This window comes from Copadichromis virginalis, linkage group LG15, assembly GCF_057382275.1.
Source record: "Copadichromis virginalis isolate Kocher_CV1m ecotype Utaka linkage group LG15, C_Virginalis_male_GT1.1, whole genome shotgun sequence".
Taxonomy (NCBI): Eukaryota; Metazoa; Chordata; class Actinopteri; order Cichliformes; family Cichlidae; genus Copadichromis; species Copadichromis virginalis.
The window spans coordinates 21,608,816-21,669,763 of NC_140632.1; the positions used below are offsets into that span (position 1 = coordinate 21,608,816).

The following is a 60,948-nucleotide window of genomic DNA, read 5'->3' on the forward strand; positions in this document are numbered from 1 at the left end:
CCTTTTCTGAGCTCGCCACATTGGTGTCAGAATTGGGATAGCTCACCCTCGCCATAATGGAGAGAGACATTCAGAGGCTGGAGCAAGCTGTCGAGGAGAACATTCCCCGCCTGGGAAACTGGCGATTGAAGAGAGAGTATGTGAGCGGCCATGTAAGTCCCCCGACATGTCCCGATGGCGCGAGCGCACTGCGGCGGCGGCCCATCGCGACAGATGCTAGGGCAATGCTTCATGGGCTACCTCTGTCGACCCGCACGCCGAGCCCCCAGCCACGAGCAGTTATGCCTACCACGCCAGTTAAGGTACCGAAATACAACGGGCTAACCCCGCTAGAGCCCTACCTCTCACAAGTGCGGCTGGCCACCAGACATAGTGGCTGGAGCGAAGAGGAGACTGCTACACACCTAGCGCTAGCATTAGAGGGAGATGCACTGCAGATACTCCTCGACCTAGCCCCGGCAGAGCAGCATGAGCTCCAGGCCCTCACCGCGACACTCGAGAGGCGATTCGGGCAGCGGCACTCCACTGATCAGAGCAGAGAGCAGCTGACCAACCAGAGCCGTCGACCGGGGTAGGCCTGGGCACCTTTGCAGCAGACGTGTTGCTGTATGCTCGTCGTGGCTACCCGGAGTTTCCAGCAGCAGCCTGTGAGGAGCTTAGCTTGCATGCTTTTCTGCGAGGACTTTTCCCAGAGCGACTACACCAACACGTCCGCCTGGCCATGCCTCAGACCCTCCGTGAGGCGCTCCTTGAGGCTGAAAGGGCCGAGCCAGTGCTCACCTCGCGACCTAACCAGCAGGTGCCCCCCCCCCCCCCCAAACTACCCCCAAATCAGAGCCGCAGACTGCGACGGGGAGGGGGAGGTCGCCGAGATTTCCCAGCTGCAACCCTCGGTGCCCCGGAGGCGTCCTCGTCGACCGACCGCTGCTACCGGTGCGATGAGCCTGGCCACGTGGCGCGTCACTGCCCAGCACCAGCCCCGAAGACCAGAACTACGCAGCCTCAGGGAAACGAGGAGGGAGCGGTGTAGCGAGGGGACCACCACTCCAGCTTCCTGCCCCCCTCCAAGGACGATGCACAGTGGTGGGCCAAGTTGGGCACCTCAAAGGACTCTACCTGAGCTGCTGTGTTGAGGACCAGCCGTGCCAGGCCCTGGTGGACACAGGGTCTACCATTTCCCTGCTACGACCTGGCGTGCTCCCTGAAACATCTGGGCCACTGGTGAAGGGTTGGTTGCCCACGGACACCCAGCTGCTGACAGTGACGGGGGAGAAAACTGTTATGCGGGGGAAGAAACCGTTGCGGATCCGAGTGAAGGATCTAGAGCTGGTGCACGACTTCTGGCTCGCCGACATTCAAGACCAGTGCATCATTGGCCTGGATCTGCTGAGCCGCTGGAGGGCCTGCGTCGACACCGCGAAGCTAGCTGTCACTCTTGGCGCAGAGACTTTTGCCCTCCAGCCCGGCCAAAAGTAGGGAGTGGGGACCAGACGAGACAGGCGTCAGGCAGCTGCTGCTCAGCAGATTTCGGATGCCGGTGGCTCTGGGTCATCTTCACCCCCAGTCCCCAGATCTCCACTCGCCTCAGCCTCTCAGCCCGACAAACCTCCTTCGACCGAGACCATCGAGGCTGTCGATGACCTTTGGCAGCGCAGTTGCGTAGGCCTCAACGTCGACCAGCGCCAGCGGTTGAGGTGCCTCCTGGACGAGAATGTGGACATCTTTGCCGCCAGTGACAAGGACTGTAGGCAGACGAGTCTGGTCCAGCACACCATCGACACCGGCTCTGCTCAGCCCATCCGTCTGCGCCCACACCGGCTGCCCCTCTCAAAACGGCAGGTAGCGGAGGAGAAGATCCGTGAGATGGCTGCGGCTGGGGTGATCGAGCCGTCCAATAGCCCATGGGCGGTACCCGTGGTTCTGGTGGGGAAGAAGGATGGCAGCCCGAGGTTCTGTGTGGACTTTCGCCGTCTCAATGCAGTCACCAAGAAGGACTCGTACCCGCTGCCGCGGATCGACGAGGCCCTATTTACGTTACTGGCTCCAGTTGGTTCAGCTCCCTCGACCTACGCAGCGGTTACTGGCAGGTGGAGCTAGCCCCCGACGCAAGGCCTAAGACTGCATTCACCATTGGACAGGGGCTGTGGCAGTTCAGGGTCATGCCATTTGGGCTCTGCAATGCGCCAGCGACGTTTGAGAGGCTGATGGAGAGGGTGCTCGTGGATATCCCTCGTAGCCGCTGCATTGTGTACCTGGTGGTGCCCGGTGGTGACTTCGACAGTGCACTGTCTCACCTGAGAGAGGTCTTGAGTGCCATCCGACGAGTTGGGCTGCGGCTCAACCCCGCGAAATGCCGCCTGTTGGCGAGAGAGACCACGTTCTTGGGCCATGTGATCAGCGCTCGAGGTGTCGCCACTGACCCCGCAAAAGTGGCAGCGGTCCGGGACTGGCCGACTCCCTCGAACGTCCAAGAACTGCGGAACTTCCTGGGCCTAGCCTCCTACTACCGTTGGTTCATCAAAGGGTTCGCGACAATGGCCAGCCCCCTCCACCGCCTGACTGACAAGGGACAGCTGTTTGGCTGGGGGGATGCCTGTGCTGCGGCTTTTGCACAGCTGAAGGAGGCCCTCACCAGAGCCCCAGTCCTGGCCTACCCCGACGCCCGGCAACCTTTCATTGTGGACACTGATGCTAGCATTGTAGGGGTCGGGGCGGTCCTCTCCCAGCAGGATGAGGCTGGAGAACGGGTGGTGGCGTACTTCAGTCGTGCCTTGGGGCGAGCCGAGAGGAACTACTGCGTGACCAGGCGGGAGCTGCTGGCCGTGGTGCTAGTGGTGCGGCACTTCCAGCCATATCTGCATGGCTGCCGGTTCCTCCTGCGCACTGACCATGCATCTCTGACTTGGCTCCTGAACTTCAAACACCCAGAAGGGCAGGTGGCCCGCTGGCTGGAGGTCCTTCAGGGCTATGACTTCGAGATCCAGCATTGGCCAGGTCGACAGCATGGCAACGCTGATGCCCTCTCCAGACGGCCCTGCGTAGCCGTCAAGTGCCGCTACTGCCTGCGACAGGAGGAGCGGGCCCAGGAGGTGCTGGGGGTGGCTACTGCTCAGGCCACAGCCGGCGGAAGGGGGTGGCTCCTGTTGACAGCACAGCAGCTGAAGCGGGAGCAGGAGGCCGACGCGACGCTGGTTCAGGTGGGGGCCTGAGATGGACTACTACAGGAGGCTGAGGGAGCGGCTGCAGGTGGTTCATGACTACACCCGCCAGGCCCAGGCCAATGACAGAAAAGAGCCTACGACACCAAGTGCCGAGGGGGGGGTTTTCATGCCTGGCGACAAGGTTTGGGTGTACTGCCCAGTTCGCAAGAGAGGAGTGTCCCCCAAACTCTGCAGTCACTTGGCAAGGGCCGGCGGAGGTCGTGGAGCGGCTAACTGACGTGGTGTACTGTATCCGCATGCCGGGCCCGGGGCGCATGGTGGTGTTGCACCGGGACAGGCTCTCACCGTACCGACCGCTCGCTCCGGCAGACGGCGGGGCAGAGGATGATGGTGGCACCCCATGTTCTGACCCGAGTGACTTTTCCCCTGCCGGTCGTGACTGGCCGGTGCGCCAAAAGAAGGCACCTGGACATTTGTAGGACTTTGTGTGGGGTAATGGGGTCGTCGGGGACGACTGACCCCTAAGGTGGGGGCTATGTAGCGGGTCGGGGCTGTTCGGGGTTCTGTTTGTACAGTGATGTTTTGTTTGTGTTGCCATGGTGACAGGTGACGCCCTCTCGCTGCGACGGTGTGTCCTTCCGGGGGTCAGAGGGCGCCCTGTGTTGTTGTTTTTCGCTGTGCTGTGGCCGCGCTGAGCATTAGCTAGCGGCAGTGTTTTCTGGAATTGTTAATAAACGGCTGTGCTCCCTGGCTAGCTCACGGAAGCAAGACCAAACGACACCTCCATCTCCTCCTTTTCTGAGCTCGCCACAATATTGATACTTGCTTTAAGTTATGGAAAAATACTGGTTCAGCTTTATACAATGAAATGTTTAAAATGTCTTGAGAGACAAAGAGAGAAAGAGACATTTATTTACACAGTTGTGTGCTAACCTAAAAAAGGAAACATAAACATGAATATCTGGTGTAATAATTGTGTTCTCTGTTCACCCAGCCGTCTTTTAGAGATTCTGAGCAGTTCATAGTCATGTAAAAGTAGCAACGAAACCAACTGTATTTTCATAAACATTGTAAAAAACGATAATTTTTTAATTTAGGTGTTGATGTTTCTTTGGTTGGGGGGGAGGGGGGGGGCACGGGTTGCCTGTGGGGGTTTCAGCTCGGCACTCTTCCAATAACCAGCATTTTATTAAATCTCTTGGAAACATTAAGCTCAACATCCATGAAAACAACATTAAGACAACCTTGTGAAGCAATCTAGCTACAAACAGCAATAACTTAATTAGCATGTTGCTATCACACTGCCTCAAGTCAAAACCAAAATGTCCTTTTCATTAAATACGAGTCCTTTATTCGACTGCTTCATTAAATACGAGTCCTTCCTCCAACTGTGTGAGCTATGTGATTGCAACATTGACAGTAGAATAGAGGTTGCTGGGATCAGCAGTGGATGCAGAGGATGGAGCATTCACCATGCTGTAGGTCACAGTATCGCCTTCACCATCACGATGAACCTGAAAAACAAAAGGAATTTGTATGATACATAAACTAACATGAATAAATGAATAACGTTGAAGTCCTCAGTGCCTTATTTTGCAATTTTGATGAAAGTAATCTGAAGCCTATCAAAAATGTAATAGCTTCTTCCTCTGCACATATTCAACATTAATCATATTAGACAGTCTTTGCCAGCTTACCTGGGTTTTACTGTTGCTATTCTTGGTGTAGCTGATGGTGGCATAGGAAACTTCAGGCTCCACCTACACAATGAAAAAAAAACAGCAGAACATGCTGTCACCTCACTAATATGTGTGATGCTGTGTCACGTAATAATAACAACTCTTCATCTGCTGAACACTTCAAAACTCTTTAACTACCTTGAATGTCATATGCAGTGTTGGGAAGGTTACTTTTAAAATGTATTCCATTACAGAATACAGAATAAATGCCCCAAAATGTATTCTGTAACGTATTCCGTTACGTTACTCAATGACAGTAACCTATTCTGAATACTTTGGATTACTTAATATATTATCATGCTTTTTACAACAACGTGAATGTACTATTGCTGTGTGATTTATTACCATTACTGAAGGTCCGCGGCTCCGAACCTTAGTAAAGGGACCTCTGACTAATACGGCGGGGTCCGTGTTGGGCTTTCAGCCGAAAAATAGCTTTACTTTGTTGTGTGGGTCAACTTTTCTTGCGAGAGACAGAGAAAGGCGTTGAAAGGCTGCTCCAACGGAACTTATTGTTTTCGGAGGAGAACACGGTGTACAGTCGAGTCTTAATAGCTTACTTACAACTGGGCTCCTCAGGCACTCTTCTTGGCTGCAGTGGTTATTATTATATTTACATGCTTCCAGCTCCCGTTTTTTCTCGATGACAACTCGTACCTTTCCACTCCCCTTTTTCTCCCTCCTCTTGCTCACAGACACGGGTATAACGGGTATGGCAGTCCATTCTCCCTGCAACACGGACTATACTGCCCATGATGCTACATTCTTTTGAGCTATTCTTGTAGCATTCTGCCTGTTAGCTTAGCACAACAACAACAACAGCAAAAAGGTGCTCTCTCACCCAGGAAACACACAGCCGCGCGAGAGATAGAGCGTCGCCCTGTAACCATGGCAACCGTAACGCTGCCGCCTGGAACAACAGAACGTAGCTGTCAAACAAAACCCAAACAGTCCTGACCCGCGACAATATGAAACAGGAAAGTACCGCAGTGTAATCCATTTATTTCAACAAAGTAACTGTATTCTAAATACCACCTTTTTAAACGGTAACTGTAACGGAATACAGTTACTCATATTTTGTATTTTAAATACGTAACGGCGGTACATGTATTCCGTTACTCCCCAACACTGGTCATATGAGGTGGCATATTGTGGTGACCTGCTCTACCTCCTGAGCTACAGGAGGTAGAGCAGGTCACCTGTTGATTGTAAGGTTGGTGGTTCGATCCCTGGCTCCTCCAGTCTGCATGCCAAGTATCTTTGGGCAAGATACTAACCCCAAGTTGCTCTCTGATGTATCCATCGGAGTATGAATGTGTAAGAATGTAGTTAGGAAGCACTCAGTTTAGAGAATGCATGGGTGTGAATGTGGTATGTTGTATAGAGCACTTTGAGTACTCTGGGAGAGTAAAAAAGCGCTATATAAGAATCAGTCCATGTAAACTGTCTCAAAATGTTATTTTTGCATTAAAACTGCTGTTCAGTGTTGAAACTGCTGTTCAGTTGCATCATCTTACTTCCTTATCCTTTCTATAGCTCCAATGTTTCTTATGCATTTATATTTAGAGAAAACATTAAAGACAAAGTGGTTTACACTTTGCTCTGGGTGTAGTGTGTGATCTCACCAAGTCCTGAATGGTTTGAGGAGCAGATTGAGTCTCTGTGGGCTTCAAACTCAGTCCCTGAAAAAGAAGACATAGTCCAGTTACATCTGGAGGAAAACTGTCTCTGTGATGCTAGTTTAGCTCGAGGTTAAGGCACCTCAATGATAAGCTGACATATTGCTTATTTAATGTAAGTTGAACAAACACTTAATTATGTATATTAAAACTCACAGCATTTTCATACTTCTGTGTTTTGTTTCCTGAAAAGACAAAAATATTCACTGTAAAACTCCACATTTGTCAAACCCTCTTGATCTATAAAAGTTTTATCTGTAAATGTTCTCACCCTTATTTTTCTTCCATCTGATGACAAACACAGCTGTTATTACCAATATAACCAAACCAACAGCTCCAGTGATGTACAATGAAAGAGCTGAAATAAAAAGTATATAATGAAACATAAAAACATATTTGGATGAAAGTTCTTACAAATGTTTGAAAAACTTTTCATGCAGCTTAATTGCATACAAAATGCGGTTAAAGTGACATGCTATATATGCACAATAACTTGATGAGAGTTGATGAGAAAAACATGAACTGCATGAAGGTTTAAATTCAGACGTGACTTTATAGGCAGAAACTGTCCGACTACATAAATACTAGGGGTGCAACGATATTCGTATCGATATTGAACCGTTCGATACAGTGCTTTCGGTTCGGTACACATATGTATCGAACAATACAACATTTGTAATTTATTTTATCAACTTTCCTTCTGACGATGCTGTCTGTGTTGAGCGCTCAGTGAATCTGTGTTCGACTACTCCGCCTAGCCTGCACTGTCGAGCGCAGATCCACTGAGCGCTCAACGCAAACAGCATAGTCAGAAGGAAGAGCGCAGGGCAAGCTAGCGAGACAGAAGTTAAGCTCTCCTTGCAACAGGCAAATTGAACCTCATTCAGATCTGGCGTTTGGAATTATTTTGGTTTTCATGTGACGTATGACCCTGAAGGTAAGCGAGTCATGGACTAAAGTAAAACAGTATGTTGGATGTGCCATGCAATGCTCAATTACATTGGTGTGAACTAGTGTGTTAGCGCAGTTAGCTCGTTAACGTGTTGGCCGTCTAGCCCCATGCACGGAGCGATCGGCGGTAGCTCGTTAACGGAGATTTGCCGTGTTGTGGCGTTAAGGTCATTTCAACGAGATTAACCTGAAAGCACTAGTGGGAACACAACGAATATGACTGCACATTTACGCCGACATCATCCTAGTGCAAAGACAAGTGGAAGCAGACAAAAAAAAGCAAGCATGCTACTAACTTTAGCCGAGTCATTTAGACAGCTGTTAGCACATGATTCTCCTTATGCTGCTGAGAATATAGCCCAGAAGAAGCGGATAGTATAGCTTTTATTTTGGAAAGAGCCATTTCTCTGTAATAAACTCTCTTTTCCAAAGATGAGTGATTCCTCAATCAGATACAGGGCTTGCAATATCGCTAGCCCGACGTCCCGGAGCTAGCGATTTTTTTCAGTCGGGCTGCCAAAATCTATCTCTTCCCTGCCCGTCGGGCTATTGTAGGAAGGAAAAATATATGTCAATGCTTTTGCATTCTTTCAGAAATGTAGCTGGGTAATTATGTCATTGGCATCGGTGAGCCACTGTCAATATGTGACATATTGAAGTCGCGTTTGAATTTGCGCTTGTTTTTTTGCTTTCACTTTGCAATCGTGCGAACTGTGTATAGAGAGCGACAGCACTGATCTGTGAGTGATGATAATTTGTGCACCAATTCCTCTGACATCGTCTTATTAATCGTTAGCTTACTATGCAAACATGACAAGTGAAATCTCCCGCAGCAAGCTTAAACATGTGAGAGGTTGATCGCGCAGAGAATCGCTGAGCTTATGTGAGTGCGTGTGTAAAAGCATTTCAGTTCTGCTGAGCCAAATAAGACAGGTCAGGGTGAAGAAGTGACAGCCAAAGAAAAGCTTACCACAAAACGGAGAAGTTATGACAAATCAGACTATAAGGCAAAAAGAAAGTGCAGCTTTATGGTTTCATGGACAAAAGAATTTCTGTGGCTGCAATATGATGAGCTAAATAACCAGGGCTGCACATAAGTGGTCCGCAGGTGCGCATTCGCTGTCAAAATAAAAAACACGCACAAGGGTTAGGGTTAAATTTAAAAACTGTACTTTTGAGTTAAAATATATATTTATAATTTTAATAAATGACAAATTAAAAATGCATGAAAATTTTTTTTGTATCGAAAAAATATCGAACCGTGACACCAAAGTATCGAACCGAACCGTGAATTTTGTGTATCGTTGCACCCCTAATAAATACATCTCCACTACATCACATCTCCAATGACTACAAAGATATTCAGAAGTGAATCAATCACTGAACTGCAAAAATCAATCATTTTCTGCTTCCTGTAAGATAAGAGGCTTATTTTGGATGTCTCTAATGTAATGGAACAAAATGGAAAATAAATATTTAAAAACAAAAGTTTAAAAGTCTTCTTAAAGCTCCAAACAAACAGATATTTTTGATGAATGTAGTCAGCTTAATCATCATAATCTAACCTGTTATGGAAGGACTACTTTTTGTTATTGTGGTTGTTTCTGGTGTTGTGTCGCTTTCAGATTTACTGTTCATTTTTGTTGTTGTTTTTGGGTCAACTGAATAAATGAAAAAATAGGGGAAAAGCATGTTCAAAATTTGTTTCATAGTGTGCTTTATATGTTTTATATAGAACAACATTTTTTCTGCTTAAAATGTTACATTTTTCTATCACATAAATATTTAAGGTGATTTTAGTCATTTTAAACATTTGATCAGGATCTCACCTGTTTCCTCACCTGAGGGCTGTGAGCTAAACACCTGTACTCTTCCTGATTTAGTATCAGTCACCTCACACTTGAGTATTTCATCCCTTGATGAGTATAAATAATTATTCTTCAGAACAGACACAGTAGTGGAGCAGTGAGTCTGTGAAATCACAATTTCTTTGTTCTCTTTGTCCACATCTTGACCTTTAAGCAGCCATTTCAATGTGTGACAACACTGTTCATTTCTCACCACAGAGCAGTTTAACGTCACCTTCTCAGTGTCCTTATGTTCAGTCACTGGCAACGATGGAGACAAAGACAGCTCAAATTAGTCAAGTTATCTTAATAACTATGATTGTTGTCATGTTTGAGAACAGTATGAAAATATTTTGATGTAAATACTCACAGGTAATAACAGAGAGATCAACCAACGACTCATGAACCAGAGTGTCCTCAGCTCGTGTTTTTCCTAGTTTGTATTGTTGACAGGAATAAAGACCAACATCCTCGACTGTGAGCTTCTTTATAAGCAGAGAACAGTTCACTGTAACACTCAGTCTGTCTGATTTAGTTTTGACTTTTTCACTAATCTGTCCAAGTGTGATCAGCTCTACTGTTTCTCTGTTTCTTGAAGTAAAGATCCACGTAGTCCCATCACAGTTATTCTGCTTATCTATCACGTTTAGACAAGGCAGAGTGACGTCATCTCCAACTTTCATAAAAATGGATGTTTCATTTACAGATACTGTTGAGAAGATTAAAGAAAAATGTGAAAAATAAATTAGAATAAAGAATTTTTTACAGTCAGACTGAAGATCATTTGAGATACATTTCTAAATAGAGCATGCTCAGCTGTCTTGTTTACTGTAAAGTTAGTGTTGGCAATAATACTGATAACATTTATTTTAACTGCTATTAAAATGTTTCCTGTATTCTTACCTGCGATCTGAATCATCAGCATCCGACATAAAAACATTTGAATCCATCTGAATTCACCCATCGTGCTTCTCTGTCTCACTTCTTTTTTGTTCTCACTCTCGACTGTCACACCCTCTGAACTGATGAGTACTTAAAACTTTTGTACTTCCTGTCAGTAGCGAGATTTCACTTCCTCAGCAAAATGTCTTTAGTTCTCTTTTTTCCTGAAGTCTACATTTCATAAATGAGTATCTCACTCTTTGTATGAAATTCATGGTGTAATTTTTTTTATACAAAGTGACGTTATATTTATATTTAGCAGATGCTCATTGTGTCCATTCCCACAGTGTATTTATAATAATGATGTGTATGGCACATCATTGTTATAAAGATTTTTTGGTGAAGGTGAGAAATGTATTTCTTCAACAGTTAAAAGGTCAAACTCCTTAAACCCAATAAAATTTGACTTTTGATGTCTGAGAGATTATTTTAGTTTATAAAACAGAGCAGATAAGATGATTTAGTCAACTGAAATCTTCCTGTTCCTTGTTCTTAATCTTAAGTAATTGCTTCCTGATGAAGTCAAGAGGAAGTGTTTTCTTCAAAAAGTGGCGGCAACAACATTATCAGAGCTCTTCAGGTTTGACTCTATAATAACAACTAGATAAACAAAAGAAACATAAATTGTTCAAATACAGAGGAGATGTGACTAAATTATTAAATTATTATTTCTAACAGAATTAAGGTTGAGCTGTATATGTGCTCATTTTATTGTGTTTTTTTTATTGTGTTTGAGTGTTTGTTTGTTTGTTTGTTTTTTAGCTTCTGAACTTTACTGAGCTCTGATGAGTTTAATTTACATCATTGCTTGTTTTTGTGAGGTTTGTGAGAGGTTTACTGAGATGTTTTTGTTCTGTCTGAAAATAAATCAAGTTAATTTGCATAGTAAAGTATCATAGTCAATAATAAAGAGAATAATGATGCAGACTTGACGGGAGAAGGGAGTGAAAGATGGATTCATGCAGCGGCTGCAGTGATACGTATACTGTACTGGTCCGTCGTGGTGAAGAGAGAGCTGAGTGTAAAAGCGCAGCTGTCAATTTACGGGTCAATCTACGTCCTAACCCTCACCTATGGACCACGAGCTGTGGGTAGTGACCAAAAGAACAAGATCACGGATACAAGCGACGGAAAGTATCTTCTTCTGAAGGGTGGCTGGCATCTCCCTTAGAGATAGGGTGAGGAGTTCGTCCGGGAGGGGCTCAGAGTAGAGCCGCAGCTCCTCCACATTGAAAGGAGACAGAAGAGGTGGTTTGGGCACTTGAAAAGGATGACTCCTGGCTGAGGAGCTCTGGGCATGTCCCACCGGGAGGAGGCCGAAGGGGCAGACCCAAGACACGCTGGAGAGATTGCATCTCTCTGGACAAGCTGGAGGAGGTGGCCCAGGAGAGGGAGGTCTGAGCATCTCTGCTTAGGCTGTTACACAACCCTGCCCTGAATAAGCGGAAGAAGATGTATGGATGGATGGACTTCATTCAAAAGTGGTTAGAAAACATTTTATGAAATTCACTTTCAGCGTTTTAATATGAAATAAGATTAGATAACACCTAAATACACACATTAAAAGTAAAGCTTGAAACAGAAAAACAACCAATATTAAAATGATCTCATTTTATATCTAAAAGATTTTTTGTATAAAACCAGAAAGGATGAAATACTGTTGATATGCTGCTGTTGTTGATCAGTGGAGTCTGAGAGAATCAGGAAATTTTGCAACGTTTACAGTTGATTGCTTTTAGTTTATTGCAGCATCATTTTTATCTTTATCATAATGTAACATCACTCATCAGATTTAAGAAATAACTTGTTATTGTTCTAAATATTTATTGATGGTTTCTTTTATTAATTTTCTTTTTTCCATTGTTTTTCTTTTTGACACTGCATGTATTTGTCTGAAGGTTAGTTTCTTATGTGTCTTTATGTTTTATTTGTTTGTTTGTTTGTTTGTTTCCTTTGCTCTGTTGTCCATATTGTAGTGAGCTCTGCTGCTGTTGTAACCACAGTTTGATGAAAATACGTTCTCTGGATGATGACTTTCTAACATATGAAAGGGAAAATCAATCAGCATTCCTGTAAGAAAAAAACTAAAGGCCATGTTCTTTTATTTAACTTTGGACACATTATAAATGCTTTGCTTCTGGAAACGAATCTAAAATGGGAAGCTTGTTTAGAATCACAGTTTGGTGCTTCACTACTAAGTATCTGATTGTCGCCCCCTGGTGCTTCGGCGGCTGAGTGTACCCATTTCTTGTGCTACGGGATGTGGAGCGTCTCTCCTACATCGGCTCTGGCAAAACTGAGCAACTTCTTCCTTCATTTCCTGGAAGGAGGAGCCATACACGAAGCAGCAGAAACCCGCCGGCTACAGTGGGCTGCTAGCGGGAAAACGGCACCGTGATTCCGACCGTTAATTGGGAGTTAAGAGCCTAACTCAGATGCCTCTATGATCCAGCTAACCGTACAGCGAGATATACAGAGTTCAGTTTGCACAAGGTAAGGCGTTTGGGGGCACTAAATTAGCTAGCGTGAGGTTAGCTAACCGTGGGTAGGTGTCACGGTCACGTACACCAAACCCCATTCAAAAATCTGTCAATTTAAGGTTCGCCCTAGTCTGTTAACCCCACCATGAAGCTCATCTATAACGAGTTAGTTTAGTCGGCAGCGAGATATATTTCGATGCCGACTGATTGAAAATTTGAGAATTTGCTCTGCAGTCGAAATAAACCCTGTTTGTTTGTTTTTTTTACTAAAAAAAAGTGCAATCAAAATGAAAAGTCTAGTGAAAATTCTCCTAATTTTAAATTTGATTTTACCATTTAAATGTACTATAGATGGAGGCTGGTCTATCTCCATGTCCAATGCACATTGCCAGCTTTATGGTTGATTAATGCATAATGAAATTATTTTCCATAAATTAAATGAATTTAGTGGTAGAATGATCTCCATAGAAGCAAGGCTAACTATTTGTCATCGCCACAGTGAGGAGGACGACAGGTTTATTTTTAGTTGATTAAGAAAGATGGAGACAAAATTAATGGCAGAATAAACCAAATAAAACAAGGTATCACGGATTTATGAATGGCGGGGTGTAAAATAGAAAGTAGTTCCCCATGTGCTGGGAGATTAGCAAAAGGGATTAGCGCTGCACAAGGACAAACAGACGACAACCACGCACCACTCCTTCCTTCATTACACCCTCATCTTTATCCTAACATGCCACAAAACCCATTTCTCTCAGGGGGCTGCCTGCTGTGGTTTTAAATTATGGTGGTGTAATAGTATTTAGGTTATTTTGACTCTACACATACATGAAAAATCAGAATCCGACAAAATTCAGGTTGTTTAGATTCAGAATTGATCTAATGACCCAATTAGGATAAAATACCATTTTCCTCTGCACTTACTCTCTCGAGAAGACCCTGCTTCACAGCCTACCTGTGAGACGGTTTGATCATTTCAGGTTTGACCTTCTGAAATGTGAGGATTTTCTGGTTTTCTCTGTTGCTGTAAAATAGAATAAGCTTGGTAAGACTGAGTAAATTGAAGATCTGGGTTAAATCCCTGCCCACGTGTGTCTGTTATGTGTAATCGTGTAAAGTAAGAACAACAACAAAAGAAACCGATCATCTACATGCATTTATTTTTTGGCATTTTATCAGAATTGAAAAAAAGAATAATGTTGTATTCATCTATAAATATTGGGAAGTACACAGATACAGGCAAGAATGGGGAAATAATTTTAGGTTTCCGTTAGATATTTGATTGTCTGTGCAGTTAAAGTAATTTAAAGACCTAGAATAGGTCCCACTCGTTTAAGATCTACGTTGTGTACATATAGATTGTTGTGCCCTGCATTCAACATCACAGGAACACCTTACATAATCTCTCACTAAGGGAATACTGATATTATTCCCTGTCTTGCTTCATCACCTCAAATGTGAGGGTTATCTGGTTTTCTCCAATGTTGTAAACTAACTATTGGACGAGGCTTAGCTCTTGTCTTATTTATTAGTGTGGATACTGATTAAGCATCCACTGTATTAAGATCCTAATCTTTCTTATTATATTTCTCTTTGTAATATAAATATTCTCTATATTTGATTAGAAGGCTGTATTCTTCCTGCCCTTAACCTCTACAGGTTTGTTTAAATATGTAAGTCAAGGCCCTGGATTAGACCTCTACTTATTCTCTTTAGACTAAGAAGATTTGAGTTTGTATTTTGATGACAACAGCAAGATGACTGAGTTTTGACATATGAATGAGAAGAAAATTTCTTTTGTCATACATAGCAGAAGTACCATTAGATGGATTCATAAATTAACAATAATCTCAATGATTGAGCTGCTAACTTAAACAGTATCTCATGCATTGATGTTAAATACTCTGAGGTGCACAGTAACACTCATGGTAGTGCTGGCTGTTGTCCTGTTTCTGTGAGCTGTACAGCTGTTCTTTTTTCCCCATAGTAGAAGCTTGGATGCATTCGACCATACATAAAGACAGCTGCTCGTTTGTAGCAGCAGTTGATGTTTGAGGCTGGATTACCAACCAAGCAAATATCCTGAGGCCTTGAAGGTTTACTATATATCACTTAATTTAATTTGACATATTTTATCTACTTTAATAGCCATCATATGACCCTGATCTTAAAGGAGAGGACTGGCTCAGTTGTTTTAAGGCAGCTTTAGTTGTTGTTGTTGTTGTTGTTGTTTCTGTAGGTCAAGTAGTGAACACCCAAAAACTTGAAAATAATGACAAACAACAGTTATTTTAAGACTCAATGCCACTGTCAGATTTTTTTTTCCCCCTTTCAAATCTATAATCATTTAAAAGGTCAATTATCATATTTCCCTTCTCTTCTCCACCCTGTCCTGCACTCAGAAACCTAAAAATCTCACTCATCAAGGGGTAGTGACGTGTGATTGAGATGTTGTTGCACAGTGTGCATATCCTGTATGTTCCTCTTTTCAAACTCTAATAATGGACATAATTGACAAAATTAACTTGATTTTATTTCAGAATAACCTGAAGCTACTGACTAAACCCGTTAGCTGAGGTTGAAGAATGAAAAAGCCAAAGATTGTTTCCTTAAGTATACAAAGTAACAGTGGTGTTGTCTGTCAGTTGCTCAGCTGGTTGGTTGAGAGAGTTTGACTTGGGAAAAACAGGGGCAGAAGCGATCAGACATGATTAAGGTCCTTTACAATGACCTTAAACACACTTAAGGGCAGTAGCTCTTTTGAATCTAGCTGATTTGTCAGTTGAATCAAAATGAAAGGCTCTGCAAATTTGAAAAGAAAAAGAAAAGTTTTCAAATTTGTTACAGACTTTAGGGTGAAGCATTTAGCTTGCTTTTGGGGCCACAATCTTCTCCATCAGCTTCCCACAACAAGATGGTCAAAGTTCAAGTTGCAATATAATAAGATGCAGTAGGCCCCAGTTGTAGACATACTGCATATAAAAGTATGCACCTTTTAAGAGCAGCTGCAGTACTGCATACCAGGAGTGTAACTGTTTATATTCAGTATTGTGTAATAATGAACTCTCTGTTACACTGAATTTCCAGCAGTGTGTCAGAGATCCGTTAAACTGTGTGGCAGGGCGACTGCTTCGATTACATAGTTATCATGTTACACACCTTTAAAAGCCACAGTTATTTTCAACAACAAAGACGTCTATTTTAAACCCAGCAGTGTTGCAGACTGTCTGAAGAGCTGCTGTCCTCACTGATCGAGGACTTTTTAGGGAGTTTTTGCTTGCAGTTCTCACATGATTCTCTTCACTTGTGGTTTTTGACAAACACTCCATTCTTAAGGAATAGAAAAGCTTAGTTCAGCTGGAGCAAAGCAGAAGTCAGATGCCTTTGTTCTTTACTAATAATAACGTTCAGAAAATGATCATTTAAGTACTCCTACATATGGATCTATGCTCAAAAATATCACCAGTAGAAATGTGCTTGTAAGTACCCTTAAAATTGAATTATGTCAATTATCAGTTATATCAGTGGTGATAAGTACTGTTAAATATGGATTTTTTCATAGCCTGCTTCTGTCTCTTTAAGTTGCTGTTTTAGGCGCTGGTACATTTGTCAGTATTATTATAAATGTATATTTTATTAACTGCCTTTTGGCAGAGCCTTCAGTTTGTGTGGCGAGAGCTCCCAGTTCGTATTCAGGAGACAGACACCCTCTCTACTTTTATGACTAAGCTTAAAACTTTCCTTTTTGATAAAGCGTATTGTTAGGGCTGGATCAGGTGACCCTGAATCCTCTCTTAGTTACACTGCCTATGGCATCTTAAGAAGAATAATTCATCTCAGTTTTTTCCCAATACGAGGAAAAGCTGTTGTAGCAGGTCTTCTTGGGCTTATAGTCCAAGAAATGAATGTAAAATTGCAGGAAAAAGTACTGGAAGCTTTCCACACATTATCCCGTAACAAGCAGGATATTTAAAAAAAAATTTAATTTTAAGCTGTAGAATAAGTGCACGAAATTAAAATTCTCTAACATTCAATGGTTAATATACAGTTGAAAAAAGTAACGTAAAATTTTATTTATATAGCACCTTTCAAGAATAAAATCACAAAGTGCTTCACAGAAGCTAAAACATAAAAACAAAAATCAACCAAAAGCAAGTTTAAGAAGATCAGTTTTTAGCTGTTTTTCAAAGCGTTCAATGGGAGAGCGTTCAAAAGTCTGTGGCCACAGTTACAAAAGCTCTGTCACCTTTTGTTTTCAACCTCATGTGCTGGACAACCAGCAAGCCCTGATCACATGACCTCAGGGACCTGCTGGGGATGTAAGGATGTAAAAGATCGCTGATGTATGTTGGTGCTTGTCCATGCAGAGCCCTAAATGTCAAAATCATAACCTTAAAACACCTCTTTTTCTGTGATTCAGTGGTTAGTCTGTGACTGACTTTGTATATTGTGCCGGGCTGTGGTTACGATGGTTAAAGTGGCTTTATCGTAACCATTTAGTATGTCTGCATGTAATTCACTGAGGGTTTTTTTTTTTTTTTTTTCTCCCATGCATCATTAATCGCAGCTTTTGTCTTACAATTTTTATATGTTACAAGTACAAAAGAGCATCTTTTTAATCTCAGTTGTTTTATTGCTTATTTGCTGGATGTACTCATTTGTTAAAGGCCTAGTGTTGACCACAGAAAGAGGCTTACTGTCACAGTATAGCCGTTTGTGAAAAACCTCTGTGTGCAACTGATGGTTAAAATAAAACATTTCAATTCATTCAGATTTTTTGTGTTCAAAGTAGAAAAATAAATATTGAATGGTCGATTTGAATGTGTATACCAGCGCAATTCTAGGCACTATATAGTTGAAAATAACATTTGTTTATAGAGGTTATTTAAACATATCATGATATAAATATTGTGTATTGCGATATAGCCTAAAAAAAATTGCGATATTAGATTTTCCTCATATTGCCCAGCTCTAGTTGGAATTCTGCTGCTTCACAGGGCTGTCAACCTATCTTGCTTATTTACATCTATTTGAATCTTCCCGTCTCAAAAAGATAGAGGCTCTGCAGCCCTGATTAGTGGAAGGTGGTGTTGTAGGTTAATATTATTTTACACGAGTAGATTCATCATCTAGCATTTCTGGCAAACAACAAACATCAAGCAGCAAGGTTTGATTGTCTAGTTGACTGTTCAGGCTCATTTCTACCACAAACCTTGTGTTTTTGGCTGAAAGTGTCTCATTTTGTCAGCTAGACCTGTGTAAAACCCATTCACTTACTTTCTCTCCCTCTGATCTGACACTGTCTCAGCAAAAAGCCTCAAACAAATGGTGGTTAAACTTTGATAAATATCTTCCCTTTAAAAGGCTCATTGTCTAATGCTTGGCAGTGACTCCTTTCTCTTTCCTGTGTTTCCAGCTTTTGTACTCCTGTTGGTTCATTTTCATATTGTCGTTTCATATTGGCGAGCTCCATTTGCATACATGCTGGGCGGATTTCTAAAGTCTGCACCACAAAGACTGCAGTTGGCTAATTAACCTAATAGACCTGGCTGAGTGGGTCTCGATCGATTGCTTCGCTGCGAGTTGCAGTTTGATCAAAGCGTAGTACATTTCCTCAGAGCGGTTTGGTGATCACAAAGGATTATTTTAGGAATATTGAAGGCTTGTCTGTGTAAATGCTGCCCCTCCTGCCTGCATGCCTGCCCCTTGTTTTGTGCACCATGTTTCGAGATGTATTTACATCAGCTCTCTTGGCTTCAGCAGTAACGCCATCTGGGCCTGCAGAGCTTCCATCACAGAGGAAAAATTGTCCTTTTTGAACTCTTATTTGGAGGGTTTATTTCAGTCAAAAGCCTTACTGGATTTTGTCTTTTTTTTCCAGTCTCCAGTGTGCATTTTTAGCACAACCCAGTTATTATGTTATTGCTGCAGCTATCAATAGATCTGTATAATATTTTGGATATTATTATTATTATTATTATTATTATTATTATTATTATTCAAATAGATTTTTCTTTAGATTAGATGCACTGTTGTCATTGTGCTTAGCACAGGTACAAAGCCACTGAGCATCATTCTGACATAAGTGCTGGGATTGTTCAGATGAGTCATGGCAACGTGGATCGCTGTGGTGATGGTGTCCTCTGTTGACCTGTTGGTGCAGTAGGCAAACTGATGGAGGTCCAAAGTGGTGGATATACAGAAAGTGGGAAAGAACACAAACGCTTACTTGTAAATGGAAAGTCAGACTGTAAGAAGAATTAACAAATGCTTTGTAATAAAAGGGTGATAAACATACTTTGTTATGTGAGAGTCCTCCAGCGGTACAGTCTGGCAGACAATACGGTGGTTGTCACGTGTGCTCATTATGACACTTCTGCTTATCGACTCAGGAGTTCATTCTAAGATGTATCCTTCTGTACAGATTTATTTTATACAGTGAAATATAAATGCCATTTATTTTATTTTATTTTATTTTCTTTAATTGAATGTGTTATCAGTGTTATCCTGCAGAGACACTCCTACCAGAGCAAGGTAATTTCCTAAATCAGCCAGCTGTGAATCCACTGAGCTGAGAGAACTTGAGTTTCACATTCATGAGCTGCAATTTTTCCAAAAATACTCAGAAATATGTTTTGTCTGCTCTGTGTTTATATAAACTCTAAAGTGACCTAAATCTGTTGATCTGACTGAATCGGGAACCAAGTGAATAAAATATGCTACCTTTAAGTGCCATCTGTTAAAATTGCAAATCCACATGAGCAGTGTGAAGCCAATTATTTTGTTCTCACATCAGGGCGCTCTTAACTATCTGGATGAGAACGCAATATCAACAAAGTTGTTTTCGCTCACTGGTTTTGAGCTAGAGTTTGAATTGAATTTGATCTTTTTCCCTCTTGTTAAATGCAAAATTAACATTAAACTGTAGATTTGATAAAAGAAGAAAAGGCTTTTCTTTGAAGGACACCCACAGAAACACAAGATGTTTTTCTTGCAGTTAAACATTTTCTTGCCATTAAATGGCACAAAATGAGGTTTAAGTGCAGTTCAGGTTCAACGTGTGAATATATTCCAGGGTTCCTGTATATGTTAAAGGCAGAGAGTCAATGTTTGCTTATCTGATATGCAGCTCTGTTATGTCTGACCATTTCATTAGCTTTGTTTTGTTTTTCAGACCAGTGAATTAAGGGGCTGGACCAAAGCCCAGTATAACATAAATAAGGATAACTTTAATCTTTGATTCATGCAAAGTAGAGCAGGGCGATATGGCCAAAAATATTTATCACGATATATACCGTATTTCCCGGACTACAAAGCGCACCTGAATATTAGCCGCACAAGCTAAAATCAGGGGAAAATCCTGTTTTGTACATACATTAGCCGCACCTGACTAAAAGCCGCAGGTGTTTCAATATTGACTTATCATATGTAAGAGAATATGCACAAAGCGAATTGTCAGGAAAGAGATGGCTGTTTGGAGACACACCCCTTTTATTAATATTTTGAAAAACAAGTTATGGGTACATATTTGCATAACTTTTTAGGTATATGTACAAGTAGCGGTAATTACAAGTAGGAAACATGTACTGTGCTTCATAAATGAGTAACAAATGTAGTACATAACAATAACCTAGGGCACACCAGAAAAATAGATTGGACTACCTTTTAGGCTCAGGTGCAGTGACATGGCTTTAACAAGAAGAAAAGTCAGTCATTCACCACCATCTTCCTGCGCACTAAAACCACCAAAGTCCTCTTCTCCAGTGTCGGATACGAACAGGCTCAGGATGGCTACGTTATCCACTCTCAGCTTCTTTCCTTTGTTGTCAGTGTCAGAGTCGAACACCCTCTGAAGGGCCGTGGCAGTGTCCTCCTCTCCATCATGCAGCAGTCCAGCCCTTCGAAATCCGTTGGTGATCATGGATGTTTTCACACTTTTCCACGCTGTCAGATTCCACCGGTTGAGTTGGGCATAACTTGCTTTTCGCACGTTTATCGCCGCACATCATCCACGACTCCCGCTGAACGTGTAGCGCTACTTTGAAGTTTGTTTTTCGCGCTACTTGTACGGCACTATGTTGCCTGGCGGATGGACATGTGACCAACATACCACTCTTGAACCCGATACTGTGTGTCTGATGACATGCCCATCCGCCAGGCAACGTAGTGCCGTACAACACCGGAACAAACAAAACAAATCGTCTTACGATATCACAAAAATCATGGACAATCCATAGAAAAGCCGCACCTGACTAAAAGCCGCAGGGTTCAAAGCTTGTGCAAAAAGTAGCGGCTTATAGCCCGACAATTACGGTATTTGAAAATTTGCGATAACGATATAACTGACGATATAATTGATGCGAGACAAAATACAACTCCACAACATTACTAGCGCAAAAAGACATCCTTCCATTTATTTTCACTTAAACAAGAAGCTGGTTTTTATGTACATTAAAGCTTTATAAAAATGTAACAGTGCAAATGCAAATTCCTTGCTGAAAGTTTAACCAAAAGGCATTTCCAGTAGAAATGGGCTGACATATCCTGAGCATAACCATGTATAATATCCACTGAAGTTAAAAAAGAGGTGCTTTGCAACATTAAACTGCAATGTGCAGTACGTATTTTTCGGACCATAAGGTACATGGGATTATAAGGCACATTAAGCGAAACAAAGCAGTCAGATAAATCAAACTTTATTAAACTCATTCTTCTTGCTTCCTCCACTTCTGTACCATTGATTCATTAATGAATGAATTCTGCTCTATTTCCATGTTGTTGCAGTATATTAATGACTAACCTCGTATTGTGGATGGATTATCTCAGTTGTTCTCCTGACTGAAGTTTGGTCCATTTACAGCATCCTGCCATGCGATTGCATTTGTCTCTAACTATCAGGAACTTTAACGTTAACTTTTATAAGTGGAAAAGTGTTAGTGTTCGTCCTCCAGCTTCACTGTTTATGTTATGCTAACATAGCTGTGTCGCTAGCGATCACGTAGCACATCATTATATACCAGCTAGCCCAACTTCAGTAACTTTACAAACATCACTGCTGTTTAGTTTCCTGTCTTCATTTATGTTGGACGTGATAGCAGAGCTGTACGTTTGAATTTTTCCAGAAATCTCTGTCAGAACATGCTATATCATGCTTAGGTAACTAGCGAAACTAGCGAGCTAACTTCCGCTAGCTTCCTGCTAACTTCTAACTCCGTTAAATGTAGTAAATTTTGTTTTCATGGATGCCTGGAAGTTAAACTTCATAGTTACACCTGGTAAAGCAGCAATGCTGATCATTTCATTAAAGATGAAAGAATTTAGACAGTTTTAACTCCCAGTGATGCTGCAGTGTTCGTTTGACCTGAAAAAGACGAAGTTTAGGACCCAGATTACTCCCAGATTTAAGAGCATCTTAGTCCGACAAATACGACAATAACGACGGCCGCTTGCATGTTCTGCAAAAAAATGTGCTTTGTCGTGTATCAGACGGACAAACACCAAACCAGTTCCACATCACTGAAGTTGCACCATTTTTACAAACCAATTCTGGTTCATCTGTTTCACTCAACAATCGGCCATGTGCGTATGAAAACAAAGGCACTGCGCATGCGCGTTTTACTCATATTCTATCGCGATATTTCATTTTCCTATCGTTGCCTAACATTATACCGGTATTACCGTGAACGGTATAATATGGCCCAGCCCTAATGCAAAGCTACTCTAGTCCAGGACTAAAACAAAAATAAGATATGGAGCAAGAAATAAGCATAGTAGATCCTGCTTAATTATAATCACTTCAAAAACATGTTTCAGTTTGCACAATTAAATGAGGGGAACTAGTTAATTCTTACAGACATTACTCAGAATGGTACAATATTGATAAAGTTAATATCTGAGTTCATATATTAATGGCACAGAACTTTGTAATGGTTAGATGACATAACAAAAGCCCCATTCACAAATCTGTAGTGTTAGCTGTGATCTCTCTAATTAGTAACTGTTACATATTCATCTAAATTTAATCCTTTTGCAAATCTGCTTCGTCTGTAATGAGTAGAATAAAAATCCCAAAGGCAAAGTGTGCCAGATGGAAAAATTAATCCTGTGTGAATACATCTCTTAGTTGTTTCATTTTTGTGTTAATTATTTACTGTCAAGGATTCCTTGGATTCAGGATGTAGAATTACAAGGGTTACAGTTAAACGCTTATGACAGTCGATTGGTTTGTTGCACATATCTGTGCAGTTGTCTTGCTGGCCTCTGACCAGAACGTTGGCCCTGTCTGACATGGACTTGGACGGGTAATCTGTGAGATCAGCAAAATGTAATCTTCTTTAGTCAATGACCTGGGTGGCATTATTCGTGTGGCTCAGTATGACTCAATGTGAGTGTATTTGTGTACGCGTACAGTAATCGTAGTTCATCAGAAATCCATTTTGTATGGAGTAATTGTGAAACACTAACTCTCTGCTTCTAAATACTTGTGTGATTCATTGCCTCCATAAAGGAGGCTTCTCCTACTCTCTTCTCAGTGGCTTGCATACTCAGGGTTGCTAGTATCATGTTATACCCTTTTCTCTAAACATTTCTCTGCATTTTCACTGAAGGAGGCGGAGAGGACAAAAATAACTGCATTTGCCTCGAAGATGTGCACAACAAAAGCTGTCTTAAAAAGACAGGATTTGCCCAGAAGGTGCAATAGAACTAATTACTGTCAAGTTTAAGCTGATTTGTGAAGCTTGTTGCAGAAAGTTATTTTCAAATCTAGCAGTGTTACAGCAACGTCATCATTGGTGGTTAATGAAGGGTGTTTTTGGAGACGGCCATCGTGATGTGCCACGTTGGCATGTGAAATGCAGCACTGAGCTTTTTACTATTGTGATCTTAGCTTATTGAAACTAGAAGACATGAGGACAGGCTGAGAAATGGGAGAACTGGTCAATCGAAAGCAACTGAGACAATCTAATGCTACACAGATCCTGTGTAACATGCAACTGTACATCTGCAACTTGTGCAGTCACCGTTGCTTGTTATTAGAAAGCATACACTATATTCCCTATTTTACTTAGTCTTTAAGTAAATATGTGGCTCTTTAGCTGGTAGATGTTCCAGTATGTTCACCAGAGCTTGGCCAACTACGTCAGTTTGTCTTTTTAGTCTACATTGGGTTTTTAAAGCTGTTATTTGTTCACTGTTGGAGAAAATTGCATTTGAAGTAAGCACTGTAGTGAACCGAAACAATAAAGGTCAGACGTAAACTTGAGGTATGCTGAACAACAGTAGAGAGGCAGACAAGGAACCAGGAAGTAAGTCAAACCGAGGGTGTTATGATTATGTTTTGTTTTTTGTTTTTTTTGTAGCACTATTTATTTTGTCTGGTGTGTCCTTATTTTCTTTGGTATATTAAACAGCTGATTTATGTCTCCCTATTGTAGTGAAAAGTGAAAAACAGTATCTTTTTCTTTACTTCTTCTTTATTTACACCACCTCTGCCTTGGTGAACCTCACCTTCTGCACTACTTTGGTAATTAACACTGGCCTGAGTATTTAGATTCTTTAAATAAATCATTTGAATTCTGAGCTTTTTATGTATCAGCGCCTCCTAATAAGTTTGATCTCTTTTAATTACAGAGGTGAGCCATGGCTGAACCAAACTCCTCCCGCCCCCAAAGGAAGATGTCCACCTCTGGGGAGAGTGTGTACAAGGTGCTAGGTCTGGAGAAAGGAGCGTCTGCAGAGGAAATCAAGAAAGCGTACAGGTAAGCTGGACTTTAGTTACTTCTCTTTATTAAAGTTCTTTTTGTTGTTTTGCCCATATTCTTAATTTTGGACCGTTAGAGTGGCTTTGCATTAGGGCTGCCACAAACGATTATTTTGATAGTCGACTAGTAGGGCTGGGCCATATTATACCGTTCACGGTAATACCGGTATAATGTTAGGCAACGATAGGAAAATGAAATATCGCGATAGAATATGAGTAAAACGCGCATGCGCAGTGCCTTTGTTTTCATACGCACATGGCCGATTGTTGAGTGAAACAGATGAACCAGAATTGGTTTGTAAAAATGGTGCAACTTCAGTGATGTGGAACTGGTTTGGTGTTTGTCCGTCTGATACACGACAAAGCACATTTTTTTGCAGAACATGCAAGCGGCCGTCGTTATTGTCGTATTTGTCGGACTAAGATGCTCTTAAATCTGGGAGTAATCTGGGTCCTAAACTCCGTATGCTTCAGGTCAAACGAACACTGCAGCATCACTGAGAGTTAAAAACTGTCTAAATTCTTTCATCTTTAATAAAACAATCAGCATTGCTGCTTTACCAGGTGTAATTATGAAGTTTAACTTCCAGGCATCCATGAAAACAGAATTTATTACATTTAACGGAGTTAGAAGTTAGCAGGAAGCTAGCGGAAGTTAGCTCGCTAGTTTCGCTAGTTACCTAAGCATGATATAGCATGTTCTGACTGAGAGATTTCTGAAAAAATTCAAACTTACAGCTCTGCTATCACTTCCAACATAAATGAAGACAGGAAACTAAACAGCAGTGACGTTTGTAGGGTTACTGAAGTTGGGCTAGTTGGTATATAATGATGTGCTACGTGATCGCTAGCGACATAGCTATATTAGCATAACATAAACAGTGAAGCTGGAGGACGAACACTAACACTTTTCCACTTATAAAAGTTAACGTTAAGGTTCCTGATAGTTAGAGACAAATGCAATCGCATGGCAGGATGCTGTAAACGGACCAAACTTCAGTCAGGAGAACAACTGAGATAATCCATCCACAATACGAGGTCAGTCATTAATATACTGCAACAACATGGGAATAGAGCAGCTGCCAGAGAATTCAACATTAATGAATCAATGGTACAGAAGTGGCGGAAGCAAGAAGAATGAGTTTAATAAAGTTTGATTTATCTGACTGCTTTGTTTCGCTTAATGTGCCTTATAATCCTGTGCACCTTATGGTCCGAAAAATGCGTACTGCACACTGCAGTTTAATGTTGCAAAGCACCTCTTTTTAACTTCAGTGGATATTATACATGGTTATGCTCAGGATATGTCAGCCCCATTTCTACTGGAAATGCCTTTTGGTTAAACTTTCAGCAAGGAATTTGCATTTGCACTGTTAAATTTTTATAAAGCTTTAATGTACATAAAAACCAGCTTCTTGTTTAAGTGAAAATAAATGGAAGGTTGTATTTTGCGCTAGTAATGTTGTGGAGTTGTATTTTGTCTCGCATCAATTATATCGTCAGTTATATCGTTATCGCAAATTTTCAAATATATATCGTGATAAATATTTTTGGCCATATCGCCCTGCTCTATCGACTAGTCACCGATTATTTTTGCGATTAGTCAACTAATCAGGTCATGCATCCATTAGACGTAAAACCTACAGCTTATTGCACCAGCATGCATCTGCTCTTATATAACTATCATTAGCTTACAGCTTTAAGTGTTTTGCGTATGTGCTAACTAAAAATGAAGACAAGATGATTTTTTAATTTTTAATGAAATTTGCAGATTGTTTCTGTGAAGTTTAATAAACTCCTTGATATCTAAAATATAACAGGACACCGGAGTATATTCTCGAGCATCTCACACTTCTGATGACCAGTTGTATGCTTGACGTTTATTCAGCTGTGTAAAAACTATAACTTTAATCTCAGCCAAACTGATTTACTCAGGAACAAATAAAATACTAAAAAAAGCCAAACAATAACATTTTAAGTTATCTAAGTGACTCATATACGTTTAACCTGAGCAGCGAAAGACGGCGGTGGGTTTGACAACGATTTGCCGGGAGTCCGGTGTTCTCACGGGCTCTAGTGAGCCTTGAACCCAGGCTAGGTATCGAGCTGGTGGGTAACAGATGTCTCTGAAAACGTCGAAGCGCTTTTGAAAATATGAGATGTCTTGATAAACTGAGCAGATATTTGAGGTTTACACAGCTACATTCTCGCCTGAAAATGTGTTAAACGTTTATTTTGTGACCCAGAAAGAATAATAAGAGTAAAATTAAAACTAACTAGCTGCCGCCATTGTTGGAAACTAAGCAGGGCCGCACTATAAATTCTGGGACAGAGCTTCTTCTTCAGGGTTTAACGGTTGGCATCCTTGTACATGCAGTGCTGCCATCTTCTGTTTCAGTCCGTTATTACACTCTTAAATCCTACTACTTAGTCCTGCGTCTTTTGGGATCTTACAAAGCTTCAAACGACGCGTTGACTATTAAATTGGTCATCGACGATTTTGATAGTTGACGTAATCGTGACTAGTCGACTAATCGTGGCAGCCCTACTTTGCATGACTCACAAATTACAGCTCCCAAGTTTCTTTGTCTGCAAACAGAAGGTTTGAACAGCAGGTGGATTCTGTGCTACTACTCTGTTCAAATGTGTTATTTGTGTCCCTGATAGTGTTTACTCATAAGCTGCCAGATAACTAAAGTGCTGTTCAGAAATATTTCTTTACAAGTTGTCTGTTAATTCTGTCTGTAAAAGTGCAGACGACTGACATGAAAGCATTTCAAATGATATCTGTAATGCATTTACTTAAGATTCTTCAGACACTTCAGATTCTTATAATTCAGGAAATAAATAGGGAAAGTGCAAATTGATTAGCTGCCTCAAAATCACAGTTAAAGCTTTAATTTTACTTTCATGGAACAAACAAATAATACTGCTGCTTGTTTACTTTAATGTAGTTTCATGTGTGGGATAGACTTGTGACATTATAGAGTTTTTATTTATTTATTTTTTTAACAGTTTGAAAGTTTCCAGAACCCAAGCTGACATGTTGACATTCCACCTTCTTTGCAGTTTATAACAGTTTACAATCGTTTATAATTTTCACTAAGGTATTTAACGTTATAGTTACGGCTACAACTATTGGATATTATGATTAGTTCCATGGTCAGGCTATTTTCATCAGTTTTAGATAGGAGTACAGTATACAGTCTGCAATATAATGTGAAAAAGATTAAGCCGGTCATTAGAGTTGAAAGTGGTGGAAAATAATATGGTTGTAATTTTATGTGTATGTAATTTTAAACCATGACATCCTGGGCTTGAGCCTGTGAGGGAACCATGTGATATTTCTTCCTCACTCACACTTGCAGCAGATTCTTTCTGGCACATTTGGAGCAGACGATCAATAATTTTGTTGATCTTTTCCTTTCTCTCCTGACAGAAAACTAGCACTGAAGTACCACCCGGACAAGAACCCAGACAACCCAGAGGCAGCGGAGAAGTTTAAGGAGATCAACAATGCGAACTCAATTTTAAATGATGAGAACAAGAGGAAGATTTACGACGAATATGGCTCCATGGGCCTTTATGTGTCCGAACAGTTTGGAGAGGAGAGCGTCAAGTACTACTTTCTCATGTCCAAATGGTGGTTTAAGGTTGGTGTGTTTGTGTTTTTGTGTGCTATCTCTGACTTCTAAACTGTTTTCAAACATTCTCGAAATTATCCTAAAGAGCTTTGTCTCAGAATACAAAGGTCCTTAACCTGACAGCCCACTGGTGCACATAGGCTCAATGTCCAATTAAGCCTATGTGAGAGTAAAGAAATGTATGTCCTGACTTATACGTGCTCTTCTAAGGCAGCACACATCTGTAGTTGGCTACTTCCTGTGAAATGTGCAGACCTGATTCTCCCAGCATTGTCCCAACAACCCAGCCGTGTGTGAAAGTGGCTCAGCTGGATTTACTAAATATATTTGACCATTTTGGGACAAAATGGTTTATGCCTTTATTTGGTAATGTGCAGTGTACTTCAAAAATATAAGTTAATGTGTACTTAGTGGTGCATATTGTAACAGCAACATATTGTTAATGCAGTTCAAGGTCTGTGTATTAGAAGTCTGGTAGAATAAACTGATCTGCTGTTTGTGTTAAACAGGATTATTTTTGCTTTTATAATAATCTGTAACCGTTAACTGAGCTAATAGGTATTTTTTTAGAGCAAAGTGATCAGGTTTATAAAGGAGTTTCACGCTTGACTAATTTCCCAGCAGCCCGTGCTTTACCAGGCTGATTCCTGATTGGTGGCACTTTTTTTTCTTCTTTCTTTTTTTTTTTTTTCCTAATCATGGCTACAGATCATAGTAGGCTAGATCAATCTTTGTAGCGTGAGTACAATATGAAACGTGATCTGGTGTTTTCTTGCTGGTGTGAGCTGTCACCCTCTGCGTCTGCAGAAATGCACCTTTTCCATCTGTGCCTCATAGTCAGTGTTTAGGGATGGATAACAGTACAGTGAGTGCGAACATAACTGCAGTGAATGCTGGCTTTGTGAGGCTCGTAATGTGGTTTTACAGTCCCTGCGCTCAAAAGATGTTCTGTGCCTCTAAAATCCATTTAGGGAAATTACAAATTAAACATTTTTGGGGAGGGTTTTTTTTTTCCTTTCTTTCTTTATGTGATTGTCTTAGATGAATTATGATTGTTACACATTCATGAGTCTTGAATATGGTGACAGAAGCACTGACTGTGCAAAATGACATCTGTAATCTGTTTATAAAGGATTGGATGAAATCCTCACTGTTTGCTGTCAATAATTTGTTGGAGATTAAGATTAAAGTTCTTTTAGATCCTCTGTGTCATATGGCTAAAAATCTGTTTGCATGTTAATCCCTGTAGGGTCTGGTGCTGTGCTGTACATTATTCACTTGCTGCTGCTGTTGCTGCTGCTGCTGTTTCTGCTGCGGGAAGTGCAAACCTCCAGATGACGATGAAAACTACCAGTACGTCAACCCCGAAGACCTGGAGGCCCAGATCAAAGCAGATCAGGACGGAGGTAAGAAAAATCATAATCCAAGGTTATTTAACACTGTTACTGGTACCTTTGGAAACATCTTGCAAGTGTTTAATTATAGTTCAGTTGAAACCCAAATAAGATCATTAAAAAATGATGGATTTGGTTGACGTCGCAGGGTCAGTGGATTAGACTATGAAGTCTTTTTCACAAGGACAACCACTCACCAGCCAAACCCCCACAGGCCACAGCCTCCACTGTGTGAGGCCTGTGGGCGTAGTTAGGGGGGCAGTATTTAGAAAACTAGCATGCCTCAGGAGGCAGCCACAAAGGGAATGGGCAAAGTTATTGAGGGCTGACGGGTGACAACCAACTGACGCTGTCAGCCGCTGCCAAAAGCAGACCACGCAAGACAAACGAGTGTGCGCTGGTGGGCTTTTACTTCCTCTGGTGTGATTATTTGTTGGCTACAATCTCTCTTTCCATCATTTCGGCTCAAGCTGAACAAAATGATAAATGACTTTCATTTATTTTCTCATCAGATTTGCGCTAAATTGTAATTTTTAATTTGTGATCAAGTCTGAATTGGTATTTGTGCATCCAATAGACAAAACAAAGTCATTTTTTAAATTTTTTTTTTACTTCCGTCATAGAGGCAAAAGACTGTAGCCACCAGTTATTAAATGTCAACCACTTTGATAAAGTCATCCAGTAAATGTGAGCCTGAGGCTGTGTGCGTGTGATGTGGAAAGTGGAATCAGTGCTTGTACAAATTTATTCTACACAGAATCATTATGACAAACATGAAAAAATTGTCAAGTTATTTTCTGCAGATTAATCTGCTGATGAGTCTAGTTTGTTTTATTTTTCATCCCCCTCCAGTTTAGTTGTGATCACTCTTGAAGAAATCTGTGACATGTGCTTTTCAGAAACTATTCAGAAGTGTTAATAAATGGAGTAAGACCTGAAGTAAACAGTGTGCAGAGACCAATAGTGCTGACAGCTCAAGCTTTGATTAGACTCCAGCCAGCTGGAGACACTCGGGTAGTCATTGCTGGTATATTTCTTTGAAGTCTGCTTGAAATTTGCCATCTGGGGCACGTACACAGTTGGTGCATTGTAATTTAAAGTCCTGCGGGGTCACAAGAAATTGGCCAACATACAGACATCCACACTGACCCAAGCAGGCTCACAGATGCAGAAAGTATAATCAAGACCTCATAAAAGAAGGGAAAAAGGCATTTAATCACATTAAGTGACGTGGCAATGCCCATTTGTAGATCTGTTTAAAAAGAAATGCTGTAAATTCTACAAATATTTCTGTTGGATGTGGCTGTAGAGCACACTACAAACGCCTCTCCTGCGGCTCTGGCTCGTTTCATTAAAACTGTTAAACTGTTTCTTCATGATGTAGCCCTTTTCTTTCAGCAGGCCTGCTGAAGCAGGGACTTTTCTGTGTACACATTTTACAGAATGACCTGTGTCTTTGGTCGACTGTGTTAAAATCTGAACGTGTGATAAAGCTTCAAAGCATAACGAATGCATAAACTGTAACATGCTGAGGTGTTTATTTCTTTATTTATTGCTTTTAAATTGAGCTTTTCTTTAAAAAAAATATTTTACTTCTTGCTTTCTAGAGTTTAAACACTAACTTTAATAAATAAATACAAAAATCAAAGTCAGCTCTAAGGTCTCTGTTGCATCATCAGTGGATTAAACATGCTCTTATGCTTCAGGATTCGTGTTTTCATGCTCCAATCCAACAGGTAACACAGTAATCATAGGCCAGCCTACATCTAATCTGGGTCCAGAAACCCCAGAAGGAAAGAGCATGCCCATCCCCCTGCCTATGCCAATGCCGCCACCTGAGCCCCAGTCGCCAACTTCAGTCAACCCAGTAGTGGAAGATAGACCTGGGGAGAGCGTACCAGATTTAAAATGACTTGTAAGAGCCACGTCTACTGCTTTTTAAATTTTTTTATTTTGTTTTATTTTTTTTTATGTGTCACGTTGTCATCCATCCATGTTGTCACGTAAACAAAGCCGTCTTGGCCCATCCTCACCCATCTTCACGCTCCATGTTGCATGTCCGCTGGCAGCACGCAGCTTCTGCTTACTCACTCATCCGTTTAAAAGAAAAAACTGCTCCTGCTGTCCACTTACCATCGTCATGCACATTCACTGCATCAGTCACTGTGTTGTTCTAGTCGTCTTGTACCTGCATGTCTCTTATTCCTTACCCGTGTCACATTAGGTGCTGTCATAACGTGAGCATGGTGATGTCGTGTTGGTGGCACTTTGTACAACATTGTTGTGTGCTCATTATTTCTGCTTGTTGTCAGATGATACGATTATGGGATATTTTTAGCATTTGTCCTGTGAAAAGAGAGGTCCAAATTAAGTTATTCAGATGGGATGTGGAGTGTTATATCACATTCACTGAAATGTGGACGTTAACTTTGCACAGCATTACATTTGTAAGATGGGGGAAAACAAACTGATGACCCTTTTGCCCTCTTGTAATAGCTTTGTTCCCTTTGGCTAATTTATAGCTTGCTGTTTAAAACATAAAACTAGTTATATAGATAACTTGGATATTCTTGACGTAATTTCCAGGTCTGTTGTACGATAAGAAAGTTTTTAAAGGTAAGTTCCCCTAAAACCTACAGGTAAAATAAGAGGTTTGCTTTATCTTAGAATAAGACGAGGCCTTACAATAGGGCAGAAGAGTTATACCTTATTTATTTCATGCTCCGTATGTCAATGTTTGGCTTAATTTTGAAAGTGTGCCTTTGTCTTCTACAGGAAAGTGATGGTGTGGATAAGCCTCAACTAGCAAAAGCAGGAAGGTAAGATACAACGGATGATGATTTTAAAAGTGAAACTTGGAATATAAACAGTTGGTTTGAACATACTGAGAAAGTGGTCTGTGTAACTTAATTAGTGGTTGGGCAGACAAACAGCTTATTTTGTTCATTTCTCAGGGTCATTTTGATGTGGCTATTCTCAGTCATTAAATATTAACTTTTAATTCCTTGATCTACAGTACAGTGTTAAATCTACTGTGTGGGCTGTAGACCTGCTAATGTAGATGGATACTAGTTTTCTCTTGCTTTTGAAGTCTTTTTTTTTTTTTCCCCTCAGTAAAATATTTATTGGCTCCAATTCCAACATAAACATCTCAGTTTCACATGTGTTGGCAGAGCAGTGCAGACACACCAACACAAGTATTGAATCAAATGTCTGTAACAACAAGGATACCAATACTATAAATTAATTTAAATTGAATGTCTAGAGTTAGGATAACACTTTTGGATTAGGTGGAAGCTATGCACTGCTGTTATTGGCTATGCAAATAATAGCAGTGCATTATTTGCATAGCCAGAGCGTGGTTAGGTTTACGTTGTTAGATAAGGTGTTTGTATGTGTCCTACATACACAGTGGAAAAAATAAAATATGAAAAGCTCATTCTAAGCAACCTCATAGTTGGAATTTCACTTACTTGTCTCTGCAGCAGTATGTGCTAAGGTTGGATATACAGTTGCCAAGACTGGAATAAAAGACAGAAGCTTCTTGAAGTATGATTAAAGTTGTAATTAACCTGATATAACTATTTTTAATCTGATTTTGACTTCCTCTTTTTCCCCCTTCAGCCTTCTGCGCCCCTCTTATGACCCAGCCACATCTGACTGCTGCCAGCGACCCAGAGAGAAACCAGCCCGCTGTCACCAGCCAACCCACAGTTCAGGCCTGATCCACCCAGACCTACCCGAGCCACCAAACAAACCCTGCCAGGTGGGCACTGAAATGCTCCCGGCTCCCTTCATGGAACTTAAAATATGGAGAAGTATTCACGCAGATTAACCTACTAGATGCTACGAGCGTCATGGAGGATAATTTCAGGCCAGCTATTAAGACCACAAGCCATCCTCTAACAAGTCTCCTCTCTTCTTCCACCTTCACACATGTCCAGCCTGGGCTGGATGTTACCTTGATAGCAGTCCAGTTATCCAGGGCTAGGCTTAAAGTCCATCTCTTCTGGTCATTCCATTCTAACCAGTAAAGGTCTGACACTGGCCAGCAAAATTGCAAAAATGGGGACATGAGGGCCGAGAAAAAAAAAAAAAAGTCACGTAGAGGTGGCTTTGATTGTTTACCTGCTATCCAAACCGGGACTGGAACTTACTACCTTTTTTTTTCCTGTCACAATCTTAACCGCCTCCCCTCATGTTGGACTCCATTGGTCACCAGCAGGAGCACTTATTTTCTGTTTTCCCTCGTTAACCTGCCTAGGAGTTGCCCTCTGAAGAAACCCATACACGTTGGTGGTAAATTCATTGCCACTCTTTGTGTGTTCATATCAGTGGCAAGACAAGAACTACACATTTCTTCTTCTTCGTGAACAATCGCATTTAGTTAAATGTTGCATTGTCGTCCTCTAATGTCTCAAACTAGTCCCATCGATGGTTGTGTAAAAAAAATAAATAAATAAAAAATTAAAATAACCTTCAGAGGCGGCAGGAAGTCTAACAGATGCTTCACCATGTAAAAAGTTTTCAATCAGGACACTGTTACATTTCATTGCTTTAACAATAAATGTCTGAGCCTAATCTTTGAGCTTCGATCAGGAGTGGACTTGACGCTTCCACCCCGGCGCGCATGCAACTTGTACGGCTGCATGCCTCTTCTTGTACAGCACTGGAACTCACCTCAAACGACAAACATGGGACAATTGCTGAGCTTGCAGACATGCAAACTGTAAATGAACACGAGCCCTTATGACATCATGTGCCACCCTCAGCGGGGAAAAAATAAAAAGTACCCCCCCAATAATAATCTGCCGACTGAAATGGACAATTACAGATGCCATAGTCTTTTAACTAGAAATAACTTTCTGTTAGATTTACTTATTTTTTTTATATATATATTGCGTTTTTTTTTTTTTTTTTGTTTTGGTTTTTTTTTGTGTTGCAGTCAGATTATTCGGTAGACCAAAGCCGACAGCTTCATGTAGCCCAGGCCGATAGTTTCTAGAAATGCCATTTGCTCTGTAAGCCACGGTTCAGATTGTCAAAGCTGTGTGTATATTATGCATTTCAGTCTATGCACCGTGTCAGACGGGTCTGTTGCCATTTTTCTTCTTTTATTGTACCTCTTACATTCAGAACTGCAGAAACCCTGAAAGTTACTTGATCTATGAACTCAGCTCCAGATTCACTAAGACTAGATTGCAGGGCAATCTCTTGATTTAATTGCACCACTATTGCTTTCTATTTGGGGATGCTTTGGACATTTATTTGCAGCCTTTAAAAAGAGTAATGAGCAAGCAATCAACCATCTTTACTGCAAATTTCAGGCACTCGCCCTTTAACTGCAGGACTGATCCATTCATTCCTGCATCCTTACTGATCTGTTCTTAGTTTCTGGGCAGGAAAGTCCTCCTTTATGTACTAACCTGACCCTGGCAGCGCTGTACCTTCAAGAATAATTGCAGCAGTGACTAAAAATACAAGCCCCAAATGCACTCACTGTTGTCTGTTATTTTGCAGAATCACCCAGGAATACTTTGTCTAAAGTAATTCAATGCATGAGCACGATTGATTAAATCTAACCTGAAGCATTCGGCTCTCCTCTTCATCTTCGCTCATTGTGCACACTTGGTATCGCTCTTCCTTCATGCTTTAGTGAATCTGGATCAGTGTTTGTGTTGACACACCTTGAATTGCACAATAAATACAGACACTACAGAGATTTTTGGCTTCATCAGTTTTATACACCTTCTTTGAGTCAAACGCACTTTTCCTCTGTATTGTGTTTGGTTTCATGTTTTGTTTTTTTCCTCTTTTAGATTTCAGTCACATTCTTTAATTACAGTTGGTCATTCAGTGTGTCTGCACCTTTAAAGCTGCAGCTAACATTTATTTATTGCTTTTTGCTTGCGTTTAATGTGAGAAAATGGTAAGAAATATCCAACACTAGTTTCCATTATAGATTATTTCATCCAAAATCTGGAGGCAAAGACAAAGAAAAGCGCAGTTGGCAAATTGTTTCAGCTCTTAATCTGGGACACCAGAAACTTGAGTCACTGCTATCGTTGACATGCTAATGTCTGTGTTGTCCAGCTCAAAATGTCAGTGGATCTGCTCATGACAAAGCTAATTGCTTCTAGATGGCAAATGATTTAATTGCTTTCCCTACGGGTGATTTGATAGATTTAATGCCATCTAAGGTTGAGACGTGAGGATTACTAATGATGTAATGTGATTTTGGTGAGAGTTTGAGCTGCCAGCATTTTCCATGAATCATCCACTTTGCACTGATTTATTGACTTGTCTGAAACTGATTTTCTTCCTTGACTCAAAAGCTGTAATGGAAGACAGATGAAGCCCAATAAATAAGCAATTTACTTCAACAAAAGCTCAAAACACAGAACACATTGTGTTAAGCATTATTCTGCTACATCTCCATGGATGGATGAATAGATGGCTTTGGGCGTCTTCTGAAATGACAAACCTTTTTTCGTAAAGAAGTAGTTCAACATTTTGGGGAATCTGTTTTAAAAATGTATTTGCTTCAATGCTTTCTTGCCATCAGACTGTAACTAAAAGATGGACATCACCACCTCAGCGTCAACCTTTGTGTTAATGAAGGCTTGAGCCGAGGGGTTTTTCTGTTTTTGCCATTTTTATGATTTGAAACTGTGCATGATGAATGAGGGGTGGGTCTGACTAAAAAACCAATGATATTGCACAATCATAGGTTAGCAACTTGTCAATTACAAAGTAAAGCAGCCTCTGGTTTGTTAATGAGGTCACCACTTACAAACTGGACCCAAAATTAATATGTGGAACTAGCGATCGAGGCCACGTGTTTAATCTGTAAACTCACAGATTAAAAGAGCGTAGAGCCATTTCCTTTAGACATCTATACGGCGCCGTCTCAGATGGCAGCCTGTCTAGCATGCTCTCTACAGTTGAAAATTACTTTGAGCATGTACATGACAAAAGAGTTTCCCTCGGGATAAATAAAGTTCTTATTCTTATACAGTTGTGAAACTGGAGTTGCTGCCCTCTGTTGGCCACTAAATGAATGATGTGTTAAGGCCCTTCACTGGCTTAATTTTGTTAGTGATTTAAAATGGTATTGATGAAACACGAAATGCACATTTCCCAAAATGTTCAACTCTTCCTTTAGTAGTGCATGCATTTTAAAATGGGGATGTAACGATTTTGAAATTGTGATTCGAAACAGAATTTAAAATCATATACCAATATTATTACTCTGCAAGTTTATTTTGTTCTTATTTATTTGCCCCTCTCTACAAAAGAAAGGAAAAAGAAGATGAGCAAATAAAACCCCACTAAGCTCTTTTAAGGTCTTTTTTTTTTTTTTTAAAGCGATGACTCCTAAATGGCCTCTTATTTTCTGATGTTACTGATACTTGGCTTTTTTTACTGCTTAGTCTCTAATTTAAATAAAAAACGATATTTTACTCCCATGTTATTTTTAGATTGTTTTAACGTTTTCAAACCTCAAGCATTGTTTACTGACATCATGTGGAAGCTGTTCAGTTGTTGTCATGTGGAGCGTTACAGTCCTGTTTAGAGTACTAATGCTAGTTGGTCTTTTTTTGTATCTGTGCTGGCCAAAACTATAGTTGCATCTAAATTCGGCTTCTAAAACTCTTCTGTATTACCCGGTGTGTTATAATAAATGAATGCAGAGCTACGTGTACGATCATATTGTGAAAAAACAAACCACCTTTGATAAGTTTTTATCAGTCACTTCATATCTGCTCTCTTTATTCACATATCCGCTTGTTTCTGAGTGAAACCGTCTGCAGACGTCTGCATGTCATAGTTGTTTTTAATCCATAATAACATCCAAAAGTGAAACGGAGCACTTCATTTTCATTTATTGCTACATGATTAGAGTTTAAGCATGATGGTGAGCACTCAAAGTCATACTGTTTAGTTTTTTAAACACCATAAAACAGCAAAATGATTTTTTTTTTTTTTTTTTAAATCTTACTATTAGGCGACATGTTTTATGAAAGGATTTAACAGAATTGCTGATGTTTGACGCTAACATGTCAGCATGCACTGTTTGTGTGGTGTCCTCGGGATTCCCATGTACTTGTTTGCTATTCACCTAGGGACCATTTTTGACCCGAGGACACCACAAGGGTTACTACAACCACTGGCGTATGCTAAAAACAATTAGCATGGAGCTAATTTCTTTTTGTGGATAAGCTGAGTGGTTGGAAAAAAAACGTTGCACTCATCTTTTTTAAGAAGAAGAAATTTAAAAGAAAGTGAACAAATTTAGAAGAATTTGGATAAAGACATTTTTGGATGAAACTGGGGATTGATAAATAGGAGAGCTGACTGTTGTGGTTCCCTGTGGACCACATGTAAAATTTATTATAGAAACCAAATAAAACAACAGGATTTTATAACTTCTAGTGTGTAACTTTGTCTTATGTTTGTGCTTGCTTAGTAAATTATGTCAAGGGTTACACTTTTAGTTTTTTAGCACCACTTAAGAAAATAAGATGCATAAAGCTACTTTCAGCTTGCTCCCTGGCCACAAGGGGTCGCCACAGCAGGTCGCTTCACGATTTGTGTTTATTCAGTTATGTTGGCTTTTGTTGTTGTTTTTTTTTTTTTCTTAAATTTTATTTCTGCATTTAAATTAAACATAACATGCTTATACAAATCAACCGAGAACAATTACTGTCTTTAACATTTGTGAACTTATAAGCATGAAAAGAAAAAAAAGAGAAAAAAAAAAGAAAAAGAAAAAAGAGGAAAAAAACAACAACCAAAAAAAAAATAAAAATAAAAAAATTATAACAATATTAACTAAATGAATTATTATTATTTATTTATTTTTTAGTCTATTTCACTCTTTATTTAGGCTTTTGTTGTTGTTGTGGTGTTTTTTTTTTTGTTTTTGTTTTTTTCAGGCTCTTCCCGATGCAGTAAATTTAAAATAATACTACAAAAATAATAATACAAAAAAATGGAGATAATTGAAAATACAGAAAAAAGAAGTAATTGAACCATTAGTGAATAATAAAGAGCAATTCATTGTCATCAGAGCCATCAATAGTGAATGAAACGGCTGCAAACAGTACCAAGAGAATAGCATGTGTGGTGGTGCTGGTGTTGACAACCATTATCACGTTAATAAACACTAAAGCAAAGGTTATATGGTAAATGAATGAGAGCCCAGCTGCATTTGGTGTTCGTAAGGGTGCAGGGTGGGTTTTATTTTTATTTATTTATTTTTAATAAATAAAAAGTTTGTTGACAGGAAGGTAATCACAGAACAGTCACACGGAGGTCTTCAGCTTTAATCCCTGTGTTTGTATGTTTGGCTCACTGCAGCAGCCCTCCACTCCAGACTATTAATAGTCCCGTTAGCCCATTAGCAGCTTAGTTCTGCCGACTCCATTCTGTTGATTAGCAAGTACTTCAGGGTTTTTGTTTTTTTTTGTTTGTTATTTTTTGTCTGTCCCTGGGAACAGACCTCACTGCTGTATGCTGACAGGTTGAAGGCCACAAAGGGGTCTCTGGGTCACATTGTGAACGAGATCAGGCTTAGATTCTGCATGAGTAATCAATGATAGTTTACCAGGTCAGAGCATGAAAGCATAAAAGTGATTGTAAAACAGTTAATTCATAGTTACAGTGTCAGACAGTGACAAAAAGAACATACACAATGTCCCGCCTCAATGTGCAGATAGTATACAGTGAAATAAATACAGATTCAGACTGCTTCATACATTTATAGACTTTACTATTCTTAATTTTAGGCCAGTAGTCATCTTACCTCTGCTCTTTAACATGACTGCATTAATAAACTTCACGTCTTTAGTGTTTAATATTAATATTCACAACACATTACTTGATTTTTCTGATCACATTTTGCCCTCACATTAGTTAAAATGACTTGAGTGGTCCATAACATGATGTAGTTGTAGTAGTAATCAGTCATAGTCTGTTAAGTTTAAGCCCCAAAAAGAAATTCCTCAGTTGTAGTCACGTCCCTGCTTTGATGTCCAAGCTCCTGTATAAATGTGATATAATCTGAGGTTTTCTTGCACATTTGACACAGATATTCAATAAATGCTTTCTCCTGAGGCTGAGGGTGCTGAGGGTAAACAGTAGATGGCGTTCTTGAGTCGGTTATCTAGTCTCTGACTGATATTTCTGTATTTATAGAGTTTAAATGTCCTGTGAGCCGTTGTTTGTTTGGAGAGACGCTTGGCCAGTGATTCTGTTCAGCTTATTATTAGGATCTGGTTACTGACGGACTTTGTTTTTTTCTTCTTCTGCCTTCCTGCTTGAAGACTCAGTTGCACACCTCACATTTATATATTTAGTAGAGTGGAAAATGAACATTAAGTTAAGAACCAAACTAAAATTTTAACTTTATTAGAATTTCTTTTAAAATTTGAACCATTTTGGTACATTTAAAAAAAAAAAAAAAAAAAAAAGTTCTTACTGAATTGAATGTCGTCAAGAAACATAAATCAGCCGTGGGGGGAAAAAATGCTTTATTGTGTTGACTTGTACCCAGCTCATTATTTAGCAAAGCTTTGCTTGTTTGTTTTTAGTGGTTTCGATATTAAATATCTTTGATTAAATGATATTTTCACACTTTGCTTTGCTCCAAATAAGAAGGAGGCTTGTTGGAAAAATACAGCACAACAAATACTCCGACTTTCTGACTAATCTCCTGGTGAGATTACTCAGAAAGTTGGATGAACAGAGATGTTGCATACTCAGCGTGTTCTGCAGGAACAAACAGACATCTAAGTTGAGTAATGCTTCAAGCTGTTTATGCCAGCATGCTAATCACCTGAAACTTTGCTGTCACAGGTTGCATTATGTCACCAGGATCCCCTCTGAAGTATCAGACTTCATAAAAATAGAATAATTTGAACCCAGATACCGAACCCTGCTGTGATCCCCTGCCACTCCCAGACTTTCAGGAACGCAGTTTAGACAGTAACCCAAGCCAGAACAAACTGAGGAGCTAAAAATACCAACAGAGGGACAGGCTGGCTGCTGTGGGCCTGAGGTGTGTGGGAGGGTCTTTACATGGGCTTCAGGCAAGCTGGCTGTGGCATAAAGTGTTGGACAACTGGGGTTAGAAATGGCGCAACAGCTAAGTGGAAAATACTAAAAGCAACTAACTTTACAGCCATTTGAGAGTAGAAGGGCGGAACTTCCTGACGTCTTTGACATCTTCCTCACCACTGGAGGTGATGAGCTTTGCTCTCAGCTTTAAGCACCCGACAGCAGGCAGCTCTGGGCCCGGTGCTGGAAGCGGAGCAACCATGGAGAATCTGGAAAAGCAGCTGATCTGCCCCGTCTGCCTGGAGATGTTCTCCAAACCTGTGGTCATCCTGCCCTGTCAGCACAACCTCTGCCGCAAGTGTGCCAATGACATCTTCCAGGTGAGACTAAAAGAAAACAGGAGACGACCTTCTGGGTTAGTTTTAAAGGTTTTAGATGGCGTTCCCCTTTATCTACACTCATCCTCAGAGTCTGCAGTGAGCTTAGATTCACGCTACAATGTGATGGAGTGAAAACCCAAACAGACACTATTTATTTTGTTCTAGTCCACTTCCATGTTAGCAGATAGTATCTGTATATTAAATACGCTTTTGAAATTTAGAAATCAGATTTAGTCATTAATCAACACCAACAGCAACCTAAACTCAGGCTTTTTCTAATGTAAAAATATTTCTTTCTTCTAGCTGTTTCTTTACATCAGGTACGAGAATCTATGAACACATAACCCCAATTTTAGCCAAACTACATTGGCTCCCTGTTAAATATCGTATAGATTTTAAAATTCTTTTTTTTATTCACTTTTAAAATTCTGAATAATTTAACGCCCAGCTATCTCTCTGAACTACTCCACTTATACAATCCCATCAGAGCACTTAGATCGTCCAATCACAGGCTCCTAGCACAACCTAGGTCTCGGGTGACCGGGCCTTTGCAACCGTGGCACCCAGACTCTGGAATAACCTCCCTGTTCATATTCGTACTGCTGTGTCTCTCCAGTCTTTTAAATCACGTCTTAAAACTTATCTTTTTACTTTAGCCTTTGATTCTAACTAGTTGGCTGTTCTAGCTTATTGTGTTGTTACCTATTGTTTGTTGTCCTGTATTATTGTTTGTTTTAATTGTCTCATGTTTTTACTGACTGTGAAGCACTATGGTCAACACTGTTGTTTTAATATGTGCTATATAGATAAATTTTGATTTGATTTGATTTGATCATATTTTAATGTAATTTAGGGGCACAAACATTGCAGTTAAATGGCCAGATGTCACAACACACCTAACATCTGGCTCATGGAAAGTGGATCTGTGGCTGAGCTGAGGCCTTGACTGACAGTGCTGACTCAGGGTGAGTCAGCACTGTCAAGGCCAAATGTGGCCTGTGGAAAACTGCAGATGTGGGTCACATTTATTGCCATCTGGCTATAAATGTTTAATATAAGTTTAATATAAGCCAAAGCAGAGTCTTCCTCTCTCTACACTGATACTGGGTTCATATGTGCAACCAAACAGAAATGCACCAGAAAGCAGTCTGAAGCAGTTTGTTTCTTTTCCCCTCTTAAATCCAGTCAGCTAATCCTCTGTGGCATTCCCGCGGTTCCTCCAGTGCGACGGCCAGTGGCGGTCGCTTTCGCTGTCCATCGTGCCGCCATGAGGTGGTGCTGGACCGCCATGGAGTCTATGGCCTCCAGAGGAACCTGCTGGTGGAGAACATTATCGACATCTATAGACAGCAGGAGTCCTCCAGGTGAATGACCCACCGAGGGAGGGTTGAAAGAAGGGGTAGTAACCCAGGCAAATGTTTCTTTTAGTGAACTTTTTAAGTCATCACATGTACATATTTGAGGGTCTTCAGGGGCACACTAGCATTGTAGTGATGCCTCAATACAGCCACAGGATTGCTCTGGTGAAGCTGTGCCTCTTAATAAAGTCTAAGCAGAATTGTTCTTTTGTTTTGCAAATACCAGATACAATGGTGTGGTGGAGATAAAATACTCAGTTTGAGACAGTTTTTTCTACTCTTGCTTCTGTATGACGTCAATGAGAGGGTACTAATAATGCGCTCATCTCAGGCCCAGACTCAGTGGCTGGAATTACAGAAGCCCCACCCACCTACTAGTCAACCTTCTATTTGCAAAAGCTGGCCAATCAGGAGAGGGTTGTTTTGAAGGGAGAGAATCTGAAACAGCTTGTTCAGTCTTTGAATGCACTTTCCCAATAATATTTGTTAGTTGTATTAAACCAAAATCAAGTAATTGTACCATTGGACACCCAAGACAACCTGTTTTTATTTCTTGTTGTTACTATGGGACTCACCTTCCTCAGAAACATTTATCTCATCAAACCAATCCTGATTCACTACTAACTGCCACATCCAATCCAGGTAACTCACAAAAGTTAATCAGGGCAAGTTCATCCAACTAATTTATTTTATATTACATTATAATTATGTAATGAGATTAATACAAATCTAAGTAATCAGAAGAATCATTAAATTAAACATTATGCTGATTGTAAATCTTGAAATTCTTCGTTCATCATTTAAAAACACTAACATGTGTATTGAGTGTGCACTTAGCTGTAGTAATGAGTGACTGCCTGCAGAGTGCAGCATCGTATTTTATTACAGCAGGTTTCTGGGTTTGCATGTTTGTCAGCAGAGCAGAAGTGATGTATGCATATACTGTATGTTGTGTTCTTGTTCATTGTGGCTGATATAAAGTATATTTAGCAGTAACGACAAAGCCGTGTGTGCTTACATAATCAACATAATCATAATCAAATAAACAACAACATTGTAGCGTTCATTTTTGGGTTATTTGTCTCCTTTATTTCCAGAGACATATTTAAAGACAAAATCAAGCACAAGTCACTCAGTTTTGAAGTACAGACTAAAATATGTTAGCCAACACGTGTCTTGAGACACGTGTTGGTTTTATATTTTATTGTATTTTCTTTATTGCTATATTAATACATTTTGATGCACAGGTTGATGATCACAGGAGAATGATGTGTTGTGTGCACAAGGAAAGATGTTGGAGATATGAAGAGTAACGAGAAACGCCTGATGCTTTCGCTGTAGTTACAGATTATTACAGATTGTTGCAGGTAACACGTTTGATTTTTAATAATAGGTAAACAGAAAGATGTTTAATATTTAGATTTTGGCTGAAGAAACACAAATTCTGAACAAGGTCTAAAAGTAGAGTCGTTTTTAATAAGTGTATCAACCAGAATCAGTTATCAAATATTTCCCCAGCTTGACTCATGTGGAACCTGACACAGTAACTGTTCCACCTGAGTATAACCAATACCCGAGCACTGTAGAAATGACAGTATGACAGTTGTTTCCACATGCATCCACTTCGTATAAAAAGTAAAGCGTTTCAAGCAGAAGGCTCTTTAGTACATCTGCTCTCCACACTTACCACAACAGATCGTCCTCAGTGTAAATATGCCTCTCAGAATAGAAGCTGAGTGAGTCAGTGATAAAAAAGAAGAGCGACAGTAGGACAGGAGTCCCCTCTTTATCCGTGTGGGTTAAAATAGATGTGATTGTTCACACGGATGTAAACAAATCTTTTGTAACTTGTGGTTTTCTCATCATTTTTTCACATGCGAAAAATATTATCATAACTTAATCATCGTTTCTGTCAGAGATGCCTGCGTCAGAGTACAAAGGACAGTTTGTTTCATTAAATTTAGCTGTTGTTTCTCGGAAGCTACGTGGCACCAGAGTTATCCATGTCCGAGTCAGCTTCTTTTTTTTAAGTGAAATGTCTGGCAGTGATCAATCTGGGAGGAGAATGATGTCAAATCACACGCGCAAAAATAAAGGAGACAGCAATGATAATGACCTTTAAATGCATACACTATTCTTGTATATATTAAAGCTATAATAAAGGAAACCAGCTGAGCTGTAAGTGAGCAGTGACATTCCTGATTTGCAGGTGGCAAAGGGACAGCTGCCACCTCTGGCAAAATCTTTATGCAGTTCTTCCATCATCCACTGACGTCAAAGTACGTCAGTGATAACAGAAGTAAACTAAGCTGCTTCAACAATACAGACAATGATGCCAAGTCTTGTGCATGCTATGCATGGGAATGAGATTAAAAATGAGCCAAGTTTCCTTTTAGTCACATTTTAAGGGTATTAAAATGATGGCTAACAGCTTATAAAAAAGAGCTACTTTTGGATTATTTTGTAAGTGAAACACTGGTTTTCATCTGAACTTTCTATGTGATTTACTGTGCAACTGCCTTTGTAGCTGTAGGCTGCTGCAGGCTATCTGCAGGGGTGGGATGTTAAATTTAATTTCTTACAACCTTATTTAGATTTACTGTAATGGAGTTTAAGACATTTTAATTACAGGCTGCTTTAAGTTAAAGATTGACTTAAAATATACTTTTTTCACTGCTAATATGTTAAGGTAAATATTAAAACTTACTACAAATGGGTGTGATATTGACAGAAACCTGTTATATAAACCTACCAGGCTTTTATGTCCACATCCAAATTTCCCTGGAGCAATCTTTACATTAAACGTGATATTTTTTTTGTATCTTGCAGACTTGTTAGCATGAAGCCAGAGCAGCAGCAGCTCATGTGTGAAGAACATGAAGACGAGAAGATCAACATCTACTGTTTGTCCTGCCAGACGCCGACCTGCTCCATGTGCAAAGTGTTCGGACAGCACAGAGACTGTGACGTGGCTCCGCTCGGCACCGTCTACATGAGACAGAAGGTGAAGGACGGTTACAGCATACAGTTTCTACTTCGCGCCACTTCACGCTTGACTAAACCAAGTTGTTTTCGCTCTCCTACCTCTCCTTTTAACCAGTCTTTATTCTAACTAGCCGACCCTTGCAATCAGAAGGTTTAAACAACAGGTGGATGATGCTCATATATTATAAATATCATGAAAAATTACATTATAGCGCAAAGAGTAGGAAAAATACTGTTCAAACAGTTTGAATAGATCCACTTTAAACTCGCTCATAGCACATCTAAATATGAAGTTAAACATGTGAAGATCACAGATAATCCAGTCAGCTTTCAAAATAAAACACTGCTTGCTGATATAAATGCCCCATCTTTGTTTTCCCAGGGTTCATTTGTGATTCTCACCCCTTATTTCCATCTCATACTTTAAATGAGCTCAGTCAATTCACATTTCCACCCTCACATCAACTTCTTTTACCTTAAGTTTATTTTCAGCTTATTTGCAGAGAGCCCTGCTCCGAGAGCTTGAGCTTGTTTAAAGGTCAAATCACCACAGAGTTGGTAAAATAGTTTCTACCATGAAAAATACAGGTAGGTGTGTTCTTACGATGACCTTTATCTTCCAGCATTTTTTATCTTATTTCTATTTTTACATTTTTCCTCTTCCTCCTCGGCAAAATGCACACCAGCTCCCACTGTGGAAACCAATTCATGACTAAAAAGAGAAACACAGCAACTGTTAGGATGTGAAAATTTAAGACATTTTTTAACCTCAATTTTGATTATTCTGATCAAACTTAAGACCTTACATTATACATGACTTTGTGTTTATGATGCAGCTAAAACGAGACCAAGAGCTGACTGATCGAATACCCAGAGCACACGAACAGGATACATATAACCACTAAAATCAAGGCTTCAGTACATGTACATGATCATCTGTCCATCTAAACATCAGTGGCATTGCTCTGTGCACAGATTAAAAGTGCAACTTCTGTTTTTCAACACACAAAGTCACACAAAGACAAAGTGCAGCAGTTTTGTCATGCAGATGGCAGCAGCAGCGTCCGGCATGTTATCGAGCAGTTGGCTTTGTTGACATTTCAGTGCCGGCCTCTCCATCTCTCACTCTGCATCTGATTCACTCATCTGAAATTTAGATGAGGCTCCTGAAAGTTGTTGATTCCCCATCTTTGTGCAATCTGAAAAACAAAAAAGTTTGGTGATCTCATTTGGCCGGCACAGAAGCGAGAGTGTTTGTTACACGAGCAGCTCATCAAATCGCACTCTAACTGTAAAGTGGCTATAAAAATATGCATGATGTCATAAGATATTCTAAACAGATGCATGTTGATGACTCATGTTGTTGTTGTGCTTGCTGGTGGCGGCGGTTACTAATGAGAAAGTACTCGTCCTGCGGAGCAATCCTGCGATTACTATGAGAGAGGTTTGAGTTAAAGTCAGCATCTGCGAGAATGATAAGACACTTAGCAGTCGACTGTCAGATTTTCTTGAAGGTGGAATTTATTTCTAGTTTGTGTCTGTCCGAAAGCAAAAGTTGAAACCGTCTTTGCAGTCCAAAGAGAAGTAGTTTAAATATAAAAAACAAACAAGGAAAATAGTGAAAAGCTCAAAGTAATCACGGACCTCTGATCAGAATTAAAGGATTGAAACCAACCATATCTGAACAAAAGTGCATTTTTCCAAAACACAAATCACACACAGACTGTTAAATATGAATAACATTTAAAAAAACAACAACAACATTGTATTTAAGAAAAATAGCGGTACTGAAGTGTTTTACTTTAACATATAATCATAGAGGCAGGAAAAAATGCTGAAATTTTTATTTTATAAAATATAACTGGGGCTCCGACAGCATTTTATCAGCTTATAATGTCACCATGAATACAACAGAGTGCCTCTCAGTTAAGAATACCAGAATAACAGTGACGCAGTAGCTCATCTGGCTCATGGCTCGTCATAATTCACAGGTTACTGTAAAGTGTGAAGTACAGAAAGAACATGATGTTTTCTCGTCACTCGCTGTATCGTGAGAATTAAAATTCACTGAGAATGGAAAAAATGTGACCTTGACATTAAGCAGAGTTTGGGTGAAGACCTTTGAGGTGATTGCCAATGTTTGTAAGTTTAGTAGCAATAAACGCCTCACCACTGTGTAAGATCATTGCAGCTTTGGTAGGATGTACTAAAATATAATGTCAAATATTTAGAAAATATGTAGGGAAACATTTAAAAATTCATTTTAAAGATCTGCTCTGGTAGATCGCTCCATATCTGAGGAGCCTCAAGAGCAAACATTAGATAAAGCTTAAAAATCCCTCCTGAAACGCATGTTGAGTCATTAAAATCTGGGTAATGGGCTCACTTTTTCTGCATTATGATGAATTTAACACTTGTTGATTCATTTTTAGTTGGTAGGTGTTAAAAGATGATTGCAATAGTCTAACTGAAAGGAAATAAAATAATTTATAATTGTTCTAGTGTCTTGAAATTTGAATATGTCTTGAATAGCTCTTCTTGGACTTGGGCTGGATGACATTTATTTGTTTATTCACTGGTAAGAAATAGCAGACATTTTCCTGACAGCTTATTTCGTTGTTGACGGATATGATGTTATCAAAGCTGACGATTTCAAACACATTAGGTTTGTTTTTGTAATTTTTTTTTCCATGTTAACTTTAAGTTTCCGTATTAACTGATGTCAGTGATGCTCTGAATGTTTGCAGACGGAGCTGAGTGACGGCATTGCGATCTTGGTGGCCAGTAATGACAACGTCCAGGCAGTCATCTCTCAGATGGAAGCAATCTGCCACACCATAGAGGTTAGACATGAACACATGAGGCGCAAAGGATGCAATTTCATGTCTAAATCCAGCCGCTTTAGCTGTACGAGTATATAAGGGTCGCTGAAGAAAACACAATGAAAGGGCTGAGTTAGTGTCAAATACTGAGAATAAAAACTTGAACGTTTTGGGATTAAACTCATAAATTTGTGAGAAGAAAAACTGTTAAATGTAAGAAAGAAATTATACATTTATGAGGAAAAACTAATTTATTAGAAATACGCAAAAAATACAAGTTACAAGACAATGAAAGTTATATGAATGAAATTAACATAAAACAACTTGAATCAGTTACTGAAGAGAGATCATCACCACATCACCCTCATTGTTAGTCTGTACTGCCTTAAAAAACATAATTTAATTTTGTTAAGGATAATTATTTCCTTAAAGAGACAAACAGTAATCAGTAGATGAAATCAGTCTATCCTGGATCAAACTTAGCTAATGCAAAATGTGGTGTGATAACATTAATTTCAGCAATAAACTGAAATTGATTTCTCAGTTACAAAAAAGTTGCTGTGACTGAGGCTAGGTGTAAGAGCACACAGACTAGCTGTGTTGTGGTTTCTGTGATTTAGTTTTTGCATCTTAAAGGAAAGACACACTGGTTTGGGTGATGTCGTGGTGGCTTCATCCATGTTTAATAATTAGTACTGGAAACAATGATGGTGAAGTTTAAGTGGGACTGATGAATAATATTAGATATCTGACATGTTAGTTAGAAAATGACTAACACTGTCACGCCATCATTCTTTAGGAAAACGGCCAGCGGCAGAGAGAACACCTGAGCGGCCACTTTGAACGTTTGGTGGCCATCTTGGAGGAGCGGAAGCAGGAGCTGGTGGGTCTCATCACCAAAGAACAGGATGAAAAGCTCAAACATGTTCAGTCGCTCATCCGTCAGCACAGCGATCACCTGGAGGTGGGCGTCACGCTGGTGGAGTCGGGCATACAGTCCATGGAGGAGCCACACATGCCTCTGTTTATACAGGTGGGAAAAAACTGCAGTTTCACAAAAAGATTCCTTGTGTTTCCAGACTTGATCAAATATGACTCTACAGTGTTTCTCACAGTACACCTCCTAATTTTGCAAATGTGAGGTGTGTGTCTAAACATTCACATTTAAAGATATGTACATCTTTGAAACATAAGGTGAACATCCTAAAATCAAATTTCTGCATCTTTACAAAGAAATATTTCTGTTGTAAATCAAAGTAAGGCATCAGCACGGCTCCTCGTCTTTCCCATTGCTTCTGTATCTTTCCACAGGACGTGGTTATTGTTCCTCTTTTCAGTAGGAGGACTGTAAACCTAACCATGATTCAAACCTCTGGCTCAGATGAAATGAACAGCTCACACAATAAGCCTCATTATGCAATCCATTCTAAGGGCCTTGTAACGTCACACTTCCTGGTGCAAAATACAAACGAGAGTCCAGAAATTTCTGCCTCCAATTTTTACACTTCTAAGTCTTCCAGCAAGAGATTGATTCATTGATTCGTTATTGTATTTTCTTTTATTGAATATTATTAGGTGGGCCAAAGATTTCTGCTGGAAAAGGGACCAGCAGTGGACAGACCTCCGGGGTCCAGGCCCACTCTATAAGTCGCTGTACTTCTTCACTTCAATTATAACGTGCATTAAAACAGTTTGGTAATGGAAAACTTAAAACACCAATATTGGGTTTGCAAAAGTTGAGTGCTTCTGTAGCGATCGTGGTAACCAACATGAGGGAGGAGGACACTGAGTGGACGGGCTTGTGCTGGTCAGATTTGTGTGCAAAGTGTCTCTTTGAAATTAAATAAAAGGTCATTTATCGGCTTGTCAGACTAGTTTTAAAGCTTTATGCTCCTTGAAAATTTGCAAAACAATTAGAAATGTGTTGTTCTAGTGTGTGGTGAGTTCACTTGCCTCCATTGCCTTTGGTTTTGGATACATTTCTCTATGATTATACTAGCGCGCTATACGTATATGCTTGTAAATATGTATTGCATTTATTTAATTACTTTTTTGAGAATAGCAAAGTGGATTGAGTCGAATGCCTCTCCATGAAGGTTGGCTGCTGGTCCAGTTTGCACGCTATGCTGGTATCTAGTTCATGATGAAAATTTTTACAATTTACTAAATTTTTACTATAAATTTATACACTCCAATTTTAATGTACTAAAATCATTACTGCAATTTTTTTTGTCCCATTTAGAGTCAAACCTGTACTACATTTAGCTTCTTTTTAAACCATTATTTTTTTAGCTGTTCCATTACCAGCAACCCCACTATCATTACTCTTTGCTGTTTATCACTTTCAGATGTCTGTGTCTAACTACCTGAAGTGTTCGTTAATTACTTTGAGCTTTTCCATCCTAATCTATTTATATTGACGATTCATCCAATATTTATAGCTAAGTCAACATGTTATCTGCTACTTCAGAGATCTATTTCAAACATCTATTTTATTGATTAGCACCAGCAAACCCTTTATTACTTTTAGCCCATCATTAAAGCCTTTAAATTTAGCCAACAGGTAATTACTGGTCATTTGTTTTCCAACCACTCGGCTGCCCTTTTAATGCCTTTTCTTTAAATACGTTTCTCGGATTTGTTCACATAATTACAGTAAATACAAGAACACATAATTACCGGAAATGGGAAAAAAAAACTCAAAAACTCACTGCATAATGTGCTAAAGTATGCCTGAAAGATGGTCAGCGTGTTATTTACCATCAAGAAAGACTGAATATAAACGTTTTATTTTTATATTTAAATTCTAATTCCTGTTTTTAGCTGACAGCTTAATTCATTTTTCCACATCAGCCTCCAGGCTTCCTTAAATAACTCGCTGCTCGATGACACCTGGCCCTCTTTTAATTATGTTAAAGCAACCGATGACACAACAGCACCACAGACGGATGTTTAAATCAACAGTTTATTTTGTTATTTATTTAACAGTCTCACCGCACTCTTCACGTGCTCCTCCGCTTTCCCTCTACTCATCGATATTTTCCCAGGCTCAGCTCTCATTAGACAGGATAATCCATGCTCACTGATGATCAAGAGCTTTATGTATACAGCCGCAGGGCGAGGAGGGAAAGTGGAGGAGCGAGCCCAGCGGGACGCCTCTCCATCGGGCGCTCTGCTTCAACAACACCCCCAAGGACACATGAGTCTCCTCCGGTCCTGAATAGCTTAAAGGCAAACATCACGTCTGACGCTCCCGTGATTAATTCACACTCGTGTAGAGATAATGAGAAGCAGGTCAGCCCCTCAAGTACACTGCATTGATCCACCAATCAATCACACGCTCATACATTTTGATGTATTCCATATTCAATGTATGGACTTTTAAAACACACTTAATTATGTAGAAAACACACAATAACTAGCTCGGCCTGAGCACGGGGATGCTCAGCAAGAATAAATTAAATTAACTGATTTGTTTTCCTGCTGTTTTAATCACTGTGTATCTGTAGGTGTTCTTAAAAATTACTACTTCAGCTGTAGCTCAAATTAATAAGAACCGGGCTGACGGAGCAGCAGCACGGTGTGATGGTGATAATGAAAATAAACACCATGGAGTCACCGCAGGAGACGAGTTTAACTCATGTTGAGGAATCTCAAAATTACTCACGAAGCATCTTTGAACTTGTCATCCTTCGTGACGTGCCCTTGTGTAAGTGGACCAAATTTAACAACAACAGCTGAAGAACATCAACAATGACCTAGAGCTATACATGAGTCACACTTTAGATAAAAAAGTGTGACTTTTTTATTTATACTGGCATTGCATGCAAACACTCAGTTCGTCCTCGTTCTAAAACATGATCTGAGGATATTTCAATTGATGCACTTTTTGCAGACTGGGTCTTACCTGTTAAATAAGTATTACCTTCTGTATGGAAGGAGCCATTTTACCCACAGTGTTCAATGCAGTCTTCTTTTCATGGTCAGAATAAACAGGTACAACTGAAATTTGTCAACTTTTTCAATTTTGGGTTTTCAACAATAGAAATGAAATGAAAATACTGGTGATGGAACATTCTTTTCAATCAGTTTTTCTTATAACCAAAAAAAAAAGAAGCAAAAACACAGGAACACACTTCCTATACACTGGGTGTGAGTGGAGCCCTCTAGTGGTCCACCACAAACTATTCTTTTAGTGGATTTTATGTTAGTAACTCAAGGATTAAACACATCTTTGCTTATGAAATAATCAGAAATATGTCTAGACGTCTAACAGGTACTGTAAGGGTAACATACCCTTAACTATATGTAGAGCAGCCACTTCTCTCGGTTCAAGCCAACTTTCTTCAGATTGGCTGTCCCTCGTAAACTGACGGTTTGAACAGCGGGTGAGTGGGGTAACTGTGTGACCACATTACGAGTATCCTCTCTCAGTGACATCATACAGAGCCAGGAGTACAAATAAAACTGTCTGAAAGTGGGTTTTTAGAGTAGTCTGAAGCCAACGCTTACATACAGTTACCTCGTTATTTGAAACTTTAGTATGTTCAATATGATCATTCATTATTATAACAGTATACGTACACAATAAATAATATACACTTTAAGCTAGCTCCATATTTGGGTTTTGCAGATGTTAACATTGGATGTGCTTCCTGATGCACTGTGTCCCTGCCCGGCCAACCAAAAAGTCACACTTTAGCATTTTTTGGATCAACTTTAGCTTTGATGACAGCTCGCAGTCACCAAGGTATTGTTTCGATATATTAAGGCATGGTTACAGCGTTTTTCATTTTCCGTCCACAGTGGTGTTAATTTTTAACCAACATCTTGTACTGATGATGCGTAAAGTCTTCTCCAACATGTGCCAAAGATTCTTAATGGTCCATATGTGAGAATGATGCCTCATGCACCCCGAATCATCCTTTTAAAATCTGAGCCAAATGAATTCTGGAATCATCTTGAAATACAGCCATGCCATCAGGGAAGAGATAATCCAATCATGGAAATCCTGGTTCATTCAGTGTATTCATGTAGTCAGTTGACCTCATCTTTAAGAGGTGAGAACTCAGTGGGAGGTTCGTACCTCTTAAATATAGCGTAAGTAGCTCAGGCTGGAGATGCTACTCGTTACATCAGAAATAACCTGATGATGTGGTTTAAAAATCTGATAGTACGCCTCGTTGATGCCTCCTAAATAAGGTGTTTTGAGCAAGTCCTGGAGGAAGACCCTGGGGCAGACCCATAACACACTGGAGAGATTGTCTCAGCTTGCTTGGGAATACTATGGTTTCCCTCCCAGAAGAGCTGATGGACATAGCCAGAGAGAGGGAGGTCTGTCCCTTATCTAGATCCAGATAGACGACAGAAACATCCCATCCATGATGAATAATTCTGGCAGAACGGGTAAAAGCACAACAGGTTGGCATTTTTCAAGAACCCAGCCAAGGGGCAGTGGTCAAATGAGTATTTCAAACCAAACAGAAGCCCTAAAATTTCAACGATGGTGTTTTCAGCTGGACTAAAAGAACAGGCTACTTTGCCTGTTTGTGAATATTTTACCATTACAACACATCAGTTCCACTCATCTAGATTTATGCAGATTGTGTCAGAATTAATCCAGCTACAACTTTCTCAGTTGGCTGCCTGAATCAGTTTTTACCACCTGAAAAAAGTCAGTAATAAAGATCATATTCACGCCTTTCACTTTGGACAGAGCACACATGATTAAATACGATGTTGTAAAATGTAGATGGACTGACATAAATGTGTTTTCATAAGCTCCAAGTATTATTATCACTACAGATATTCAGGCTCTTCTATAGAGAAAAGGTTTTATGGCACACTTTGAGGACTGATGAAAACCTGAAATAAGTTCATAAAACCTGAGAGCCGACAGTTGGATGACCCACGTGTCCCTGACCCGATTTTAGGTTGTTACTAAATTCGGCATCTTTACTGCTGATGTCTGCGTCACTGCGTCTCCACGGAGGAAAATGTGTTTGTCTGCCGGTGCGTTTGTAGGAGAGAGAAAGTCTGAGCCTCAGGTGTCGCTGTTTTATGCCAGAACAGGTGTTAAAGAAGATAGAGCAAGTGGAAGCAGGTAGTAAACACCATCAGGCCATTCTGGCAGCTGTCAGTGTTAAAAAAATCCATGTTTTCATTTAGCACGGTGACGTCTATGACAAATACTTGTGACAGATGTTGTTGGCAGAGATGACTGAAGCACAATGTAATTAACTTTCTCTTTCCTCTTTTCTACTTTTCTCCAATACCAGAGCGCTGAAGCCATACTGGAAAAGTAAGTGCTCGTGGATGAAGCTCTGATTGTGAATGTGACCTTTCCATCCTGCATGTCAAATATTTTACTTTTTACTCTGAGAAGTTGATCTAACCTTAATTTTTAACCCAGCCATCTTCAGTCTAGATGGAGTCCTGTAAAAAGTGTCTCACAAATACATTTCCATAGGTTTGGGAAAGCTTTCCAACCTTAAGGTGTTCAATCATTTCACTGATATGACCTCCAACATTAAATCGCTCAACAATCCACGCTGATATGGACCGAGTAATGTGTTAGGAATGAAAGGATGCCGCGTTGTTTGATAGGAGTAAAAATTCATCAATCTACAGAGGGCTGAATCCAAAGACATCTTGAAAATCAAAGTGAAAAAAGTCAGTGTTGCCGAAATTCCATTGCAGAAACTCAAGGTGGTAGTTTGTAAGCCCCCATATGCCTGTATACCTCCATAGCAGCGTCAAGGCATGCACCTATTGAGACCACGGATGGTGTCCTGGAGGATCTCCTCCTAGATCTGCACCAGGGCATCGTTGAGGTCCTGGACAGTCTGTGGTGCATCCTGGCACCACTGGATGGACTGATGCATGTCCCAGATGTGTTCTATTGGGTTTAGGTCAACATGGGGCACAGTGTCACTTCCATCATCCTCCAGGAACCAACTGTATGCTTCTGCCACTGCACTAGTGTAGGGTCTGACAATGGGTCCAAGGATTTCATCCCGATACCCAAGTGCCGTTGCTTAGCCTGTAGAGGTCTGTGCATCCCTCCATGGATATTCTTCCCCAAAACATCACTGAACCACCACCAGGCTGAACGATGTTATAGGCGGCATAAAGTTCTCCACACTGCTTCATGTCTGTCACACATGCTTGAGGTGAACATGCTCCTTTTTTTTAAAAAGGAAAACAAACTTTTGTAGCTGAAATGTTTGCGTACACGTGCTTCTCAAAGACATCTCCCCTGGAAAAAGCGTTTGCTTTTGCAAAGCACAACAAGAACGACCAATAAAAAGAGCAAAAATGAGCAGAACACAGAGACAGCTCACTTCAAAAATCTATTTATAGTGATTGATACAAAATTAATTGATTTATATATACAATGTAGATTTTGTACTGTCTTAACCTTCCCCAACAGTCGTTCCCTCTCTGTCAGATGTTTGGCCCTTTCATACTAATTACTTGTGGAGCAGAAGACCCTGCTGGGGCCACGAGATCAAAACACCAAACAATGCTGCAGTCAGCGAGCAGCCACGCGGGGATACCTGGGATTTTCACTTTCTTGCTTTCTGCAATTTTCCATGTTAAAACTCAGGCTTACAGTAAGGTGACATTTTAAATGTTTTATTGGGTTTGGCTTTTGAAAATAAATTAACACAAAGTACAATGCTTCACTTTTATTGCAGACGTAGCAGTTTAGTCTTATGCAATGCATCTCTTTACATGAGAGTTCAGGTTTTTGTATTTCTTTTTAAAGGGGAACAAACTTTTGCAGCTGAAATTTTCGGTACAGTACAGCTTTAATGAAGTTAAAAGCAGTACAGCTTTTAACCTGAAGTCTCTGCGTTTGTTTACAGAATGGCGGCGATGGCGAGAGCCTCGAAGTTGGAGCTTCCAGAGCTCGGTTATGAGAGCATGAGCCATTTCATCATCGATATCGATGACCTCGCCGACACACTGAGAAACATCAGCTTCTGCTGCGGTATGTAGTTAACGTGGTTATATACACATTTTAAATAGTTGGAAAACAAAACAAAATCCTCACACGGACTAAAATCATTGACCTGAGCACATTAAAAACCACACTGAAGTTTCAGCACAAATAAGTTGAGTCTGACGTCACTCTTACTGGTATATGAGGTGACTTCAACATGTTTGTGTGTGTTTCAGGTGTGGCGGCTGATGAAGAAGATTTTGAAGAAGTTGAGGAAGATTTGGACTTTGGCTCCAGATTTTAAGACCGAAGAGCAAAGAAGCTGATCAGTTTTGACTGACTTCAGTGGAGATTTTTAAACGTTGTCAGAGATACTGACCGAACAGCCTCTGCAATCGATAAACTGGAGTTTTGTTTGGCCAAGGCTGGAGAGTGTGTGCGACTTTGGTATCGAAAGTGTCAGATTCCTCACAGTAGTTATTCCACTTCTAGTTCTTGCCCATCAGTCGTAGAAGAACAAAGTTTGCAGAAATATAATCACATTTTCACAATTAGAGGACAGAATGTATTTATGAGTTTTAGCTCCAAGGACCAATTTTAATAGTTTATTTAATACTAAATTTGGGAAATGTGACAAATGTTCATTATACACCTTTCCACAATAAATAGGGAATGTGTTTGAAACAAACAAACAAAAAAAAGTTCCCTAGAGAAGCTATAACAATGTTTATATATTGTAATAATTGTATGATAAAGAAAGGGGGTGTTTGTACTTCTGCTGAGGAGGCTACGTGATTGGTTTGTCTGTTTGTTACCAGGAGTTACTCAAAAAAGTCAACAAACGGCATGAAAATGTTACCAGAGGTGAGCCTATGATGCAAAATGCCAAAAATTGGACATTTTGCACCATATTTACAGAAATATGCATAAAATAAAAAAGAAACAAAGAAGAAAACCCATATTCACACATGCCATGACGAGAATTTTAAACCATAGTTGTACTAATGCTCGTGTTTACTGGTGGCTGTGAAAACAGAGGAAGCTCATTTTTGATGCTTTTTGGTTTAACTTTTTTAATCAGGAAGTGAAACTCTTGAGATTAAGCATCTCCTTTTTGCAGCAGCGTCGTGGGACAAGCAGGATTAACCCAGCATGCTTTTCACTCACAGACTAATTTGCTTTGAAATTGGGATGAGGATCTCAATATTGTTCCCATCCCTGCTTTAGTCTCAGGTGCTGAAACACATTTGTTTTGCTGTCGGATTTTTGCAAATTACTTGCGCATTGGTGAAGTATGGATATTTCAAGAGACCGACATTATGCAGAGAATCCTGAATTAAAATCAGAGGGAGTGTTTTAAATCTGTATTTTGTGGCAAAGTCATTAAACTGTTTTCATGTTTCTTATCTTTGATTTGACTGGATTTGACTGCTGAACCCATACATGTAGTTTTTAAATCGTATTCAACAATAAAATGTAAACTATTTTAGAAAATGCTTCAATTTTCCAGACGTGTTAAGATCACTGCCGAGTGGTGGTCCTGCTTGTAGAAGGACATTAGTAATGTAACTGCATTTTTTCCTCATGTTGCTTCATTGTCAGTGAATATGTTTGGTGGCAAAGTTCACATATTAAACAAATGACATCATCTCAAAGCTCATCTCAACACCAACACTCGGGTTGTTCTGGTAATATTCCCAGGTCATGATGCTTTTTGATAACATTCAGAATCCACAATTCTGACCAAAAGTATTGACCTTTTACAGAAACTGACAAGAGGCACTGACTGTTGAAGATATTATTACTATTATAATCTTCACTACCAGTCAAAAGTTTGGACACGCCTTCTCTTTTGATGGTTTTTCTTTGTTTTTACTACTTTCTAGATTGTAGATATATCAATTACATGAAGCAAGATATTTGGAATTATGAAGAATTACGAATTAATTAAGAAAAAATTGATTACCTCCCCCAACTCTTACATTTTAGATTTCTCAAAGTAGTCACTCTTGGCTTTGACAGCGCTGCAAACCCTTGGCCTTGCTCTACAGGTTCCCACCGTGAAGCATGGAGGAGGTGGTGTGCTACCACAGCATCCTGCAGTGACATGCCATTCCATCTGGTTTGTGTTTAGTGGACCCTCATTTATTTTTCAACAGGACAATGACCCCAAACACACCTCCAGGCTGTGTAAGGGCTGTTTGACCAAGAAGGGGAGTGATGGAGTGCTGTGTCAGATGTCCTAGGCTCCACGGTCACCTGACCTAAACCCAGTCGAGATGGTTTGGGATGAGATGGACCACAGAGGCAAAAGGGCCAACACGTGCTCAGCAGCTCTGGGAACTCCTCCAAGACTGTTGGAAAACCATTTCAGGTGATTACCTCATGAAGCTTATTGAAAGAATGCCAAAAGTGTGCAAAGCAGTAATTACAGAATCAAAAATATAAAACATATTTTGAGTTATTTCCCACATTTTTGTTTACTACACAATTCCATATGTGCTCATTTATAGTTTTGGTGTCTTCTGTGAGAATGTACAATGTAAATAGTCATTAAAATAAAGAAAAACCATTAAATGAGGTGTGTCCAGAATTGTGACTGGTAGTGTATAATTGTTATAGGTTATTGTCTAATATAGAAACCTCTGCTAAAAATCATTATGTGTCTTTGTTTTAAATCAAGTCCACTCTTCATCTCACAACGATCTTCGTCATAGCAGAAAGGAAACCTGATTGGTTCCTTTTTTTGTGAGTCTGCTATCCAACCAGAATCCTAAACATATTTCTAACAGTTAATAGTTTCAGTTTTATAACATCAAAACGTTTGAATATGAACTGTAGGCTGAATAATTTACGTGACGCGGTGACCTTAATTTTATCAGAGTTTAAAAGAAGCTTATTGTTGGTTTCAGCGGCAGACTGTAAATTTGCAATGGCCAGATTAAGGAGACAACTATGAAAAACGGAGCAAGACTAGAAGAATTAAATGTGGCAGACACTTAATGCCCAATGTGACAAATTAGATTAACTAGTTTTTGCATTAAAACTATAACTACTGAACAGAAAAACATTGTTTCATACCTGCCGTAGATGAAGGAAACAGTAAAGTTGCAGTTAGCACAAACAGAGTCAGTGAGAAAGAATTCCTGTATGAAATCTTGGTGGTTTGAGGTTAAAAGTGCAGAAACTCTGAAAATTTCTACAAATGCAAAAGGAAAGAAAAGAAAAACATGTCTGATCGCTTCTGACTGAATTAGTGCAAATGTGTCAGAGGCTGTTTGTGGAGGTTCTTGTTGCTGTACAGAGAGGATGTGTGAAAACATCTCTAACAAGACCACTTACGTAAAGCAGCGTGAAGGATTCCCCTCATCAGTGTGTTTATGCTGATTCAGTCAAAAGGCTGCAATCAACAACAGCGTCCTCCTCCATCCGTGCTGCGTATGCGTGGAGTACAGGAACATGAGGCCGAGCAGTTGGAGAGTCACTGGTGATTGTTCAGACGTGGGATGGTGACACTGATCTCATGATATTTGTCTCTTGTTCTGTACTTGAGGTCCCTGCAGTCCTGAGGGAGGGAAAAAACCCACAGAGATGCAAATAGATGTTTTCCATAATCCTCGGACATAAAAGACCACATGAAATCACACATTTATGTACCTCTGTGTTTCCTCCTGCAGCAGCAGATGCAGGGAGGACTGACTTGGCCACATATCTTGCCTCCCACATCATTTTGTTTAGCAGAAGAAGCCAATGCATTGTGTGTAAATATATCTGTGTGTGTGTAACTCACAGGAAATGCATCCAGTGGATTTAGCACTGTGTTCTGTGCTGTGGGTGGGAAAGGGAAAAAAGTCTTTTCCATGTGTTTTCTTCAGGATTAAATCTTTCCAAAAGCTGCAGTACAGCTTTTAACATGTTAGGTAAATTTTAAGAGAAAATAACGTAGAGATTAAAGTCAGTGGGATCAAATGTGTGTCTGTATGTCCTAAACCTGGAAATACAGCAATAGATGATTTTGTTAATATCTGGAACGAACTGTTTTTAAATATGTAAATGGCAGGATATAAGCAGGGATGCTTTATCTGCTGCTTTTAGTTAAAGAATGAATGATCATTTATATCGTCACTGGTAAATATGAAACAAAACCAACAAAGAATTGATTTTCCTAAAGACAAATACTCTTTGTGCATCCCAATTCTGAGAGATCTAATTCTTCTGTGGCATTCCAAAAGCTATTAAAAAGGCATCAATGAGCAATGCTGCCGGAAATACCCACTAGAACACCAAATGTGTATTAATCCGTGGCTGAAACTGGTCCAACAATCGCACAAATTTAACATAAAAAGCCTCAGAGCCAGGATGATTAAAGACATTCGCTCCATGGGTGGGAATGTTGGTTGATTCACCACTTTGGTTTAGATCAAAATATCTCAACATTTATCAAATGGATTGCTGTTGGACCATGCAAAGATGTTTATAGTTCCAAGTAGAGTTATTGTTTTATTATCACTTTTTTTTTTATTTTTTTTAGCATTTTTGAAGTTACAGAGAAGGATTTGAGGGTGGTGCAGGATATGTCTGAGGACAGTGGTGAGGTGTGCTGTAGGAATGACAGATGACAGGCTTCAAGGTGAAGGTGAGGATTACATTACGGATTGACTCAGAGCCCCTTCCTGTTTACGATGGTGATGGACAGTTTGATAGTTGAGGGCAGGCTGGAGTGGACGATGATGTTTGCAGATGATTTTATGATGTGTAGAGTAAAAAGCAGGTTGAAGAAAGCCTGGAGAGGTGGA

The 60,948-nt window shown here is 40.0% G+C and overlaps 3 protein-coding genes and 1 long non-coding RNA gene across 4 annotated transcripts; 2 read left to right on the forward strand and 2 right to left on the reverse strand.

Annotated features, from left to right (window-relative positions):
* Positions 1-4,055: 4,055 nt before the first annotated feature.
* LOC146692362 (uncharacterized) lies at positions 4,056-10,370 on the reverse strand. The gene is made up of 9 exons (XM_085432441.1): positions 10,281-10,370; positions 9,748-10,086; positions 9,360-9,638; positions 9,096-9,191; positions 6,851-6,937; positions 6,736-6,764; positions 6,526-6,582; positions 4,859-4,921; positions 4,056-4,675 (listed from the first exon to the last, which is right to left on the reverse strand). The coding sequence occupies exons 1-9, from the start codon at positions 10,339-10,341 to the stop codon at positions 4,559-4,561; spliced, it is 1,128 nt and encodes a 375-aa protein (XP_085288567.1). The 5' UTR covers positions 10,342-10,370; the 3' UTR covers positions 4,056-4,558.
* A 2,120-nt stretch (positions 10,371-12,490) lies between these two features.
* dnajc5ga (DnaJ (Hsp40) homolog, subfamily C, member 5 gamma a) lies at positions 12,491-38,031 on the forward strand. Its single transcript, XM_085432456.1, has 7 exons — positions 12,491-12,812; positions 24,431-24,558; positions 28,000-28,213; positions 29,454-29,610; positions 31,335-31,513; positions 32,374-32,417; positions 33,223-38,031. The coding sequence occupies exons 2-5, from the start codon at positions 24,440-24,442 to the stop codon at positions 31,508-31,510; spliced, it is 666 nt and encodes a 221-aa protein (XP_085288582.1). The 5' UTR covers positions 12,491-12,812; positions 24,431-24,439; the 3' UTR covers positions 31,511-31,513; positions 32,374-32,417; positions 33,223-38,031.
* A 2,245-nt stretch (positions 38,032-40,276) lies between these two features.
* On the forward strand, positions 40,277-57,558 carry trim54 (tripartite motif containing 54). Its single transcript, XM_085432445.1, has 8 exons — positions 40,277-41,039; positions 42,225-42,403; positions 45,227-45,401; positions 48,130-48,225; positions 49,004-49,237; positions 54,483-54,505; positions 56,076-56,200; positions 56,389-57,558. Exons 1-8 carry the CDS (start codon positions 40,848-40,850, stop codon positions 56,454-56,456), a joined length of 1,092 nt encoding a protein of 363 aa, XP_085288571.1. The 5' UTR covers positions 40,277-40,847; the 3' UTR covers positions 56,457-57,558.
* LOC146692365 (uncharacterized) lies at positions 57,278-60,064 on the reverse strand. Its single transcript, XR_014915181.1, has 2 exons — positions 59,495-60,064; positions 57,278-58,506 (listed from the first exon to the last, which is right to left on the reverse strand). It is a non-coding gene; the product is annotated as an uncharacterized LOC146692365 (long non-coding RNA).
* Between the last annotated feature and the right edge of the window lie 884 nt (positions 60,065-60,948).

Excerpts from the sequence above, each read along its gene's own strand:
- trim54 (XM_085432445.1), top strand. The coding sequence starts at position 40,848 with ATGAGCTTTGCTCTCAGCTTTAAGCACCCGACAGCAGGCAGCTCTGGG. Across the intron at positions 42,404-45,226 it reads AGACAGCAGGAGTCCTCCAG|ACTTGTTAGCATGAAGCCAG; the intron begins GTGAATGACCCA and ends TGTATCTTGCAG. Across the intron at positions 45,402-48,129 it reads CCGTCTACATGAGACAGAAG|ACGGAGCTGAGTGACGGCAT; the intron begins GTGAAGGACGGT and ends GAATGTTTGCAG.
- dnajc5ga (XM_085432456.1), top strand. The coding sequence starts at position 24,440 with ATGGCTGAACCAAACTCCTCCCGCCCCCAAAGGAAGATGTCCACCTCT. Across the intron at positions 24,559-27,999 it reads GAAATCAAGAAAGCGTACAG|AAAACTAGCACTGAAGTACC; the intron begins GTAAGCTGGACT and ends CTCTCCTGACAG. Across the intron at positions 28,214-29,453 it reads TGTCCAAATGGTGGTTTAAG|GGTCTGGTGCTGTGCTGTAC; the intron begins GTTGGTGTGTTT and ends TAATCCCTGTAG.
- LOC146692362 (XM_085432441.1), bottom strand. The coding sequence starts at position 10,341 with ATGGGTGAATTCAGATGGATTCAAATGTTTTTATGTCGGATGCTGATG. Across the intron at positions 9,192-9,359 it reads GCCCTCAGGTGAGGAAACAG|TTGACCCAAAAACAACAACA; the intron begins GTGAGATCCTGA and ends TCATTTATTCAG. Across the intron at positions 6,938-9,095 it reads AAGTAGTCCTTCCATAACAG|CTCTTTCATTGTACATCACT; the intron begins GTTAGATTATGA and ends TTTTTATTTCAG.